The sequence below is a fragment of the Passer domesticus genome, chromosome 19, assembly GCF_036417665.1.
Source record: "Passer domesticus isolate bPasDom1 chromosome 19, bPasDom1.hap1, whole genome shotgun sequence".
NCBI classification, from domain to species: domain Eukaryota; kingdom Metazoa; phylum Chordata; class Aves; order Passeriformes; family Passeridae; genus Passer; species Passer domesticus.
Genome location: NC_087492.1, coordinates 4,764,560 through 4,817,513, shown reverse-complemented (window position 1 = coordinate 4,817,513; position 52,954 = coordinate 4,764,560). Strand labels below are relative to the sequence as shown.

At 44.3% G+C, this 52,954-nt stretch overlaps 3 protein-coding genes across 6 annotated transcripts; 2 read left to right on the top strand and 1 right to left on the bottom strand.

Moving 5' to 3' along the window:
* Positions 1-2,052: 2,052 nt before the first annotated feature.
* SERPINF1 (serpin family F member 1) lies at positions 2,053-8,895 on the top strand. Its single transcript, XM_064395120.1, has 8 exons — positions 2,053-2,125; positions 4,499-4,584; positions 4,946-5,144; positions 5,222-5,377; positions 6,196-6,399; positions 7,163-7,305; positions 7,911-8,121; positions 8,483-8,895. Exons 2-8 carry the CDS (start codon positions 4,507-4,509, stop codon positions 8,740-8,742), a joined length of 1,251 nt encoding a protein of 416 aa, XP_064251190.1. The 5' UTR covers positions 2,053-2,125; positions 4,499-4,506; the 3' UTR covers positions 8,743-8,895.
* A 473-nt stretch (positions 8,896-9,368) lies between these two features.
* SMYD4 (SET and MYND domain containing 4) lies at positions 9,369-15,995 on the bottom strand. 3 transcript variants are annotated; one of them, XM_064395108.1, is made up of 10 exons: positions 15,782-15,994; positions 14,942-15,092; positions 14,383-14,472; positions 12,943-14,086; positions 12,197-12,379; positions 11,742-11,908; positions 11,299-11,434; positions 10,744-10,860; positions 10,312-10,435; positions 9,369-9,689 (listed from the first exon to the last, which is right to left on the bottom strand). In XM_064395108.1, the coding sequence occupies exons 1-10, from the start codon at positions 15,910-15,912 to the stop codon at positions 9,539-9,541; spliced, it is 2,394 nt and encodes a 797-aa protein (XP_064251178.1). In that variant the 5' UTR covers positions 15,913-15,994; the 3' UTR covers positions 9,369-9,538. The 3 variants fall into 3 exon arrangements, with proteins under 3 accessions (XP_064251178.1, XP_064251181.1, XP_064251180.1); XM_064395111.1 differs by having other exon boundaries at positions 13,867-14,086; positions 15,782-15,991; XM_064395110.1 differs by lacking the exon at positions 14,383-14,472 and having other exon boundaries at positions 15,782-15,995.
* Positions 15,996-16,053: 58 nt separating this feature from the next.
* RPA1 (replication protein A1) lies at positions 16,054-39,051 on the top strand. Of its 2 annotated transcripts, none has more exons than XR_010349532.1 (17): positions 16,054-16,186; positions 16,498-16,545; positions 16,799-16,877; positions 17,386-17,494; positions 18,351-18,439; positions 23,000-23,083; positions 24,314-24,446; positions 25,417-25,519; positions 26,629-26,697; positions 26,838-27,030; positions 28,120-28,259; positions 29,859-30,007; positions 31,287-31,419; positions 32,679-32,967; positions 34,188-34,295; positions 37,578-37,664; positions 38,037-39,051. XR_010349532.1 is itself a non-coding variant. In XM_064395113.1 (17 exons), exons 1-17 carry the CDS (start codon positions 16,154-16,156, stop codon positions 38,142-38,144), a joined length of 1,842 nt encoding a protein of 613 aa, XP_064251183.1. In that variant the 5' UTR covers positions 16,059-16,153; the 3' UTR covers positions 38,145-39,051. The 2 variants fall into 2 exon arrangements, 1 of the variants encoding a protein (XP_064251183.1); XM_064395113.1 differs by having other exon boundaries at positions 16,059-16,186; positions 32,679-32,855.
* The last annotated feature ends 13,903 nt before the right edge of the window (positions 39,052-52,954 follow it).

The window sequence follows — 52,954 nt, the reverse complement described above, 5'->3', positions numbered from 1 at the left end:
CTGAACAGCTTGGTTCTTATTTCCTATTTTCTGTCTTGCTGCCATCACTCCTCCTCCAAGCTATTCTTGTCAAACTATTAATTTCATCTTATTTGACAGTACAGCAGCCCTCCATGACTGTGCTTCGCTCAACAAATTATCAGTTACACCAACCATAAGACTCTTTTTCACTCCACTGACTTTCCAGAAGAGGCAGTTTGTAAAATGCAAAGTAATATTAATGTTTCTGCTCAGGAGTTTCCACTTTGCATTGCTAAAGCTTTCATTTTGACGGAGCTGTATTCTGAAAAGACATGACTAGCACAGGGTGTCTGCTCTATCCATCTGCACCACTGGCTCAGAATATCAAATAAGTCCCACTTTCTTTCATATTAGATGTATTTTTTTCCTTACCTAGAGCAAATTCATATCATCACTACTTCCACAGTAGAGGTGAACCCTGTCAGAGAGCAAACTGAGACCAAACCAGAAGAACAGCAAAATGTTTGTATTGATTTAATAAAACTGGTTTTGTTAGATGAGTTTAATGCACCATTTGAGGAATACCCCTCACCTACAGGAATAAAGTTGGCTTTGGTCTGTAATAACATTCTATGAAACTACCACTCTGATTTAAATGGTTTTAAAACCAAACCTGTATTTAAACAGATGGATTTTCATTTGAAGATAGAGACAAGACATAGAAACTTCTCTAGTAGTCCTTCCATAAAGGGAATTTTAACACCACAAACAGGGTATCACAAAGAGATGAAAACCACCAGAAAACATCTCCACAGCCAACACCCCCATTCCTGGGCTGAGAATGGAAGAATAACAAGTACAATCTTTTCTCTGCAGATGATTTTGCACAGAGCAAGCTGAGAAGCAGCTGAAAGCAGAGCTGCTACCCCTCTGGTTAGGAGGGCTGACCTTTGAAGCACTGACTAATCACAGGGCACACCTGATCTGCCCTCCTGGCTTGCAAAACCAGCAGCTAATGCACCTCTGAGCCCATCCTTTCCCCTCTGCTGAGGGGCTGGATGAGCTCAGTGCTCACTGGGAGGAGTTTCTCGTTACCTGCTGGCAGTGAGCCCAATGTCCCAGCCTGGGGACCCTGACACCACTGCCTTTGCAGCATTTCCAAACAGAAAAACAGCTGGATCTGGTTAGTGTCCAGTTAGCCCAGTGTCCTGCTCCTTCCAGCAACCATGGCTGTGGAAAAAAAAGCATGGCAAGGGTCAAGGAAAACCCACTGTTCCCTGGCTGTGTTGCCCAGCTGGCCATTGGTAGCCTTCAGGGGACCTTTCTTCCACTAATTTGGTTTGGGTTGGGTTTTTTACCTCAAATCTATTTTTATCTTTCATCTTCTGCAATATCTAGTTATAATGAGTTTTACAATTTAATACTTGTTTAAAAATATATTCACTTGATTTAAATGTGCATGGGTGGGTGCTCCCCTTGAGCCTTCTGTGGAAAGTAATAATGGAACTCCTCTGTCCCTCTCCTTTCTCCATATCATTTATCATTCTGAAAGCTTCTACAAGATTCTTTTAATTCATCTTCTGTTTTAACAAGTCCTTGGCTTTCCAGCCTTTCTTTTCAGCCAAAAAACTTTAAGCCAGTTAATGATTTCTTGTTAACTAGTAACTATCAGTGGATACAAGCAGTTCCCAGCATCTTAACTGCCTCAAAACAACAGAATTCTGTTTCCACAGTCTCTCCATTAAATCTTGGACATAAATCTATAAATCCATTAAACACTACTGCATTAACCATACCTCTGAGACAGAAGGAATTCCCTGATGTGACCTATGGCAGAACAGCAAGGATAAAATACTTGCTCAAACAGGGCAGGGAGTGTTTGCCTTTCCTACCTGTGCTTTACCCACCAGGCTGCCCTTGGCACGGGGATTTGTTTTGGGGTGAAAAAAGGCTTGAAAAATTAGTGCAATTCAGGGTGAGGGTGGCAGGGGCAGAAAATGGGAGCAGAGCACTTTAAGAGAGCCCTGGGAAGCTGTAACCTGAAGCCTGCCGAAGGCTGGGCTGGGGGAAGCAGCAAAAAGCAGATGTGGCTGCACCAAACCCGCACTGTCCTCGACTCACACCCGCTGGGAGCCCCGAGAGCAGCGGCCGAGAGCAGCCCCAGGTAAGGGACAGCTCAGGGACAGCTCACCTGTGCCACTGCCAGCGGCCAGGGGAGCACAGGGCAGGGGCTGAGGCTGGGCAGCTGTCACAGGACCTGGGAAATGGGAAGAATGGTTCTTCTGCAGGTGGGATTCCCACCAAGAGACCTCACCAGGGATCAGGAGCCACCAGCATCGGCTTTGCCCCCGGGGCTGAGCTGTGCTGGGGAACTGGGGTGGGTTTTCTGCCTTTCAAGCATCTGTCTTGCAGCTGGGCACATGTTCTTTGTCTCTGATGGTGTGACAGTGAAATCCTCTGGAGCTGGTGGCTGCAGGATGCTCCAGGAGCTGTGGAACAAGCAGAGTGAGCAGCCTGAACTCATGGGTCCTGTTTCACAGCACCTCTAAAGTCAGAAGTGTTTATAAATGATGTGAGAGACTTGTACCACTGTAGGTGGAAAGTAAAATATTTCCTTTGCACCTGCAGGCCTTCACAAATCGACAACTCCCAGACACAAAGTTCCTTCTCAGCTCATTTCTCAAGGTTTTCTTCCTGTACTTTTTGACTGTAACATCACTCGCTGTTGCTCCTTCTCTTCTCCTTCAAGGCAGCCACAGATTTTAATATCATGCCTGAAACCATCCCACCTCCGATCCAACCAAATTCTTTTCTCTGCATTTCTGGCTGTGTGCTAAGAGAAATACAAATAGAATCCAGATGTTCAGGCCAATTCAAACGCAAAAGGCTTTGTCTTTTTAAAATGGAAATTGCTTTTTGGCGAAGTCTGAGAAATATGAAGCTGGTGACAGTACTGGCAAAAACAATACAATCTGCAAAACCAATCTCTGCTCCCATGCTCCCAGGAGCTCAGTGTAGCTGGAAGCAGAGGTTGTGTTGAGATTATTTTCTTTTTCTTCAGAGAAAAGGTTATGCTCCATGGAAAAGCTTCATCTCTAAGCTAGACTGGGCCAAACCTCTTCTTCTCAGCATGCAGGAGTGCAGCTTGGCACAGGCATCCTCAGAGAGCCTGGCTTAGCCTGTTAGACTTAGCCTCATGCAGGACTTCTGGCATCTCTCTTCCAGCATGGTGCCTGTTCACTGTAAATCTCTGGAATGACAGGAGCAATCCCAGCATCATATCCACTATCACACCATCAGACAGTAAATCCTCTTGATCCACATCTTCTGCACCAGAAACCTCACCCATTCTGCAGCTGGGATGGCAGCAGGTTGCAGGATGCAAGTGCATGGGGGCAAAGAGGGTACCACTACTGTGTTACACTGGCTGAACACAGATGAGAGCTTAAAACCTCCCCTGTGATGCTTTTTTCTCCAAGGGAGAGCTGCCTCCAGAAGAAAAGGCAGGGAAGGGAAACAGCAAACTGCCTCTCAGCCTGCCTGAACGGGGTCTTGAGCTGGGGCTGTTGTCGCCACGTGTATTTCTAGCAGCAGGCATGTTTTCTTTGTAGCTGAATTTAATCTGAAACACATGTTCTTCCTCTGATTTCTCTAGTTGCCTGGATGACAGGGGTTAGTTAAATACAACCCTCTTCCTTTAATTTCTGGGAATCTATCTAAACACTGCTTCAGGCCAGCCTCAGTGGCGTCTGTTCTTGGGGGCAGGATGCTTCAGCAGCTCTGGTTTACCCACAGCAAAGCCCTGGGTTACTCAGTGCCCTCTGGACCAGACAGATCTGTCTGGGAGGGCCACTCATCCCAGTACTGAAGTGATGAAAAGTGGATTCCACATAAGGAAGTTGGGGAGTTTGGTGGTTTTCTCCCATCTCCATTAAAAATGTCAAATAAGCCAAGCTCTGCCTTCCACTTCTCCAGGTTTCCTTATTGTCTTTTAAGAAACCTCTTCCATTTTAGTTTATCAGATTGCAAATAAGAAGCAAAGAATGGACACAGGTACATGTAGACACAAGAAATAGCAAACTACTGCCTGAGGCAGGTAATTTGTATATCAAAGCAGTAACCAGTCAGTGTTGCCCTTTGCCCCATTCAACAATATGGATTTGGTACTTTTTATAAATGAAATCTTGAATTTTTCTGAAGCCTAAGACTCAGAAGTAATGATTTGGTGCTTTTCTGGACCTTGGCACTCAGTAACTGCCAGCATCAGTGTGGTTTGGGCCACACACATCTGCTTTTGTGCTCAGGCACACCCACCATGTGCCTGCCCAGTTTTAAAGTCACTGGGGCCAGTCTGGCTGAATACTCCAAACTAGAGAAGGAAACCTGGCTCAGATCAGGTGTGTGTTTCACAACTGGAAGGACAAGCATCAGCATCTGTCACTGCAGCTCCTGCCACAGCCAGGTACAGTGAATAGTTGTGGTAGAGATGAATTTACCTGATTGCTCAAACTCTCTCTGTCATATTCCTACTCTGTAGGTCCAGGCATGCAGATTCCAGTGGTTCTCCTTTTCCTGGGCCTCTTAACTGTCCCAAGCAGAACCCAGAACTCAGCAACTGAGCAGGTGAGTAGGAGACAATATGCAGAGAGCAAGGGGAAGAGGTGTGGAGCAGGTAATTTAATTTTAGAGATTCTTACCAAAGGATTAAACACTACCCCCCTAAATTACTGGGATTTTATTTAGCAACATAATGAGACTAACTCCTGCTTTACCTGGATAAAACCACAGTAGTTACATCAGGGGATGACCAGGAGGCAGAATTTCAAACTCAGTGCTGCCTTTGGCATTAAAGTAACTGTTCCTACACTGTCTGTAAGATTAAGTCAATATTTCTGTGGGTCATTGAAGAATATCTGTAGTTGTTTGCCTATGAAGTGTTTAGCACACCTGCAAGTCTAACCAAAGCACTCCTTGGACCTGCCAGAACTCTGCCACAGCTGATGGAGCCAATGCTGGTGAGGAAGAGGAAGATCCATTCTACAAGAGCCCTGTGAACAAGCTGGCAGCTGCAGTCTCCAACTTTGGCTACGACCTGTACCGCCAGCAGTCCAGCCGGACAGCCACGGCCAACGTGCTGCTGTCTCCTTTCAGCCTGGCCACTGCACTTTCTGGTCTCTCACTTGGTGAGTTCTTTGCCCCATTTCCACACCCACCCTGAGGTCTGGCAGCCCTTCCCTCATGTTTTCCTGCTCGTTGGCAGGGGCTGGAGAACGAACCGAGGATGTGATTTCTCGCGCCCTCTTCTACGATCTGCTCAACAAGGCTGAGGTCCACGACACCTACAAGGACCTCCTGGGCAGTGTGACTGGGCCAGAGAAGAGCATGAAAAGTGCCTCCCGGATCATCTTGGAGAAAAGTACAAGTCCTTCTTCCCCTCTATAAAATTTTACCTAAAAAGCTGTCAGCAATAGTTATTTTGGTGTGAGTGTATATATAAAAACACACTGAGTAACACAGCACTAACAGCTCTGGCTCTGACATCCTGCTGAGCCAGGATGCAGACAGGGCATGGAATGCTCTTGCTGCTCCAGAAAAAGCCTGGAAAGTTTGTGTGCACTTAAATAAAAGACCAGACACGCACACAAAGACATTGGTGACAGAACAGTTAACTCACAGAAGACCTAAAAGAAACTTGCTGATAATTTTGCCTTCACTCCAGGCTGTCTGGCAGGTGTTGCTGGCTTCCCGGAACCACAGATCCCATTTTCTATTTGTGATAACACTCAGCCATATTCCTTTGTTTAATTCCTTGCAGAGCTATTTGAACTGTCTGCTTCTGGCATGCAATAAACATCTGCTGAGAATGCTAAGAGCTATCTTTTGGAACCTGCTGGTTCCAAGAATCCAATAGGTTGAGTAAGCTGTACTCAGAAAGCAGGCTGGGGAAAGAAGAAAGGCTGATGTGGGAATGGCTGTGTCCAAGCCTTCAGTTCTTATCTCCTTTTTTCAGTTTTCAGAAGAGAGTTATCCCATGCTCCAGCATGGGTGGCTGTAGGATTTGGATCACTTTCCTTAATGTGCTTTCAGATATTCCTCTTCAAAGCAGGTTTCTGGAGACAAACAGGCACAGATATTTTGTAAGAGACCTGCTGCTGGGCTTTGGATTGCCACCTGCTGCCTTGAGATTGTTTGGATAAGGCAGCTAGCTGCAGCATCCATGTTTTTATTCCCCAGGACTCAGGGCAAGGCCTGGATTTCACAGCCAGCTTGAGAAGTCCTACAAGATGAGACCAAGGGCACTGAGTGGCAACAGCCAGCTGGACCTTCAAGAAATCAACACCTGGGTCCGACAGCAGACAAAGGGAAGGATCATGAGGTTCATGAAGGACATGCCCACAGATGTCAGCATTCTCCTTGCTGGGGCTGCTTTCTTCAAGGGTAAGAATGTTGGACACAAAAAGTGCATTAAGCACGTGTTAGAGGAGATGTGAAGGAATGCTCTCACTTCCAATAAAGCAAACAGGCTGTAAAACAGAGTGTGAGAAGAAAGTGTTTGAGAATGTTTAGTAAAGAGGAAAAAAAAAACACACTACCTGAACAAAAATAGTCAGGAGGGAGGAATTATTACTCTTGGGAAGTTGAATCTTGACCTGTTTGCAGTAAGAATCAGAGAGGGAAGTTTAAGCTCACAAAACTCCACTCAGAGATGGGATATTACCATTTAGGGAAGGAACAGCTTAGAGTGTTCTGAGCCTTCTTTCCACTGTAGAAGGAACAATTTGATACTAGAGAGCTGTTCTTAAACATACTGTAAGCCAATGTCCTGGAGAATTATTGCTTAGAGACAAGGAGCAAAATAAAGGGTGGGGAGAGAAGCACTTTATATCCATTGACACAACTGTTACCCTTTAAAATAGTTTTGTAATTACATAAGTAGACATCAGCTTCCCACTGGCTACTCCACCCATACGCTGGCTTGATTATTTATTTGCCATTTAGCCAATTCTCAGATGAAAAGGAGGGGCCAAGGATGGCAGTAAATCAGTAGCTCCAATCAGTCTATTTCTATCCCTATTATGCCTCAACTCCTTAATGCACAAATTCTGTATATTAAAGCACAAGATTATTCATCCACAGGCATAAGCCTGGTTTCATATGTTATGATTCCAGAAAAATCCTCCATTTTCTCTCTTATGAAAAGGGACATGGAAAACCAAGTTTGACACAAAGAAGACTGCCCTGAAGGACTTCTACCTGGATGAGGACAGGACTGTGAAGGTGTCCATGATGTCAGACCCCAAAGCCATCCTGAGATATGGTTTTGACTCAGAACTCAACTGCAAGGTCAGACAGCAAAGATTGCCTAAGATCTCCTAAACCTCCTGAGGAGCAGGTTCAGCTACACCTACCTGTTAATCCATCCCAGCCTTGCTCCTCCCATCAGCTACTTTTGCAATCCCTATTTTGAAAGGCAGTGTGTTGACTCTTAGGATATTCTGCTTCTACCCAAGTTATGTCACAAGCAATCCAAAATATAAATTATGCCCAGGTCCTACCAGCCTGTATTGCTTGACTTAAAGTTGGGCAAGAAGGGCAGGGCACACCTCAGAACTTTTCCATCTCTACTTCTTTCAACCAATCTTTCCCTGGAGCATGAGTTCAAAGGTGTTCAAGTGAGAATTCCCCAAAGCAATGCTGCAGGATTCAGCAGGTGAGAGAGCACTTCCATAGCAGCAAGAGTGCAGCAGGAGGGATGAAAGCCTGGGGAAAAAGCCAGAAGTGTCAGGAAGCATCTTGTCAAATAAAAGCAAACAGGGAAAAAGATCAAATGTTCACTGAAAAGGCTGAGATTCCAGCCTGAGAATCAGGCCACTGCCTGGTACAGGATGGGCAAAACTTTGTTATTGATGTGACCCTTTCTTATCTCTCTCTTATTTCTGTCCTTGCAGATTGCCCAGCTGCCCCTGACAGAGGGAATCAGTGCCATGTTCTTCCTGCCCACAAAAGTGACCCAGAACATGACTCTGATTGAGGAAAGCCTCACTTCTGAGTTTGTCCACGATGTGGACAGGGAGCTGAAGACAGTCCATGCTGTGCTGAGCCTGCCCAAACTAAAGCTGAACCATGAAGAGGCACTTGGCAGCACACTAAAGGAGACAAGTATGTGCATCACTCCCCCCTTGCAGGCTGCCAGGGCTCAAAGCAGTGGTCAAGTTGCTTCCTGCTCTCAGATTATGAAGCTGGTGGGTTGTTAGGTATGGTTGTGGAGATTTCACCAGCAACCAAATCACCTTCATCCAGGATTTCTCAGCTTGTTATCACATTCCTCCACCAAGCTCATGCAGTGCTGCTGAGATTGTGGGTGAAGCTCAGCACAAGCAGATGGAAGCTGCTCCTCCCTCTTACCCCAAAAAGCTCAGCCCAAGCAGCTCCCTGCCCTCGTGGATCACACATTAGCAGTGCTGCTCCCCCTTCTGCAATCCATGCCTCCAGCTAATGGAACTTTCTCTCTTTTCTCCAGGGCTCCAATCACTTTTCACATCACCCGATTTCTCCAAGATTTCTGCCAAACCTCTGAGATTATCTCATGTGCAACACAAGGCAATGCTGGAGCTTAGTGAGGATGGGGAAAGATCCACACCAAACCCTGGGGCCAATGCTGCTCGTCTGACCTTCCCCATAGAATACCACGTGGACAGACCCTTCCTTCTTGTGCTGAGGGATGATTCCACTGGAACCCTCCTCTTCATTGGCAAGATCCTGGATCCCAGGGGTGTTTAGATCCCTTCACAATAATCTGCAATGGTAGGGGCCAAATGGAAAGGGTGATATTGGGAGGGATACTGGCTCCCTGCTCTGCTGCACAAAGACACAACTTGCAAATCTTACGCCTTCATGCTGCAATAAAAGAGCTTTTGCTATTAATCTCAGCAAGCCCAAGTATTCTCCCTTGAAAGGTTATCTGCCTACACTCCCAATTTCCCCAGAGGAGGAATGCAGTTCTGTGTCCTGAAAGCAAACATTATCTGGTGTATGCTGCACTGTTCCCCATCCTGTTTTCCAACCTGACACCAGTTGTTGATTCTGAATCCCTCACCACTGACAGACCTGTGCTGGAGCCCTCCAAGTTCTGCAGTGCCCCCTTTTATAGACTGCAAGTTTGCACTTCCCAGGCTGTTGCCTCACCCCTTCCAACAGTTTCCATTTGACACTGGCAAGAAGGAAAGTGCCTCACAGTATTAAAAATAGAAGGCAACGTGCTCTGGATGACTGTATGTTCATAATGCTCAGGGCACCACACAGGGGAGAGTCACACCTCACACAAAAGCAACTCAAACATTTGCTTCCAACCCACACACAGAACTTATACAACAGCCTCTGTTCCCACCATACCACACACACACCTCTCACGTTAGAATTGGTCATTTTATTTACAACAGGCTCACTAAAGAGCATTTCAAGACTTCATTCAAGTTGCTGTTACACATGATTTTCCAGCTTGTACTACATGACTACCTTACCACATGACACTTAGCTTTGATGAAAAATCACATTGCAGCTTCCTTTGACAGGGAAATTAAGTCCTCTGAAGGATGTTTCTGGGAAGCTCTGACAGGCAGGCCTTCATCTCTTGTAGTTCCTGGATCTGAGCACTCTGAGGACCAAAGTGCACTGACAAAATCCCCTCTGCTCTTTGAATAGTGCTCAGAGCTTCAGAAACTGCAAATCTGAAATAGGAAGATAATAAGAACAGAGCATGCAAAATACTTAATTCAGCTTCTTGACTTACACAACCTTTAAGCCCTCCCTAATAAAAACCTAAACCTGTTCATGGCTACAGATGCCACCTTCCCCTGCCTTCCAGCAGCAGGAAAATTGTGACTGCTTCAGCTGCAAAGGGAGGATGGAAAGGTAAGGAGATGGACAAAAACTGAAAACATTATATTTGAGTATACAGGAACCCTCTACTTCATCACTGCAGCTCCTGCTAAAATTAATTTGGTTAAAGGGAGCTGTTGTGAGGAGATTTTCAGAAGCAGTCAGGGGATTTCCCTGCCAATGAAGCAAGAGGATTTCATTCCCTCTTTTGAAAAGATGTCAGCAACATTATACAACTGAGATATAAACACCAAGGGTGATGAGTTGACAGAATAAAACAATTGGACAGGGAATAAATTGAGCCAGGGAGAAGAAAAAGATAGACAGGCACAAAGGAGAGAAACAGATTCCTAAGAGAGTACCTGTGCTAGACTGCCCTGTGTCCTGTGAGACACCCTCCAGGTGCCTTGATATTGTGTCAGACACACAGGAGTGGTGCAGGGCAGGGACAGAGGATGAAACCAAACTCACCCATTGAAGAGGATTTGTGCTAGCTTGAAAAGTTCATGGCCTGTTTCTACACTTGATGGCCCATGGTGCATTTCCACAATCTCAATACTCTTCTTCAGGTGTCTGGCTGCTTCCTGCCACTTCCCTGATGGAAAAACAAGCAAAACAAAACAATGAGAAATTAATAAATACTTCCTAGAGCTACTGCCACCCAAAGAATCTGACAGAATTAATGAAAATGTGGTGAACTCTGTCCACAGAACCAGGACAGAGAACTTAAAAGAACATGAGAGCACAGTATTGTTCACTGGCTGCTGGGAAAACAGGTTTGGTCTTTCTGAGAGCCCTGCAGACAAAACCAGGGAAAAAATGAGAGGGCTGGTCCAAAAAAAAGCTAGTCATGTTAAATTCAAAGTTCAGGAGACATGGGATAGTGAGAGGAGAGTGCCATACCAAGAGTAGCATAGACCTGTGCCAGATGATCCTCCAACTCTCCCATCAGCAAATGCTCTGGAGACAAGAAAGTTCCAGCATCCATCTGACACTTCAGGAGCATTTTGATAGCCTGGTCTATTAAAAAAAAAAGGTTATAAAGTTCACCCTGTGGCCAGTGTCCAGTTTTCCATGATCCATGAAATAAAATCAATCCAATCTCATCTTTGCACAGCTGATTGGGGTTTGGTTAGGATTCAACACTGACTTCACCTGCACCTCTGCTTATTCTGCCCCAGCACTGGCCCAACTCCCTCCAGGAAAACAAGGCCTGGGAATGCCCAACTCCAATGTTACCCTGATTTCTTTTCATTTAATTACTTTACTATGGAACAATATGTGACTTAGATTAACACCCAGATCAGGGGGTATAAAAAATCTAAAGCTAAAGTCCCCAGGGACACCAGGCCACATGTCACAGCACCCCAATGGCATGAGCAACAGTGCCATCTCATGGTTCCTGTCCCGACCTGGCCTCCTCAGCTCCTGACCTCAGGGCACAAAGCTGAGCCTTACCAGCCTTCCCGACTCTCAGCAGGTCTAAAGCTTTCTTGATTTGCTGCTGAAGGTCCTGTAAACGGCCAGACAGGTGATCTCTGCTGGCTGAGGTTGCACAAGCTTCATTTGAACAGCAAAGTGTGTCTTCTTCTCCCTGTGGAAATCACCTTTGTGATTATTCCTGCTCCCATTCAGCTCAAAGCTTTTTCTCCATCTGCATTAGCTCTGGGTTATAGAGATACTAAATTGTTTCTCAGTTGTATGCATTAAACAAAGTGATTTTTTAATAAATTGTTATCAACTTATTTGATTTTATAAGAAACAGTGAGATACTGTCTCGACTCAATAGGGGCTTTTGGCTTCTGAGCAGGGATCAAAGTGAGGTTTTTACCTCTTGGTTTTCCCAGACCCAAGCCTTACACACCCCAGTAAGCTGCACAATCATAACTATGGAGAATTACCTGCATTGGAGCCTGGCATTTGGGACAGCAGAACGAATTTCTGATGGACACCACACTCTTGCCACCAGACTCTAACTCCTCGAGGCACGCCGGGCAGCGACACTCGAAGAAATACTGACTGAGAAGCTGCTGTCTCTCAGCAACCCTCATCCTACACCAGTGAGGCCCTGCAGAGGATGGCAAGGGTACAGATCACTCACAGGTACAGTTCTTAATGTCAGAATAAATGGATTTTTGTTACAATTGAGACTAGGTGTATTTTGGGGAGGACACAATTGGAGACTGAAAATCTAACAGAGGGCTTAAGGGATGAAAGGTTGGTCAAGGCTGCTAAACAAAGACTCTGGGAATATTAAATGAGAATTAGATGAGAATTATGATATAATAGCCATCAGCATGATAAGGGGAGGTGAATGATGTCTGTGCCTTGAGACAAACACAGAATTGAGGCTTACCATAGCAGTGCAAAACCTCTTGGCCACTTGAGATTGGCTGTGCTGCCCTGACAGTGGCAGCTGTTCCGCTGAATGACACGCTGGTATTGGGGTGGCACGAGTGGTTCAGCAGGCTGAGGACAGGGAAGAAGGCTGTTGCCAGCCTCACAGGCTTCTTATCTACAACAGCCCCATCTCCAGGCCCTGAGGACAGAGCAAAACCAAGCAGGTTGAGATTGAATGCTCACAAACCCACACAATTTCTGCAAGGATCCCCGTGACTGATCGCAGGCAGCAGCAGAAAGGTTCCTGGTATATTGCTGCAATAAATAATAGCTAAACACACTCTGCATGGGCACCAAGGAACAGGCCAGCGTGGGACAGGCCATTAAATTGTAAACAAGTCATTTCCATCTGCAATGGGAGCTCTTTACAGCTGAGAATTTAATCTCTCCACTTCTCACAAGATGGGCAAGGAAAGGACAGTCCTGGGCTCCTCAGGACAGGAGAGAGGAGCTACTGGAGAGGGTCCAGTGGATGAGGGGTCTCTCTTATGAGGAGAGACTGAGGGAGCTGGGCTTGGTTAGTCTGGAATAGGCTGCCCAGGGATGTCTGGACACATTCCAAACCCACCTGGACAGGTTCCTGTGTCACCTGCTCCAGGTGATCCTGCCTGGGCAGGGGATTTGGGCTGAATCACCTTCAGGGGTTCCTTCCAACCCCAAACATTCTGTGACAACACCATAGGGCTTAAAATTTTATCTTACCCAGCTCCTGCATTACAGTGATTGCTTGTGCATTACACTGCAGCTGCAACACGTGCCTCAGCATTGCTTCTGCCACAGTCTTCAGCTCTGGGGACAATTCATCTGAGGTTTTCTCACATGTCTTTGGTTTGGACCACTGCTGAGGTGATTCCTGACTCAACACAGCAGCCTCCAGGCCAGCTGCTTGCAGCTGTTTGCACAGAGCTACCACACTGAGAGTGCAGAGGAACTTGTGCTCAGGGCTGTGCTGCTCAGTGTGGGGCAAAAGGTGGAACAGAGCTTGGTAAGAGCTCTGGTACCGACCACTGCTGTCACAACCAGGGACACCTCTGCTACCAGCTCCTGCATCTGCTGCCTCACTGAGAGGCTTGCAGCTTGCCTCAGGGTTCTGAAGGTTCTTGTCCCCCTGGTGGGACCCTGCCACCAGCCTGCTAACCTCTGCAAATCCTGCCAGCAGGACAGTCCTCAAGGCCACGTGGCAGAAGACCCCCAGCGTGAGGAGCAGCGCTCCCAGGGCACACTCTGTCCTGTGGTACTGCTGCCATGCCATGTCTGCACAGTCCTGGCTGCAGTACTTGGCATAACTGCAGCCCTGGCAAGGCACAGAGGCCAGGAGCTGCCTCAGACAGCGGTGGCAGTAGAGATCTGTGCTGGTGGCTCGAGTGTCCCACGCAGTGTCACCATCCTGCAGAGGAAGGCTCTCCCCAGGGCACAGCACGCTCACAAAGGCCTCCTCTTTCACCAGCCTCTGTCCTGGCACAATGTCCTGGGAGGCCACCAAGTGACGTCCTCTCTCTGCATCAAAACTCAAGCTCAGGGATGCAGATGCACCTGAAATCCTGTTGTTCTCTTCCCAGATCTCTGGCTCCCCTTGAATGCCACCACGTGCTTCTCGTGCAGGCTCTGGACACCTCTCCTTCTCACCTAATTTAACCTTCAGCTGACTTAACTTTTTCAGTCGTGTCAGGTGTGTAGTCATGACCCCATCCAGAGCAATTTTACTCTCCAGCACTCTGAGGATATCCTGTGCATCCTGAAACCTCCCCAGGCACAGCAGACACTCAGCTTTCCGCAGCAGGACCTTGGGCAGCAGCCTGTCTGGATAGCCATGGCTTTCAGCCCTGGCAATATCTTCCAAACAAACCTAGGAACAAAGATAAGGCCTTTTAAGTGGGCTTGAAAACCAGCTTGTGCTCTTTCACTCCACCTAACACAATTTATGGAAGAATTCTGTGTGTTAATCAGCAAAGTCCATGTGCATAACCAACCTGCTGCCCAAATAAAGCATCCTGACACGGAAACCAAGTAGGAAAGTTGATCTATGGATGCTTTAAGCAGAGCTTGGGAAGCACATCTGATCTGCTGTCTCTCGTTTAACAATCAAACACCTCAGGGGCACCCAGGACCTTGTGTGGTGGGTGCTACCCTGGCCCCACTTACCTCAAAGTGCCCCAGGTGGAGGAGGGCAGCTGAGCGGTTGGCAAAGCACACAGACAGCTCGGGGCTCCCAGGGAGCTCGTGGGATGCTGCCTGCAGAGACCAGAGAACCGCTGCTGCCTGGGGGGATCCCTCACAGGACCCTCTCAGCAGAGCCTGAAGGATCCCCTCAGCAGGGCCTGCAGAATCCCCTCAGCAGAGCCTGCAGGATCCCCTCAGCAGAGCCTGCAGGATCCCCTCAGCAGAGCCTAAAGATCCCTTCAGCACGGCCCAAAGGATCCCCTCAGCAGTGTCTAAAGGATCCCCTCAGCAGGGCCCAAAGGATCCCCTCAGCAGAGCCTAAAGAATCCCCTCTCAGCAGGGCCTGCAGGATCCTCTCAGCAGAGCCCAAAGGATCCCCTCAGCCGGGCCCGCAGGATCCCCTCTTTGGGGATCCCCTCACGGAAGCTGCTCCTCACCCCTCACCCTTCAACCATGAAGGGCTGCAGGATCCCTCTTGGGGATCCCCTCAGGGGATCCCTGTGGCTGTGAGGTGTGGTGGGACCCCTCATGCCACACCTACCTTGGAGTAGAGCCTCAGGGCAGCCTGGTACTGGCCCCGTTTGAATTCCCGGTTGCCCTGCTCCCGGTACCAGCTCGCGGCCTCCGGTTTCTTGTCTGTGGGTGTCCGGTGGCACAACTGCACCAGGGCTGCCTCCTCCTCCTGCTGGGTCCTGTGGGACACGGGGGCAGCACCGAAGAATCAGTTTGGAATTGCTGGTCCAGCCTCTCCGCTCAAGCAGGATGATCCTTGTGGCCCAGGATTGTGCTCAGAGGGCTCTGGAATTTCTCCAGTGAGGGAAACGCCACACTCTCAGTCTGTGCCACTGCGTGGTCCCTGTACAGGGAAGAATTCTGCCCCATAGTCTCAGAATCACAGGATCAGTTAGGTTGGAAAAGACCTCTGAGGCCATGGAGTCCAGCCTGTGAGGGATGCCCGGTTTGTCAGCACTGAATGCCGCATCCAATCTTTCCTTAAACACCTCCATTGACAGCGACCTCACCTCGTCCCTGGGCAGCCCATTCCAGCCTAATCACCCTCTCTGCGAAGAAATTCTTACTAGAGTCCAACCCCAGCCTCCCCAAGTGAAGTTTAAGCCTATATCTTCTTGTTCTATCACCAGCAGCCTGGGACGCGAGGCCGACCTCCAACCTGCTGTCAGGTAAAGAGGGATTTTATCCAAATGGAATGTCCCCGGTATCCCTTTCTGCCCGTTGTCCCGTATCCTACTGCTCGGTTCCACCGAGCGGAGCCTAGTCCATCCTTTGACACCGCGCTTTATTATTTATTCGCATTAAGAGATGCTCCAGTCCCCCATTTCCCCCGCTGCCCTGCACCGCACCCGCCCCGCCGGCGGCTCACCGCAGCACATCGCAACCCAACCGCACCGCGTCGTGAAGCGAAGCCGCCGCCAGCCGCTCCCGCAGCGCCGGGTCCAGCGCGGCCCAGAGCCGGGCGGTGCGGCCCCGCCACTCCGCCACGGGCAGCGCCATCACCGGCACCGCGCCATCACCGGCACCGCGCCACCGCCATGGCGGCGCCCAGCAGCATCCCTGCACGGAACACCGCGCTACTTCCGCCGTACGGCGCCGCGCAGCCAATAGGAGCGCCGAGCTGGCGGGGGCGCGCGGCACGGCGTGAGGCGGCGCCGGAAGGAGGCGGTGGCGGCAGCGGCGGCGGGAGGATTTGGCGGCAGCGGCGGGAGGATTTGGCGGCAGCGGCGGACGCGGCACCATGAGCGTGCGGCTGAGCGAGGGGGCCATCGCGGTGAGCGGCTCGGGGTGGGCTGGGATGCCCCTGGTCGTGGTCGGGGTGGGAGGTGAAAGCCGGGCCTGGGCACCCGGTCCGGCCCGGTCCCGAGGGGAGAAGCAGGCCCGGAGCGGGGCCTGGTCCCGGCGGTTGTCCTGGTCCGGCGGTGACGGCCTCACCCGCGTCCCTGGCTCTTCCACGGCTGCAGCCCTTCGTGGGTCGGGCCCGGTGGTCTCAGGTTCGAGCTCGTCGGTTCTGTGGTTCCGTCCCTGCGGGTGGCGAGGCGTTCCCGGGGCACTTTGCTGAGCGTCTCTTTTTCGTTTCTGCAGGCCATAATGCAAGGGGAGGAGGTCAACAAGCCTGTGCTGCAAGTGATCGTGAGTACTGTCCCTTCCCCCGGTGGCTGCCTGTGGGCTCCTGAGTGCAGCCAGACTTTCCTCTGCAGAGAAGCCGAGCAAGGCTGCTCTGCTTTTAATTCTCTTCATTTTGTTTTACATTACTTGGGCTATGCCGTTAGTACTAGTGTTCAAAAAAGCCAAATAGATGAGTCATTTGTTAATTTCGGTTTCAGTTTCTGAAAAGTTTCTGAACAAGTGTGAAGTGACAGCCTGTTTTTTTTTTTTCCTGCAGAATACACGGGCTATTGCCACAGGAACTGGGCCCCCACGGTACCGAGTGCTGATGAGTGATGGGGTGAACACTCTCTCCTGTGAGTATGACAAGCTGCAGTGAGGTTTTTCTAAGTGTGGGGATGCTAAGGGTGATGAGGTTCCTGGTCTGGTGACTGGATTGAAAGTGCTGAATAAATATTGAAGGAGAATGTGTTTTTTCACTGGACCACAGATGTGAAGTGTACAACTGCATTTTGTCCTTTAGATGAAATCTTTGACTTTGGAACCTTGTGAAATATAAGCAATCAACTTGCTGCAGGATATAATGAAAATAAAGAAACCAATACATGTAGCATTGATGTAAAAGTAATTTAGCTTAATCTTTTTCTTTGATACACAATCATTGTGGCTATCACTGCACTCTGAAGTGTGGGGAATGAATACACCATACTTTATGGTCAGTTTTGGTGACTTCTTAGCAGTTGCACTGGTTTCTTTGTCAAGTTGTAGATCCAGTGCAGTGCTTGACTGACTGGAAAAGGTGTGGCAGCCCCTTTCAAAGCTGGCATTGTGAATTCTTTCAATATTTTCCTTCTGCTCCTGCAGCATTCATGTTGGCAACACAGCTGAACTCCCTGGTGGAAGACGAACGCCTGTCAGCCCGGTGTATTTGCCAGGTTAACAGATTCATTGTCAACAGCCTGAAAGATGGAAGGTATTTGTGATAATCTTTAAGTTCAGCCCTGCAGAAAGGCAGCTGCACCCCTGGGGGCTCTGTGCTTTGTGACTAAGCAGAGGCCAAGTGCTTTGGGTTGGGATTATCTGGCAATACTCAGGCTTTAGGGCGTGAGGGGGAAAGTCCACAGCACCAGCAGCAGAAGAAATAAATTGCAGAATGTGACTCTAGTGGGACCAGTGTATCTGGTACAGTGATTTAGTACTATAAAATTGCCAGTTCCAATACTCCAACTCCAGCTGGAATAGTCCAAATACTTGTACAAAGCTTCCTTAAAGTTTTCTGCTGTTGAAAAGAAACAATAAAGGTATCTTGTTACTTAGGTGTTGTGGAATCTGCTCTTTTGTGAAAATTTGAGGAAGCAGGATAGGAGGAAAAATTGAGGGGATGGGATATTGCAAAATTAGAAGGGATCCAGGTGAAACTGTGACAGCAAAACTGTGTATATGTCTAGCAGGATGTGAACTGAGGTTTGTATTTTTTATTCTGGGGAGAAGACAACAGCTTTTGAAGCAGGAAATAAAAATCTGGTAGGGTTTAGCTGCTTTTAAAACACAATGGTTTTCCAAGCTGTTTTTGGTGCCTGTTCAGGCCTGTCCTTGATGCAGTAATATCAAGTGTCCTTGATATTGTTTCAAGCTTACTTGTCCCTCAAGAGAGGGCTTGACAGTGCTAAGAGTTGACAGTGGGAAGCTTTTGTCTCCCAGATCCTTCATCCAAAGGAATCAGCCTCTTAATGCTTGGTTTTCTCACCTGCTGCAGAGGATATCCAGAGATGGGAGTTACAGTCCTTATTTGCTGCTTTATTTGCTTTATTTTCTGTTCTGTGTTGCAGGAGAGTGGTGATCCTGATGGATGTAAATGTCCTGCAAACTGCTGATCAGGTTGCTGGGCCTATTGGCAATCCCCAGCCATACAATGAGGGTGAGTAGTTGTAAGTAAATACTTTTCTGTCATCTCTGAGCCTTTCAACTTCTTTCTTTCACTTGAAAAAAGCAGTCAGACACATTCAGGGTTTTTATTTATACCTGGAATAGTGATGCCCAGACCTTGAAAATCCTTTTTGTTCACGTCACACAAACTGGGGTTTGTTTTTATTTTAATAAATTCTGCCCCATGGCTGAAGCTTGAGTCTCTGCATGGTGTTTGGACCATCCATCCCTTATAACCTTGGCAGGTTTTTATTGTAGTGAGTGGTCTCTACCTCGAGTTCCAGTAAGTAAGCGGAAGCGATTTTATGTCTCCTCATAATGAGTAATCAAATAGATTCTAATTTCTCCTGTCTGGAAAGAAACAGGAGGAGGAAGATGGAATAATGATCTGTAAAAGTCTAAGGTGGCATGGAGGGGATGAATAAAGAATGATGAATCTCTCTCTCTCTCTCTTTTCTATGTTCCTTTGATGCTCTTTAGCTCTCATGTTGTCAGGCAGTGGTTGTAAAACAAAGGCTGCACCACACCCCTAAACTGCATAGTTAAATTGAGGAACTTGTGGAGGTAGGTGCCAAAAATTGGCACAGGTTCAAAAAGCAATTAGATGTGAAAGAGAAATCCATTAAAGGCTGTTAAACATAACAATACATCCTCTGCATGAATGTTAGGTGCAGGAAGCACTAAAACTTAGATTGTTCCAAGTACATAGACAAGAGACTGGTATGAAAACAAGGAGAGCACAGAATTCCCTAAGCACCCATTCCTACCATGCCCAGCTGCAAAAGGATTAAGGCACTGGGTGGACCTTAATCTGACCTGCCATGAATCTCTTTGGATCTGTTATGTTGCATAAATAACTGTGTTCTTCACTTTTGTGTGCTGAGCTTGCAGTTCTCATGCAAATGGTTTTTTAAATTAAAACATTTTTCCCTCTGAGAACGTTCAAAAGTCTGTTCTGCTCTTCCAGTTCTGATCTTTTAAAAAGGAGGGAGAATAATAATCACTTAAAGAAAATATTTGAACAGCTCTGTCAGTGATGTATACACAGATAATGGCTGGAATTTAATAGCAAACAGCTCTTCTTGAAGATATTTTTTTTTTATCCTGAGAGAAGTGGACTAATACATTTTTATTACTAAGGGACCACACATTAGTGGCAAGAGTTTTCTGTAGAATATTTTGGACAAACAGTGGTGGTAGGTACATTGCTCTTCTGGTTAAAAATCTATTCTGTTGCAAAGGCAAAGACATCTTTCTTCATTAACTTTTTCCAAGGGAATTAAGAGGGGCGTATGTTAAATGAGCCTAAAGAATCCTTTGTTCCTTTGATAGTTACTTAGCTAATTGCTGTTTAAAAAATGTGTTGACATCTCAGATTTTATGGTTTAATCCCACAGTTGCTGTAGAGACCAAGACTTTCAGAATAGCTACTGAGCAGACTGTTTTGTGCCTTTCTCCCATTTCCCTGCTTATGTGATACAAGAGCTTGTGAACTATAGTGTTTTTCAGTTATATTGTTGCTTAGAAACCACTGAGAACGTGGTATCTTGACAGAATTGAGCTGAAAATATACCTTTAACTATAAATTCTGGTAAAATTACCATTACTTTGATCAAACTTGTGTTCTTCATTTGGACTTACAAAAATACTCCACAGTGAAGATTTCAAATCTAAACTCTTTTGGAGATGTTACAGGTCTGTGGTCATAATATGTGTGGGCTTGCACTAGGTAAAAGATGCCAAAAAAGATGTGATGTGTGTTTCATTTTAACACTGATCTTATTCTGACGACTTCATACCCTTTTATTTGATACTAAATAAGGTTTCTGATACAGAAGATGGTAATAGTTTAGATTAGGTAAGCTTAGCCCAGCCTTGCTGCTCTGCAAGCTGCAAGATTTGTCATGAAGGCCTTGATGAAATGGCAGAGATGTGTATTTCAAGTTGCATATTCTCTAAGTTCCATGTATATATTAAGAAATTGTATTTTTGAGGGACACTCAGCTAATGCAAACTGAGCATCTTAAATGTACTTCATGGTTTCTGGTACAGAAAAAACACTTCTGGTATTTTAAATATGTGTCTTTTAGCCCTACTTTTGGTTTTCCCTGAAATACAGATCTCAGACTGCCAGACCTAGGATTAAGGAATATTCTTTCTCAGACTGTAATAGCACAGTGGGACCCAGGGGGGTGAGAAGCTGGCTTTTGGCCACTTTACATGGGAGCAGTAGGTGGTTAATCTGCCTAACAAGGAAGCTGGAGACACAATCTTCTTATTACAAATCATAAAAACTTTTCAGGCAGCCTCATAATAGTATTGAAAATTAAGAGTGAGCAGTTTAGTTCTTGTTGAAGACTGGATGGTTGTGTTATTACTGTTGTTAATCTCATTCAAATTACTCTGATGCTGGACTTTCTTTTCACTATGACAATGACTTGCTACTTATGTTTAACTTCTGTCATTAATCTTTCCATGTTGAAATGTTTATGTACTTACACATTCACATGAACTCCTTCCTCTTGCCCTTCTCACTGCTGTGATTTAGGGCTGTGTTGTTTCAAAGTGCATTTTTTCCCTTCTCTGCCTTCCCTGCTGCTCGGTTCTGGGGCAGGTCTTGTGTCATGGCTCTGTGGCAAAACCTCTTGGTGACAAATTATTGGAAGCTGAGGGTTCCTGTTACACAGTTATTGCCTTTGAGTGGGCTGTGGGGCAGCTGCAGGCAAAGGTCTTGGGTTTGCCTAATCTACCACATACAGCAGAAATGGGAGCAGGTATTTCAGCTGCTTTTTTCACCTCCTGCTAATAAAAACTAACAGCAAAAACCAGGCAACCTCCTCGGTTTTCTGAGCACTTTAAGTGATCTGTAGGCCACCAGCCACCAAAAATCACAGTTTAGGAGTCCCTAGGCTCTGCAAGCGAGAAAATTGGAGAGATATTTCTGCTACTTCTGTATTTGAACACATGCACAGATGTGTGAATTTATTCTCACTCTGTTGAGAAACACTCGGCTGTGGGTAGGCAGCCATTAAAATGTGAATTTGTGTTTCATAACGCACACGTGTTCCAATGGATGTGGTGGTCTTTGGTTTGCTTTTCAGTGGAGTTTTTTTTTTTTTAATCACAAATTCCTACAGAAAGAAACATATTTGGAACAAAAGTAATAAGGAAACCTCTTGCTGCTTCATACCCACATTCTGTTCTTGCTGAATATTCCTCCCCTGACCAGACATATTTTTCTCTTAATGCGTCTTGTTGGGTTTTTTTCCACCTTCCCTTGCACAAAATGAATTTGGGTGTGGAGTGCTGACCCTCTGAGCACCTGAGGCCACGGAGCAAGGGGGAGACCTGGCTCCTCCATCTAGTGGAACCTGCAGTAAATACACATTTTGCAGTTTGACGTCACGCTGTTGCCAGGGAGACTGTCACCAGTTCACCGATGTGACTCTACTGCGGCAACTTAGAGATTGAGGTTTGTGCAAGGACCTGGATTTTGGATTAAAAATAACCAGAGGGTTACCTCTGGAGACTCTGCCACATCAGGCAACACCTCACTGGGATCTCTTTGTGTTGCTTCTGCTCCTTTCCTATAGTTTGGTGCCATCCCTCTGTCCTGGGATTCTCTGCTTTTGTTCCTCATGGTGCTCTACAGGCTTGGTCTGACCTCCTTTTCCACTTTCTCTGAGCATCTTCCTCCTCACATCCCAAATTATGAGGTTTTTTTCCTGCTCAGGCCTAGGTCTCCCTGCAAAGCAAGACCTTAAAGATTAGCTGTGTCCAAAAGGACAAAAAAGTTGGATCTTTTGTCATCTAGAGGCCAATTATATTGTGAAGGAATTCAAATTTTTGAATGGTAAATTAGTCTTTTAATGGACTTTGACTTTCGATATGCCTGTCTGCTCTTTGCCTTGTAATTTGTCATTAATTTAGAGCAAGTAAAAGTCCTGAAATCTAAAAAAATGGACACTCTTCTTACTATGCCATCACTTTGCTCCCTAAGCAATTTACTGCTGTGTGCCAAGAGGGGCCCTGGTGAATTCTGAAGTGATGGCTCCATCACCTCCACATTAAACATCTTCATATTTCAGAAATAAAATGCAGCAGCTGTTTTCTTTGTCTTGGGTTAACTTCAGATTTGACTTTACCCAGTGGATTTTTGGCCCTTTCTGAGTGATGAGACAGAATTCTCTACAGTTTTTTTTTATCATAGCTGTTAGGTAGGAGCAGAAACTACCTGTCAGAGCAATAGCAGCTGATAAACACTGAAAAGTTGTCAAGATTACTTCAGGGCTGTCCTTTTAAATCACCATCAGCCCTGAGTTCTTTCCAAGTAGAAAGCAGTAGCTTGAGGAAAGAGATCTGACTGGAATTCCTTCATGGTAATGTTCAACAGATAGCTGGCTGCTCCTGTGTCTCAAATACCTGGACTTTAGCATGGTCTCTGTGGGTTTAATTATTTAATTTTATTTTGCATGCAAGTCTTATTTCCTAAAAGGGTACTTTTAAATAATGTGCTCCCTGCTCTATGGTCTCTTTCCATTTTAATTACCAGGGCAAGGGCAACGTCCTGCAGCTCCAGCAGGAAACCCAGCAGCCAGCAAACCACAGCAGCAAAATGGCAATTTGTCTGGAGCAGGTAAGAGTCATCCTGGGCAGGAATTCTGATGTGTGATCAGTGAGAAACTACAGCTTCAGTTGAAATAAAATCCTTTCTTTAGTGGTGTTGCACAAGGAACTCTTCATTGAGGAGTAACCCATAGCTTGACTAGGTGAATTCTCTCAAGAGAACTGGTTATAAAAGAGGGGAGATTTTGTCCATTTTCTTCCCCAAGGGGAAAAAAAGCCCAAAAACCCCAACTTTATTCAGTTTACACTGCATTCTTGAAACAGTGCTCTGTGGACACCCAAACTGGGCTGCAGTTTGGAGCTGGCCACCAACTGTGTGCGTTACCAATGCTGAGGTAGAGGCCAAACATTTTAGGCAATACACTGAAATTATTTGATAGTACATCAAGAAATGTGTTTTTTTGATCAAGATTTCAGTGAGATACTGGAAGATGCAGTCAATTTAAATGTCAGCCTGTAGACTTTTTTTTTTTTTAGCTAAAAAGTTGTCAATCCTAATTCTTGGTGCTGCTTTAACTTGTCTGTATTCTTTACCCCTGTGTTTAGGAAGGATTTTTAAATAGTAAAATTTTGACATTTGCTTAGAAACTTGCAGCAGAAAACAAGCTTCTCCTTCCTTGCTTGAAGCTGATCACAAGAGTTTTTTTGCATATACATTGACAAGTTTGAGGTTAGAATTAGCAGTATCACTTTATGTCAAGACACTATTTGTGGGGTGTTTTTCCTTAGTTGTTCCCCCAAGTGGTGTCTTGATCTAACACTTCCCATCCCTGGAAGTGTTCAGGGCTGGCTTGGATGGGTTCTGGGTAAGGTTTGTGGAAGGTGTCCCTGTATCCTTGGCAGGGAGTTGGAGTGAGTCCCTTCCAACCCAAACCACCCTGTAATTCTGTTATTTTAGAGAATTTACTGCTCAACAGTTGTTTGCCACTTAAACTGTGTTCAAGTGGTTGGCTCTGGACACATCTCCACTTAAGTGCAAGCACTCTAAAAGGTCTGAGAGTGTCTCTTCTGCAGCTTTTTGCAGCCTAGAAAACACTTGTGGCCAAGAGCAGAAACGATGCAACAAACTTCAAGCCCCTCTGTGGTGCCCACATGGCACAGGGACCTCTGGTGTTCCCTGCAACTTTGCCTGTGTGGTTCCCCATGCCATGGTGGGAAAGTTCTGCCCCCTGAGCTGGTTTTAACCTGATTTTTGTGTGTGAGGCTGAAATCCTCTCTGCTCTGCTGTGGTTTTTGGAAGGTCCTCCTGCTCCCAAGTACCACGCTCCCTCCAACCAGTTTGGAAAAGCGAGTGCTCCCAGTGCCCTGAAGACACCTGGGGGGTCCCAGATCAAAGTGGTGCCGATTGCCAGCTTGAATCCGTACCAGTCCAAGTGAGTTCTTGTGGTTTGCCAGGCCTTGTTCATCTCACAGGCATGCAGGAACAATAGCTTTGTTTTGATTTTCTATCTGTGAGTCTCTGTCAAATAATTCATTGAGTTCTTTGGATTTTATTAAGTTCAAACAAACCAACCCAACAACAACCACAAAACCACCCAGAGAAACAAGCAGAAAACCTTCCCTAGAAACACTGGTGGGCTTTGTTTTTATGGGGTTTTGTTTTGTTGTTGTTGTTGTTTTGGGTTTTTGTTTAGGGCTTTGTTTTCTGATATTTTTTTCTGTGGCGAAGGGTGTTCTTTTCTTTGTTTTTTTCTTTTATCTTTTTAAATTGCATCAACACTCTTAACAATCTGAGATTTGCCTTGCCATTGTCTTGGTGCAGCTGCCCTGCTGAGCTTGATAGGTTTTTAATATTTTACTTGAGAATCGATTGACTTGTCTGGGCTTTTTTTTTTCCTAAAGCAACCTTCTTTTTGGTAACTTAATGACAAAACAGCTCAGTAAGCTATTCACTTCAGCTACTGAGCTGTTGAAAAGCATGAGGATGTAATTATTTAGTGAATGACATTTTTAAGTTATGCAAACTGATTTGATTACCCAAGTTAAATGCGAATCCTATAATTGAGCTCTTGAGTTCTGGCGTGGCTTTTCAGAGCAGGCAAACTGCTGTGTGAGAAATGTACCCTAGAAGAGTAAAAAGATTTGAGGCCTGCTTCTGTGCAGAAGGATTGTTCACTATTATTATCATCCTGGATGCTTTATGACTGCTTTGTTGCCTTCTCTACAACTTTCTGTCTTTAATGGTCTAGGCCATTAAAACCGAAAGCAAAGAGTTGCCGAGGTGCAGTGGGAAGATTCTGGCTTTTAAATAGTCACATTCCAGTTCCAAAGGTTTGCCAAGTCAATCTCTTCTTTAAAAAGATGCAAAGGGATGCAGAGCAGTGATTTCTTGCATGATTTCAGGTGGACCATTTGTGCTCGTGTTACCCAGAAAGGTCAGATCCGCACGTGGAGCAACTCTCGTGGGGAAGGAAAACTCTTTTCCATAGAGCTGGTTGATGAAAGTGTAAGTGTCATATGTTGAGACAAAGATAATGTATGCCAGATGCTGATGAACCTTTCATAAAGACAGAATAGAGGAAATAAAGTGCATTTTTCGGAAATGATTTTTTTTTATTACAACTGAAACTTGTATCCCTGCATTCATTAAGTTGCACATCAACGTGCCAGTTTTTATCCAGAATGAAGTCTTAAATGTGCAGCATTGCTGATTATTTTTCATCAAAGTCTATAGTGTGTGACTGGATTTTTGCAGCTTCAAAATAAAGTTGTTTATGCAAACTGACAACCTAATACTGAGGGTTGTGGTGGTTTCCTGTAGATTGAGAGTGACATCTCCTCCTGGCTGAGCTACACCTTACAAAACAGGGAGTGAGAGCAGTGTTACCTCCAAGTTACAAGCTTTCAATTTTCATGAGGAAATTGGAGTACAAATTATTGTAACACTGAGAAATTTCCTCTGTGTTTTGTCTGGGGAATGGTATCTGGTTAATCCAACTGAACTTGCAGTTTGTCAAACCTCTTATCAAATTACAGCCTTCTGTCGTGAAAACAAACAAGATTCTGCTAGATTATATTGAGTGTAAAATGTGAGGTTAATAATGTAACATGTTGTCACCAGGCATTTGTTTTCTCTGCATAGTGTCTATATTCTTTTTCTTTTTTTTTAAACAGTGTTTATATCTAGTGAGGGTATAATTGTTATTAATTCTTACTTATAGACATATCTGAGTGGGAGCCATCACAATATACTGTGTGCTAACTTGTGGAGCTGTGGGGTGTATTTGAATTTTATTTCATCACTGCCAGTTTTACTGGCATTTTCAGAGGTGTCTCTATGATGGATGCAGTTCTTATGCCTTTTATTCTGAAGCTGTAGATGTACTAATGAGACTTGAATACGAGGTTTGATTGTCAGGTGTAGAATATGTCATTTTAGCTCTAACTACAGATGTGAAGAGAATGTTGTTTGTTTCTCACACGCCTGGAGCTACCCTGGCAGACCCCACTGTCTCTGCAGGACTGCTACCACTTAACATTGCAAAGATTTTTATTTTTTTTAATCTTTTTCCGTGCCAAATTTCACTTCTGACCAGCTCTCCTATTTTCCTGCAGGGTGAGATTAGAGCTACTGCATTCAACGATCAAGCAGACAAGTTCTTTCCACTCATTGAATTGAACAAGGTATGGTAGCTTTGTGCTTTCTTAGACTGACAGGAGCTGGAAAAGAGGAACTTGAGCCTAGCAAGGATTTTTAAAGGTGAACACAATCTATTTTCCCTGACTACTGATAATATCCCCTGTTTCATTGCTTTCTCCTGTAGGTATATTATTTTACCAAAGGCAATTTGAAGACTGCTAACAAGCAATATACAGCTGTTAAGAATGACTATGAGATTACATTCACTAATGAGACTTCAGTTGTGCCCTGTGATGATGCCCAGCATCTTCCATCTGTTCAGTTTGATTTTGTATCCATCTCTGACTTGGAGAACACGCCCAAAGACTCGATTGTTGGTCAGTCAAAGTAGAAAAATGGCAAATTCTAAAGCTTTGAAGTTTGATTTTTGTGTCCTGAATTCTGGGCAGGTAGTGAGCATAGGATGCTTCGAGTGTTGTGATCTCTTAATTGAAGTCATCCAGTGATGGTTGCCATTAAAAATTCCTCGGGCAATTTTCCTGTTAAGATGATTTTGCCTGTCCTCTAACAATATATAACAATTATTTTTCAAACTTGTGCTTCAAACTGAAGACAGTAGGTGATAGTTGTTTATTGTACTGTGATCACTGTTTTCCACAGAAAAAGGCTGAAAGAAAAAATGCCCTTGCTCAGCATGTGTGCATTTCATACCTTCTGTGGTCTTGCTTTCTTTCACTATCTAATTATCTCTGTAGTGATTTTGGCATAATTCATTGCATCCAAGTCCAAGTTGCATGACTGTTTTGGCTTGCTTTATGAAGTATTGGGGGTTTGTTTTTCTGTAATTCGTTGGGCAGAGTACTCCGGAAAAATCAGAGGCTTGGGTGGGGGCGAGGGTTCTCAGGTTTCAGAGGCACAAGATGCCTGTGATTCAGAGACATTCAGCTGGGAATTTTAAAGGTAGATGGGTAATATTAAAAGTGGTGTATTTTTAGGGTCTGCACAGGGGATTGCTTTAGCTCTTACCACCTGAGCATGCAGACTTGTTAAAGTTGCAACTTATAATTGCAGAGCTGTGTGGAGGCACGAGCCAGTTGTTTCATTGTGTTGCAGTGACTTTGAAGGCTCTTGCTTGTGCTTTAACAGCAAGTGTGTTACATGATCAGGACTGAAGTCCTTTGACAGAATGTGATGGGAAAAGATAGTACAATGCCTTGATCTCTCTAATGTGGTGAGGCTTGCATTCATGAATATCTTAATGACTGCGTCAACAAAATTAAAGCACTGAAGAGTTCTGTAGTGGAACATTCCTACCATAATACACTTAATTTCCATATCAGATTTCATTTCAATAGGGAGCTGGGATACAAGGTAAAAATCTGACAGTAGGTTTGAATGCTTCTCTTGTGATCTTGTGTTCTCCAATTGTGACCCTTGAGTAACTCTAAATTGTAACTGTTTCTCAGATGTAATTGGAATTTGCAAGAGCTACGAAGATGTCACTAAAATTATAGTGAAAGCTAACAATAGGGAGGTTTCAAAGAGGAACGTGCATCTGATGGATACATCAGGGAAACTGGTGACAGCTACACTGTGGGGAAATGAGGTATGTGCTCTCTTACCTGCTCTTAACAAAGCTTCCTTGGTGTAGGGCCAGGAAGTGCTGTTGTCACCCGAGGTGGGCACAGCACTGGCACAGTCCTGGCTGTTCAAGGATCAGGGGCCGAGGGAAGGTGAAAGACTGTCTGGTTGCATTCAGGTGTGATGTTCTTAACCTTTCCCTGACAAACTGCTGACATGATCTGACTAATGTGTTCTGAACAACTGCAGACATTATGTCTCAAGCCAAAATACTGAAAGTAACGGGCTCCAGGTTTAGGAGAGGGCGTGAGCTGCAGTTTGATGATGGAAAAGCCTGGTGGCTATGGCTGTCTCAAATGAGATGAATTTCGTTTGTAGGGTGGGATACATTTACCCCTAATGAGCAGGTTGAGAGGCTCTGTCTCAGACTGGGAGTTTAAAGCATCAGAGCCTTGGAAGTGAAAGTTTGAACAGTTGCAGTAAACTGTTTCCTTATCTTTTTAACAGGCTACTTTGTTTTCCACTGTTGTTATAGATACTTAGGGATTTATGTGCCAGTCTATAAAATGGGAGTGATCCTGCCAGCTTGACAGTGATGCTTTATGGCTAAATGATCAAGTGCACTGATACTGTAGGTACCTAAACACCATTAACCATCTGCTGATTCAGATGAAGTAAACGAAGTTCAGTATTGCAAAGCCTTAAGATTGAACTAGGTTATAATAGGAGAGACTACTGGTATACAATTCCTGGCATAACATTTCCAACAGAGATCAGGGTCTGCATTTTGCAAAGTTAAATCTGTTTGCTTGCTTGTAGAATAGAAATATCAATAAGCACTGAGGGGGAGTGATGTATGGCTCGCAGCTGGCACAGTTAGGGTTAGAATCTGGATGCCCTTTACAGCAGTCACTGCCATGACTGCTGGGATGTGTTTTCTGTTCTTTTTGCATCTCATGGGTACAGTAAGTACTGCTGCAACTCCAGCTCATTTGTTATCTTTAAGTACATGATCCTCCCCTTGCTTGCTGAGTGGTGTGGGGTCCATAAAATCTATACCTTTCAAACCCTCTCATGCCATGAGGTTCTTTGTTAGTGTCAGACTACTCAGGTGATGGCAGTTGAGCAGCATTAGAGCAGCTTTATGACATAAAAAACAGAAGATGGAAAGTTCAGTAAAAATGTTTGGTCAGCATAGCTGCACTTTTGTGTAAGTGGTAGTAAGATGGACATGATTGGCTCAGTGAAGCTGAGTGAGTTGTTTCATCTCCTGAGGAGTCTGATATGAACAATTAATTTTGTTTGCATTCCCATAACACATCTCCCTTCCTAAAATCCTGCTGTAAAGCTGCTGACAGAGGGGACCAGTCCTTTCTAACAAACCCGTGGTGTGATTTAAGGATTCTCTGGTTCCCCAGGAAACAGGGTGTTAGGATTGCACAGAAAATTGTCACCTACCTTTGCTTAAACTCCTAATGCCACCATTCAAACTCTTACCTTTTAGATACAGTGGGGCAGTTTGATTCAGGTTTGGTCTCTTGTCATGATCTGTGAATTGTGACCACAAGTTCAGTGCCTTTCCTGTAACGTGCTGCTGCTGCTCTCTGGTTTTTCACACATGCAGGCTGAACAGTTTGATGGTTCCAGACAACCTGTGATTGCCATCAAAGGAGCCCGTGTCTCTGACTTTGGTGGCAGAAGCCTGTCTGTCCTGTCCTCCAGTACAGTTGTCATCAACCCTGATAGCCCAGAGGCTTTCAAGCTCCGAGGATGGTAGGAGTGTGTTTATGCTGCTTTGTTTCAACCTCCTGCAGAGTATTTGTTTTATTTTGTTTCTCTGTACTTGAGCAGTGTGTGTAGCACTGAGGAAAGGTGGCAGAGGCTCTGGCTTCCAGGGCTGCAGAAGCTTCTCTGGCTTGCAAGCCCTAGAGCCTGGAAGGCTGTCCTTCTTAAGTTTTTCAACTCAAAAAACTTTTAATTCCATGACAGACCTTGAAAAATTGAAATTGGGGTAGTGCATGCTGACCCAAAGCCTTGGAAGACAGCATGAAATCAGGCTTGACCAGCTCTACTTTCTGAGGCTTGATCTGAGAGAATGGTATTTTTTTTCCACAGGCTTTTCCATTGTGTGGAATCTGATACACACTCAGTTAGTGTGGAGGGACTGTTTGACATCTCTCAGTATCTAGTTCTTGCCAGATATTTTTCAGATAGCAAAATAACTCTTTTATTGTCAGCAAAACAAAGCGATTTCATTGTTGCCTCTCCTGTAAGTAGTTGTTAAATTGTCTGTTGTAGGTATGAATGTGGTGAGATGTGGTGTGTTTGTGTGTGAAGAGGGTTAAGTGCCAACAACATCAGACTTGTGAATCCCGAGTCTTCAGATTCCAGCTACATCACCCAAATGTGGATGAAATAAATGGCATCCTCCATTTGTCATTGAGCTCTCCCATACTTCAGAGGCTTGTTGGAGATAAAATTGATTGTGGGTCTGAGCTATTACTGTCACGCTTTAATTAAGCTCAATCTTTGAGCCTCGTTGGTGTGTTTGTGAAATCACAAAGCCCATCACAACGGGAAAGCAGAGCAACCTTTTGCTGAAGAGCTGTGCTTTCTGATTTTAACAGAGGAAGCATAATCTTTTCAATGCTATTTGCTTTTTCTTTCGAAGCTGCTGCGAAGATAATAGTACCATGTAATTTAATTTTAATTATGGAAATATCTTGATGCCCTTAAATCTTGTTATCTGCCTGCCTCTAAGAAGTGTGCAGTGCGTGGTTTGACCACTAGCTGGCAAACAAATTGCAGTTATATAGAACAAAGCTGTCCTCCTTTTGTGGGTTTATAAAATACTGTGCTAATTAAGTCAGACTATTAACTTATTCTGAAATGCTATTTTTGTTTGCAATATACACATATTACTGTAATTGTTTCCTTTGCAATCATTGATAAAAAATCCCTCATGTATGGAGCACATGAAAATAAATGTAAGCTTTTGATAAGTCTGTGTGGTCTGCTCTCCAAAAATAGAAGTGCATCTCTGTGGTTGCAGGTTTGACTCCGAGGGGCAGCTTCTGGAATGTGCCTCCATCTCTGATGTGAGGGGTGGGCCAGCAGCTGGAGCAAATACCAATTGGAAAACTTTGTTTGAAGCCAAATCTGAGAACTTGGGACAAGGAGATAAGGTAAGGCATGGCCACTCAGCACAAGCTTTGTGTATTGGGGAGAAAATAAAAAGGAAGGCTTTGTGCAGGTATTCTTCTTATTGAAGTGGTCCAAGTGTTGAGCAGTAGATGTTTACTGTCTTGGAATTTATGCTATTAATTAATATTATTGTTTTTCAAATAAATCCAAGCTTGTTGCTGATGTTGCAACATGATACCTTGTTTGCAAGAGGATTCTAAGCCTCGTGTGGAGGATGTTTTTACCCCAAAGATTTCAAAGAGACAGCACAGAGTGTTCTAGGAGAAACAGGTGCATTAGGAGGAAGTGGTTTTCAAGGGTGCACACTTGGTCAATAGAAAAGCTGGTAATAAACCCCAGGTCCTTGGTTTTTCATTCCAGAAACTTCTCTATGCTTATGCTGTTTTTTTTGGTTTTTGTTGTGGGTTTTTTGGGGGGTTTTATTTTGTTTGGTTTTGTTTGGTTGTTTTGTTTTGTGGGTTTTTTGGTTTGTTTTTTTTTTTTTGTCTCAGACTTAAGTGCTAATATGTTTGGGATATACAAGAGCTTCTATCCATGGTAAAAAAACCTTTAAAATCATAGAATGGTTTGGATTGGAAGGGACCTTAAAGATCACCTCTTTCCAAACCCTTTATCATGGGCAGTGGTGCCACCCCTTAGATAAGGTTGCTCAGAGTCCCATCCAGCCTGGCTCTGAACACTTTCACTTACCTGTAATTCAGCTATTTTCTGTGACAATTTTTGCCCATGCTTCTTAAGCAACCTCTATTTTTCTGCTGAAAGACTTGACCGTGGTCTTAAACCATTATGATGATTATTTTAGGGTGGTGAGTGGGTATTTTGTTCTGTAGGCTATAGTTTAATCAAATGCTTATCTGTAACACTACACAATAGGCTTTCTGTTTTTTCTATTGGTTCCTGAAAGAAGCGTAGGAAAGTGCAGAATCTTAATCCTGTGAAAAAGTGCAGATTTGAACAGACACAATGGAGAATCAAATATGCTTTATCTAAAGAAGACCTAGCAATTGGAGTTTCCTGCAATGGAAACACAAAATAATCTTGCTGTAGGGGCTTTATTAACATAATGGAAGCCTAAAAATTATTGCAACAGAGGGGTTGATTTACAGTTTCCCAGTAATCCATGGCTGTTAAGCTTTCTAATCCTAAATATCCAAGTATGGTTGCCTTGCTTTTGTAGTTAATTCAGAATGGGGAAAACATTGAGTATTTTGAGGCTAATGTTGCACACTCGCTCTCCCAGGCAGATTATTTTAGCTGTGTGGGCACAATTGTACATCTGCGCAAAGAGAACTGCATGTACCAGGCATGTCCCTCTCAGGATTGCAACAAGAAAGTGATAGACCAGCAGAACGGACTTTACCGCTGCGAGAAGTGTGACCGCGAATTCCCCAACTTCAAATACCGCCTGATGCTGCTGGTGAGTGCCCGGATCGGATTTCAGGGCGTTCCCTGCCACGTTCCCAGCACAATCCAAGCAGGAAATCTTTGGAGGGAGCCGGCTCGGTGCTGTTTGTCTGTCTGTGCTGCCTGTGAGTTACAGGGTGTTTAGCTGCTTTGTGTGCTGTACCTGAGTGAGGGATGTTTCATTGAGCTGATTAGCAGTTTGTTTTCCTAGTGCTCCAATTAAAAGCTTTTCTCTTTGCCAAAAAGTTGCTGCTAGCTCAGTTGGTTCTGGTTTCCAAGTGTACTATGCAGTGCAGAATACAGATGGCCTACGCCTCTTCAGTAGTGAAGATAAACTGAAGTAAAATGGCATTTCTGGAGAGCAGTAATTGCACTTTTACAGCTGCTACCTATATTTAGTACAGGTTTTTTTTTTTGGTAGGTATTGTTCTGCCTCGTGCTTTAATGGAGTCTGCTTTAGAAAGTTGTCTGGGGATTATTATTGTGATGCCCACTTACACCATAGGCATTGAGCTTTCTCCTGTTTTACATTATAAATTAGAGTTGTATCTGCTTCTTGGAAGTGCTCTGCCAGGTGGGCATGCAGAGAGAAGGGAACTATCCCTGCAGCCTCCTTAAAACATAAACTGCTTCTGAATAATTTTTATCAGATAACTTCTAGGAATACATGAACTGCTTTACATAGCAGAGTCATTCCTGTAGAATATAAAGAGAATGCTGAGGGTGCACTCAAGGCCTTCAGAGCAGTGTCTCCCATTTCCTCATTCCTAATTGTCAAAGCAGCCAGGAAATGCATGTGAGGCTGGAAATTGATCTTTTAACTAAACCAATCTAAAACCATCTTTCAACTGACCTTTTAACTTTTAGCTATCTTTGAATGTTTTGATAGTTTCCTCGTAACACAACATAATGTTACATGAATTTATGCTCAAGAACTCAGGTATGGGCAAAGTAAATTCAGTTTTCAGAGTTGCTGCTGTCCCCCTTGGTGGTTATTGTTCTGGGATACCTGTTCCTGCTCATGGCTCTTCAGTGGCAGCAGGACACAGCTGAGCATCCATCAGTGTTGTGCTGCTGTGATCTCTTTGGCCTTTCCCTGTGGTTCAATCTGCTGCCAATGTTAACTTGTGTTAAGTTATGGACATTCTGTGGAGCATAAAAAAGGTAGGAAGTCACTGCTTTCCACCCACAGTGATGGAAAGGACACACAGGTCAGGCCCTGAGAGTTACTGGAAATTTAAAACTCTCTATAGCTTTGAGATATTTTTTCTTTTGTGTTGTCTTCTTTTTGGAGGAAAAGGCAACTGGATGAAATAACCTTTTGGGTTTTGTTGTTGTATTCTAGGTGACCATTGCAGACTGTCTGGAGTATCAGTGGGTGACTTGTTTTCAAGACACAGCAGAATTCATTCTTGGCCAAAATGCAGCTTTCCTGGGAGAACTGAAGGAAAAGGTCAGTCAATTAGCTTGTTGTATTTTTACTGTTTGCCTTGAAGTTGAACTATGTTTCACTCATCTTGTATTGGGCTGCCCTCAGTTTTCTTGGGTTGTTTTGTTTTGGGGGTTTTTTTTTAATCCTTCTGGTAAGGAAATATTATTGTAATGTTTTGAAGGCAGCTCTGGCAAAGATATGAGGTTTGTGTGGAGCACCAGTGCTGATCCACCAGAGATCATGGTCTGATATTTGTGTATGAAAGGACAACAAATGTGGCAGAGGCATTGGGGCATGTTCATGTACTTGCTGTGGGAATTAACGCCATTGAAAATACATAAAATAATGCCATATGAAAGAAAGGGATGTTGTGTTTCATTTGTCAGGGATTTGATTTGCCCTCTCTGTGGGTGATAGGCCAGCTCAGCTCAGGCCAAGGTTGTCCTCCAGATGTTGGCCTTCAGTATCTTTTACAAGTTCACAAATCATTGCTTCTCCCTAGCCTGAAGTTCTTGGCAGGGACTTGTTTACTCTCCTCAGGATTATTTTCCACAGGCCATCTGCCTGAAGAACAGAGATTTGCCTGCTTTCCCCCATAGTTTGCTCCCACAGTCAGTCTGTCTACCCCTGAGCTCTTTTGGCTGCTGAAAGCTGCAGATCAGCCTGTCCTCATCACCTGGACCTGCAGGGGCAGCTGCTCACTCCAGGGCTGAGCCACAGCCTTTGGGGACTGACAGCTTTGACAGTGTTGGCTCCTGTTGAAAACACAGCCTGTTTTATCATTGTACCTAGATTGGAAGAATCTGAAAAAAAAAAACAAACCAAACCTAGTCTAGCAACGAATGCTGACAACATTACCCCTAATGTGTTCCAAAAATTTGTTTACAAAATCAAAAAGTTCTAGAACACTTTGTATGTATCTTTGTTAAGTAGGCAGGAAGCTTTTTGAACTGATGTGTGTGAGCCCACTTCTGAAGGCTCTTTTTTTAATCCCACCAAATATCATCAGAATTTTGTGGGTCTCACGAAAACTACAATTTGTAAAACAGGTCATTGGCAGAGAGCTGAAGTGCAGATTAGAACAATTTTTAAGGTTGTAGGTCATTAGACACTAACAGGCAGTATTATCTTCCCTTTTGTCACTCTGTGCTTTTCTGCTGCCTTTGTCTTTCTTCCAACCAAAATAATATTTTCCTGATTTTTTTTTTTAAACTTGTGTACTGTATAAAAACTGTGTGGCTTTGTTTTGTTTGTAAATGATGATGTGGAATGCATGATAAGTTCTTGAATTGCATATGAGCCTTGCTGTGCTCCCAGGCTAAGGCTGGTTGATTCCAGGGCTCCACAGATATCCCAGTTGTTGGTTAACCCATTGCTTGGCTGTGGGAGGGAAATGAAGCAGGAGGGATTGTTGAGGCTGTTGCCTTGAGACACTGTTGTAGACCTCTGTTTCTGCAAAGCAGGGCTATTTTTCCTGTAATATAGAATGATTTTTGGAAATTTTCTGCGCTCTGGCTCTCAGAGGTGAAGGGTACAAAGGTTGTGGTTGTGGGATGCTGAGTTTTTGTGATATTACAAAGGCTGGCCACCTCTGTTCTGTAGCAAGGTATCTAGCTGGGGGGATTCTAATTAGATGTGCTTGCACTTTTGTATTTCCATTTTCAGACATTCTTAACCTGTCAATATTTTCTTTCTTCAGCCATGCTTAATCTCTGCTAGAGTTTAAACAAAATTTCTTAGTTGCTTTTAATGCAGAAGAGATCTGGGTGGGGAGGAGAGGCAGCAGATCCTATGTACCAGTACAAACATGTAATGTCTTTTGAAGAGCTGCCTAATGGAAATGGCTGAGGATAGAAAATGGAACATAATATGGAGTGAGCCCTTGAGCAGGAATGCTTTGTGTTCCAGGAGAAATTGGTTTTGATTTGACACTTTTATGAGCCTTTAAAAATGGTACTCGATGCATTTGCAGTAAGCTTTTCTTAGTGGTTTTTCTCTGATAGAGCTGATGCAGTGTCTTGTGAAGTTGGTGGGAGTCTTTTCAGTGCTCACAGTATGGATGGAGCTCATGTACAGCCTGTGACCACGCTAAGCAGAGATACATGTGCAAGGTTTTTCATCTGCCTCTTGCCTGTGCTTGTTAGATACCAAAGGAGGTAATGTGGGGTAGCAGTGGCTGCTATGCTGAGGGCATTTTCAACTCACTAATGGTTAGCACAGTTTGTGACAGAGCTGCAGAGAGGAGCTAAATGCTTTATTAAGTGAGTTTTCTTATCCTCTAATCCATGAGATGGCCAAAGGAAGGGGTTTTAATATTCAGGAGGGATATGCCTAAATTCTGTAATCTGTGAACCTAGCTGCTCCTGTGCACCTCCATTTGTTGTGCTTTTCTAAACCCTAGGAGAATCACTGTGTAGTGTAAAATAGTGCTGCACACAGTGAAAAACAGCAGATGTAACACTTGGAATGTGAGTGGAACTGGGGTGGATTCAATTCCAGATCAGATGCTCTGTCTGCTGCTGGAGTGACTGATCAAGTCAAGTGCATCTGGTAGATAAATGCATTAATAATTACTTGTCAGTATCATCAGGGAGATGCAGGATTTTTTTTGAATGTCAGCAAAGGTTTTTACGACTCATATTTTTACAAAAATAAACTTTTTTTTTTTTTCACAGTCTCTACGACTTGCCTGCTCCTTTTCTACTGTTTTGACAAATTGTCTATTATAAATGATGATGATGATGTTTAGTGTTCATATGGTAATTAGAAGCAGCTTATGTTATAAATATGACACAGTCTTCTCATGGTTATTAAAGCACGTTCAAAACATGGATCTGGTTTTTTTATAGAACATTCTCTTAAATAGGCCTGTGTCAGGAAGGGAAGGATACATGCAGCTTTGATGGATAAGCAGAAAACCAGAATGCCTAATAAGGCAATTAATAAGGAAATAGTTAACTCTGTCAGTGTTTGTGATCACAGCACCACACCAGAATTAGCCAGATTGGCAGCTCCTGAAGATTTGTAGCATTTTTGTTCCTTACACCTGGTTGCAGATTCAGTGCAATTGTATGTTCCTTTGTTTAAGCAGCTAAGAAGTTGACACCTTTTTATTTTAAAGACCTTTGAGTTGTGGGTTTGGCATCTAAAATGTGATGATGGAAGACTCAGCTCTGCCTGTGTGGGCCAGGTAGTTCCAGTGTTTTGCCAACCTCCCCAAAAGCTGAGCTGTTCTCAAAGTTCATGGCACTAGTGGGAGCCTGGAGTGTCTGCAGCTGATCCCTGTCTTTGTCCTTCCCTCAGAACGAGCAGGCTTTTGAAGAAGTGTTCCAAAATGCAAACTTCAACACCTACGAGTTCAGGATCCGGGTGAAGCTGGAGACTTACAACGTAAGTGTTGCCCAGAAGGCAAATAATGTAACTTGTGCCTTTTGTAGTTCAGCTTGTCTCCATAGGAGGTGACTTCCTCCTCTTATGTTTGTGGGGAGAGGTTTCCCTTGCTCACAGAGAACAGAAGATTCCAAAGATCACACAGATCCTGTCAGTCTTGAGCACTGAAGGAGGGATCCTTGCTGCTCCCTCTCAGGCTCATCTAGAGTGGCTGGTTTCACATGGAAACAACATTCCAGCTCTGGGAGTCGTGTTGGCACTCCCAGCTAACCCAGATAGCATGAGCAGTAAGTTACTGGGGCAGAAGGATGTTGGAACCAAGTGCCTGGAGTGCTTCATGTTCTTTTACATACTAAAATTTCTCTTTTGCAGGATGAATCTCGCATTAAGGCCACAGCAATGGACGTCAAACCCGTGAACTACAGAGAGTACAGCAAGAGGTTGATTGCCAACATCAGGAGAAATGCTCAGCTGGGATGAGGAGGCCAGTGCTGGCTGCTTGAACCTAGAATTTCCAGGAAAAACTCAATAGATAACGTTACATTGACATTTTCCCCACCTCGTGTGTGACAATTGGGCATTAGTTACACCCAGTGTAGTGGGCTGAGTGATTTGATGCATTTCTCTAGAGATGTGCCCTGGGAGGTAAGAGTGCACTCTGATGGCCACGACTTTGTAGCCTGTTGTGGTCTGTTAAACTCTGACAGAGCTGAAGAGGAATCTCTAGACAGATTGCCAAGGTCTTTAGACAAACCACTCAGAACGTCTGAAGTAACTTTGCTCTCTTCCTATATGTAAAGCTGAATTATATAACCATTTTGTCTGCTTTGCAAGGGAGTAGTGACAACCTTGACACTTTGACTTGTTCAGCAGAGGGCAGGAGGAGCAGTGTCACAGAGCTTTCAGATCTGGACAAAAGAGAACAAGTCTATTAGTACAAGTTAGTTCCCTTCCATAGAATTCAAAGGCTTTCACTTTCCACAGGTGCCATGCAGTTGTTAATGCTTGGAATGGCAATATGGTAGAATTATTAATCAAAGACATATCTCTTATATCTGAAGAATATCCTTCCTTCAGGGTTTAATAGACTGAGTCAGATGGGCCTGATATTAATCAAAATTGTCTCTTCTGAGGAAGGCAGATAAGCATTGACTCTCCATCCCCCAGGGAAATCCAGGCAACTACAAAGCATTGCTTTAGTTTTCTCTTCAATTAATACTATGGATTTCTGACTGATTTTTTTTTTTGGCTAATAGTTTCTGCCTATACATGTTTTGTATGTTTGTATGTTGAGTTTCTTTGGTTTTATTTGTAATGATGTTAATCAGAAAGAGGTCTTTAAGTGGGGGGTGCTTTGTTTCAATAAACAGTGTTTAATTCCTGTGTAGTGAATTTTGCTTTCTTTGAACACCAAAGACTTCTCATTACTGGAAAGCAATTAATTAGCTTTCATAATAAGCATTCACTTGGGGGAGATGTTACCTTATTACAAACTCTAAGGTTAGACTGAAGAATGGAGACTTCCTTGCCTGATGTTAACAGCATGGAAATGCAGTGATATTTTCACCATTTCTGTGCCTGAGAATGCTGATGAGCTGGCACTTCTGGGATTTTTATTGACGTTTACACAGCAGTCTAAAACTAACCAGGCTTTGAGATTTGTTCAGACATAGAGCTAGTACAGAAAACAGTAATTATGCTACTGGGCTTTTCAGTCAGCAGAGCATGCTAGCTCTGTGTGCTCCTAATCACATTAATTATGTGTTCCCTGGCTGCAGCTCACAGCTTGGCATTTGCTGCACAGCTCCAAGCATCCAGGCAATGCTGCAGTGGGGCTCTGGTGGCAGAAGTGAGGTTTATTTATTTATTTTGCTCCGTAGAGCACAGTTTCTTAGTGTATTCAGTTGGTGCCCTTTATTCCCTGTGATTTCCTGTTTGTCATCTCAAGTCTTGGTGTTTAAGTACTGTAAATGTCATTTCCATTGATGGACATGAAACACATTATTCTGGGCCCATTAATTGCAAACACAACCTCTTCTTTTTTGGATTCTGAGGATCATGACTGGGTTCTTCTGCTGATGTCTTGCATTTTTTTTATTGAAGTATTTGTTTCCTCTGACCTTGCTTATAAAGCATTGACTAGAAAATTACAGTCTTCAGCACAGTTCTGGATTGACAAATGGTAGGTTAGTGGTGATTATCCATCTTTCCACTCTGCTAACCAGTCTTTTACTACTGCTCCCTTCCTCTCCCTCCTACCCAATTTTAGGAAACTGGGAACAAGTGGTAGTGCACAATGTTCCTTGAGGCTCATTTCCAATTCCTGGCCTATCCATATACACCAGGAAGTTTTTCTGGGTGTTGTTTTTGGCAGCTGTTTGCTGCTCTGAGTGTGGCACACCTGCCTCTGCTGGGGCAGCTCCTTCTCCCAAGGGGAATTGCTGCACATCCATTTTGCTGGGTTTACTGTGCCATCAGCCAGAGCACTAGAGATATCTTACAGGATCAGCTGAATGACCTTGAGAACTGGAACAGAAAATCAACTTAAAACAGTTTGTGTGAAAAGCCATTTATTTGAGGACTAATAAAAAACAACCCTCTGCTCTAAAGTGGATGCTCATTAGTGACTGAAGAGTTGGAGGGTTTTAATCATGCTTTAATCAGCTAGTATATGATAAAAACATCAAGCTATGTGAGGCAAGGTATTTCTAGTGTAGCTATACAAGTGCCACAGCATTATATAAGCCTCTGCTGTGAGATCTCATCTCGAATGCTATGTACAGCTCTGGCCTGCAATGTGGAGAGGCAAAAAAGAAACTCAGCTGGGGCGAGTACAGAGGAGGACTACACTGCTGAGTAGGAGAATGAGGATCTTTTTTAGGAGGGGCCTGGAAGAGCTAATATAGCAGAATGAATCCTGAGAGGGGCATATGATTTCCCACTTATATAAAAGATAGATGCCTCTATCTGTCTTGCTTTCCTTTCCCTGATCAGAGGCTAGAACTGCTGAAGGTAACTGGTTAATAAATTGTTTGTTAATCCCAGGAAAGTGAGGGCAAGGAAGCTGTGGAGGTGTCTCCATTCTCCTTCCACCTCACTGCCACAGCCATCCAAACCCTGCAGCCACTGGCAGAAGCTGTGGAAAACTTCACAAAGGCTCTGGGCTCTTCTGACTATGCTAATTAAGTGGACTCACAATGCTAATTTGGATTATTGGCAAACTAGCCTGTGCCTTTCTTCCCCTCATCATAAATCTCCCCTGCTACCATCCAGGTTATTGTGGATGGCTTCAGCCATTACCTGGCCTCAATATGTATTTGCTCCATTGCAAGGGTTCTGGAATTGTTCATAGCTAGATCTCTGTGAGGTGAGGATTCCTGTGGCTGCTCCTGTTTTGCTTTAAATTAAACGCACACAGCAGAGATGAAACTGGGAGGCTGCTGGTTTGGAAACAGGCAGGTGCCAAGGCAATTACACGAGAACATCAAGTTGTGCATGGCTGGGGGAAGAGCTGGAGCGTGCTCTGCTGGGCCATGTTCAGGTAGTTTGCTGTTTGTCTTAATTCCCTCTGGTGGGCTTGAGCTGTGTTTTCACTGGGTGTGAATTTTAAATGAGTTGTTAGTGACCCTTTACGAGTCCCTGGAGGGGAGATTCTGTTAGAGCCAGGCCGGGTTTTTAAGATGTATCAGGTGGTTTGTTGTTTGTTTGGAGTTTTTTTTGTTCCTAAAGTCAAGCTTGGAGGAGTAATACATTCTCAGAGCCGTTGTGAGGAATAAACGGTGCTGGTGGATGGATCAGGAGTGAGTGGCTGCCCTGTGCTGTGTGTGCTCTGCTGGCATGAGTGAGTGTGTGTGGGCTCTGTGCTCCAGCACAGGGATTGTCCTTTTAGTGCCACGGGTGTCAGAGTGGAAGCTGCTGAGCCTGCTCTTTTCATTCCTAATTCCTGGTGGTATTTACATTTGCTGCCCAAGATGCAGCATAACATCTCGAGGAGGGAACAGTAACTAACTTTCCTTCTGGGTCCTTTTGTTTTTTGTCACCTTTCCTTTGGCCTCCTTGTTTTCTAGCCCTTGAACAAGTGGCCACTTTGGGGAAGAGTGGCCACCCCACAGGGCTTCTCCCTCAGGCTGCTGTAGGGCTGCTGGGGAGACTCAGATGGCAAAGAAAGGGAAATTTCACATCACTTTGACATAAAAGGCTTAGGAAAAACGTGAAATGGAGTGGGCTGCCTGCTTCCAAAGCCTGTGTTCATGGGAAGGAGTGGTCTGCAGCGTATTAGGCATTATAAATACTGGAGTAGTGCAGTAAATATCAGTAATCTTATTACAGGGAGTGGAAATTCTCTTTAATATATTATCTGTGTGGATGCAAGAGGCCCACAGACCTTCTCGCAGTTTTTAAAGTCTGTTTTTCATGTTTACATTTTTGCATTTCAATCATATGCATATTTTAAAAAAAAAAAAGTACTTTGGATTGCCAGATGGATTTTTCATGAGGCCTGTTATGCATTTTTCTGTGTATTTTATTTGGATATTTAGGTGTCTGTGTTTGGGGGGTAGGGTGTTGTTTGTTTTTAGTTTTTTTTCCTGTTTATATTGCATTGATTTGTTGTTAAATTCAGCCTCTGTGCCATGCCAAAAGCGTGCCTTTGGGAGTGTTCCTCAGCTGTTTGTTGTGCTTTTCTTTTTTCCCATCCTTGTAAGTTATTTAAAATAAACTGGACACTTGCAAAGGCTTTTTTTTTTTTTCCTTTTTTAATTTGTCCCAAACATTTTGCCCTTTAAAGGGAGATTTTAAACAACAACAACAAAATTAAAAATTAACAAAACCAACCAAAAAAATCACCCTCCTGAGCACCTTTTGTGTTACCTGATGAAATTTTCTTTATGGTCCCATGTGAGGATGCTGCCTCTCACAGGGATGTAATTCCCAAGGATAGCCCAGGTTAGGATAAAGGCACTTGGGAAGCTGCACTGCAGAGGATGCAACAGAAATGGGCTCTTTGCTCTGAGAGTTTATCCTCAGGAAAGTTGGCAGAGCAGAGCTGGTTGCTGGTTTATCTGATGGAGAAATGAAAGATGTGAACATTTGTCATGTCCACTCTGACATCACCGCTGAGCAATTAAAGGGAAGAAATCTAATTTTTTCTGCCATCAGTTTAGCTCTCGGAATTCCCTCATGGCTTATTGTACAAAAGGCTGAAAAATAAGAGTAATAATCCGATTTTTGTCTGTTTCTAGTGTTTTATGTTTTCCATTAAAGCCTTGCTGCTATGCTGCACTGACTTCTTGAACTGCAGGATCAAAAAATACTCCTGCCTTTGTTTTTGGTGAAGACCGACTCTGAAAAGGATAAATATTATTGATTGAGGTATTTAATACACTAATGAAACCCACAATTATTGACTAGGTAATTAATATACTGTCTAAAAGTAAAGTTTGACAGCGCATATAGAAAAGCGATATTGACTCGGGCTCCTTTGGCAAGGAGCCTCGCAGGTTTTTATTTATAGACACTGAAACACGTTCTCCAAGTAATGATTCAATCCCACTTTGTGCTTGCCACAAGCTAGAAGGCTGCCCTTCTTCTTGCTGACTGTAAGGCTTTCACATTAGCTGTGGGGAAGGAGAATTTTCAGCCTTCAGCCTCGCTGCTCCTGCGTTGGGTTTTGGGGCTGAGCTGCGCTGCTGTTTGGTGCAGGGTTTTCCAAGGAGCTTTCTGGGTTTTGTCGGCGAGTTTGGGGGCTTTTTTTGGGTTTGTTACCAAAAAAAGTGAGTGGTGAAAGCCTGAGGGAGTGGTGAAAGCCTGAGGGAGCCAAGGGACAGCTTGGTGGAGCTGGGAGGGATCCACAGGACATTGGGTTTCCTCAGCATAGCTGCATTTTCATTCTCGAAGCATCTCAGGGGGCAAATGCTCTGCTTTAGGCTCAGGGCGGTTTTGCTCTCAACTGAAATGGCCTTTCTTAAGCCCAGCAGCAAGATTAATCTTTCCCCTGAACTGGCAGGTATCTGCAGCCTGAGGTGTGTTCTTGTCTGATGCCAGGGTTTGGTGGTGCTCACACATCTCCTTTAGCCTTGCTGCTCTTCCCCTTGCAGCCCAGCCTTGTGCTCTTTGCTGCTGCTCAAGTTGCCAGAGACTGCATTTAGATTGCCAGGAAGCTGAAGCTGCATTTATAAATGGCTTTAAGTTGTTCGTGTGCCCCTGTGAAATGTTAAACTTCTTAGCACCAGGTGAAGTTATTTACATCCAACTCAGAAGCTGATAATGAAGGTTTTTTTAGATTTCAAGTGATTTAAAAAAAAACTTCCAAATCCCAAGTGTATCAGCTATGTGGTAATTGGAGCTTGTGCTGTCATTAAAAATGACAGCTTTCTCCAAAAACATTCTTAGTGCTTGTAAAATGCAGCTAACATAACCTATATTTAACTTGTATTAGCTAGAATTTCCTTTCTGTGCTTGCTTACTTTCAGAGCTTTGGTGCTAATACCAAGGTCCTGCTCTATTCCTCAACCAGGAATTATTTTACCTGGTTGGAAGAATAGTAAGCTTTTAACCAGGGTTGGGCAGAGAGTATTTCTGTGGTTTTTCCCCATAGAAAATTTTGTATTTTTTTTCCCCAGCCAGCTAGTAGGAGCCATTCTTTGGGCAGAAAGAAACCTTCAGCACTAATGTGTGTGACAAGAAAGCCCAGGTTGCTAAAGTCTGGGACAAAGCTCCTGTTCCTTAACCCCCTGAACAGCTCAGCTCATTTTTTTTTTTTATTTTCCCTTTTTTTCCTCTTTTTTTTGTCCCTCTGTGGTCAGTCAAAAACATTTGCATGTGGAATCGTTAAGGCTCTGTCCCATAATTGAGATGCTGGGTGGCAATCTGCTCCCCTCCTCCGCCTGGAAGTGTTCCACACAGAGCCCTCTAATTAAACAGAAAATGGTTTGTCATGTGTAACTGCCTCTTCTGAATGTAACAAACTCATTTCAAGAGATGCCAACACCATCTTTATAGCTGTTTTAATAATCTTCTCTTGAATCAGAGAGGGCTCTAACCTCGTATTTCACTTCACCAGCTGTTTATTTTGCTGTTTGCTTGTTGGTTTTTTGGATTTTTTTTTCCCCTTGCACTGTGAATGTGTAGACTCTTTTTTTTTTTTTTCTTTTTTTTTTTTTCTGTGTGTGTGCATGGAAATCCTCATTAAGAGTAACTGAGTTGAAGTCTGTGAAACAGCCAGTTAGGGCTGAGGCTTTTCAGCTTTACTATTTACAGTGGGAGCACGTGCGGGCTCTGGGCTCCGAGCCCTGTCAATCACCCCCGCCTGTCATGGGAGGGAGCCCAAAAAACTCCACTGCCAGCCCCGTTTGCTGGGGAAAAGGAGGTGTTTAGGCAGTTTCCAGAGCTAACATCTATTTTGCAGACAGATGTGCATGCCACAGCCACCCTCCACACACGCCTGTAATAGAAACCATTAGCTCCCCGCTCCCCCAGCGCGGGGGAGAGCTGCAGTGTGTTCTTAATGCATGAAGTGTGGTCTGGGTAGGACACAAATAGTGTAGCAGATTACCAGGTGAAATTGGCTTTTACCTCTCCCCCATCCTTCTCAGACACTTGCCTGCCAAACTTCAGCTTTTAAGTCGGTGCTCAAAGAAATTCTCCCTGTGTAAAAGGCCTCTTGCTGCCTTTTAAATTGGCTAATGTTTGGCAGAAAATCCGAATAGCGGGTACAGTTATTTAGTGCCTTCATTACTTACTGCCTGGAGACTTTCTCTGATATTAGTGGCTCCTGTTTATTCAGAGTGTGCTCATGTCTGCCTCTCTCTCCTGACAGCCTTTTAGGGAAGGGAGGACTTGGAGAAGATCAGGGTGCTGTGGCACAGCTCTGTGTCCTGGGACAGCACTTTTTCCTTGGACAGCTCCCATCTCCTCTCTGAAAACCCAGACCCTGCCTTGTTGTAACAGCTTCCTGCACGGCAGCACTGGTGAGATGAGGAGCAGTGTTCTCCCAACAAGCCACGTTGTTAACATCCAGCTGGGATGTGAAAATCACTTCTAGGTTTATGTCTCTAAATATTGCGAGTATGATGCCACCATCTTCAAAAAGGGAAGGAACAGCAAGCTGACTCCTGTCAGTTTGTTAGAGCATATTTATAACTCAAATGCTAATTCCTGCTCTTGACTCATAATAGCTTCTGAATTCTGAATCTTTAAATTCCGGATCTCGTGTTTTGAGGTTAATCCATTCAGATAGATTGGGAAGCAGAATTTATAATTTGGAGAAGTAATGTCAGTCCTTCTTTGCTTCAGTCAGTCAGTCCATGTTGGCTATAGGTCCTACAGCAAGCCACTGTTTGACCCTTCCTTATAGACTAGTCAAACCCAACATGTTCATTTTATCTGACTTCATCCTGCTGTTCCCTTCAGACTCATACCTTGGCCCATAAGCTTAAGAGTCACAGGAGCTGGCTGTCAGCACACTTGCCTGATTCTGATTTAACTCATTCAGCTTATTGTGAGCCTTAACCTATTTTCTGTGCTGTCTCCAAGTGTATAGCTTCTGCAAAGAGATTAATAATTCAAAAAAATATATCTTTAGTCTTCAAACCTCTCCCAGGCAGCAGCGCAGACTTAGAGGGTTTGAAGAAAGGAGTGGCATTAATATCCCACCTATCAGTGGACATGGTCTTTAGCATCAGCCCTTAAGCCAGCCTTTGCAGTCAGAGCCTGTGTCACCACAGCTCCTGGCTGATGCTAAAGCTCCAGGAGCTGCCTTCACCTTGTAGAAAGCTTTGCTTGACTTGCTCTCATTATACTCTGGTGTTGTGAAGGATTTTGGGGAGAGCGTGCTCATTGCCAAGTGAGATTGAAGGAAAAGAGTAAGTGTGTTTTGATTTAGAATTTTAATTACTGTGCTTGGAAAAAATGCAGAAAGACAAAGCAATCTGAAGGTGAATTTCTTTTTGAAATCAAAGCTTAGTGTCTGATGGGTAGGGTTTTTTCCCCCTCCTCAGTTAACAAAGCTGGTGAAAGATCACAGCATTGTAATGGTCCTGTTGGTGTCATTTCCTCTGATTAATGGGATGTCATCTGCTGTTAATGACTGGTCCAGTCCTCAAGCAGCAACCTATTCCCATGCTTTGCCTCCTCTTCCTTGAGCATTTTGAGGACATTTGGGATCTCAGAGCAGGAGATGAGCCACGTCCCCTCTCCCAGCTCAGGCTCCTCGTTGAATTTACCAAACCTGAGGTGGTTGATTTAGCATTCCCCCTCAAGGGATGCTCCTGAAAATAAACTTTAGACTTTGCTTATACACCTTAGTTTATTGTGGTGGGTGCTAAGTGCTTACAGGGGGGGCATTCATCCCAATTGAAGCCTGCAGAACGCTGTGTGCCAGCTGTGTGTGACTGCTCCCATAAATCCCCCTTCCAGGAGTTCCTGGCTGTGCACTTTATAAGTAGGCTTGTAGCAAACACCTTGCAATACATATTCATTATTTCAGCTTTGCCTAATGCATAAGGCTTGGGGATGGGGGGAGAAGGAAGTGGCTTCTTCTCACCAATTTATGTTCCCTGAGCTAATCCACCTCCCCGGCTTGGCACCGTTAACTTTTAGTTGCAATATTTTGTGTCTCGCAGAAGCAAGTTTTAATTGCACCACAGAAGTCCCTTTCTGCCAATAGTTCATTAGACTTCATGAATGCTCCAACTGAAGAATGGTCTCTCTGGATTAGCATCATCTTCCAACACACCCATCCTGCTGGATCGCTGTCAGGTGAATTGATAAAAGAGTATTTCTGAACGCAGCCAGAAAAGTACTGGGGGTGAGATACAACAACCTACAGGCTTCCAGACAAATGAGCAGAAACCAGGGAAAGCCATAATTCTGCATTCAGGACGTCACAGGCATGGCAGGAGCTTTGGAAGGTCTAGATTAAAAGGGAGCTATTTTTCTTCTGGAAATAGGAAGAAGGGATTTGGTGCCAGTCAGAAGCAAAGCCTACCTGAATCAGGCAGGAAGCAAAATTCACTGCAACAGTTCCTCCCAGAGCTGAGAGCAGCTGCAGTGCCTGATCAATAGGCAGAATCCAGAGGTGCAGGCAGGAGCATCTCTAATATGCCCACACTAATTAACTCTGAATTATCAGGTGTCTATGTGAAACCTTTCAATGATAATCCCAGGATTTAGCAAGCACTTCTGTGCAGCAAAGTGTTGTCTGGGCTCTTCCTCTCCATAAAGCTGTTAGTGACCCTGGCTTGCATTTGTGGGGTAAGTGAGCTCCATGCTGCTGCTGGAGCTGAAGGTGATCCAGCAGTGCAGCCACTGGAATAACCCTTGGAAATAGGGTTTAGGCTATAAACCTTGTTTCAGCTGTCTCATAAGAGCTGCTCATCCTGGGAGATAAGTCATGGTGTGCCTGTCTTTAAAAAATGACTGGCTCAGCTATTGTCTGCATAAAATCACCTTTGTTTATAGTGCATTTTTCTAATGGCTCGAGCAGCAGAGTAAAATTTAAATAAGTAATTATTGTGCAGAAGGCACACGCTAAATGGAATGATTTCCCTGGCTGCTCTGCCCTTTTGGCTGCACTCTGAGCACAAGGCAACTCCCTTGGTGATCAGGTGGGTTCGACCAGGCAGGTTTTGGCAGCTTATGCACCTCTGCTGCAGGAGCTCATCTGCAGCTCAACATCTGCCCGAGCAAATCAGCCAAATTATTGGTGCAACCCAAGGAAGACTCTAAAGTCTGGAGGATTTTTTGGTTTGATTTTATTTTTTGGGAGGATTCTGGGGTTTTATTGGTTGGCTGTTGTTTTTATGTGTTTTTTTTTTTTTTTTGAAACTGAGAAAGGCAAGAAGCACAGAGCCTGGGCTTGGATTTTTAGATTTTTACCCCAATGACTTGGTGTCCCTGCACAGAGTGGCCCTTCAGAAAGCCACCAGCACTTCTTCCGGAGCCAGCAGGTGGAGCTTGAAGAATAGCATCAATATCCAACCCCATTTGTGCTGGAGCCCATTGAGTGGGAACTATCTGTGCTGAAATCCTGATTGAATAAAAATTGTTCATTATGCAAACTGTCTGGTTCAGTACACAGAGGCAGCCCCCAGGCACAGACCCCAAGTAGCTGCTTTCTCTTTCCCCAGATTAAAACATATGAACTGCTTTGATGTAATCTTATAACAAAGCCTAATGGACATTTTATATCCTCTGAAGTTGACTGTCATTTCTCATTGCTCTGCTTCCTCTGGCCTATTAATACTCCATCCCAGGGAGTGGTTTGGGCTCTTTTTGCTCGCAAACATGGTACATTTCCCATCCATATTTAAGTTTTTTTATTTATGTTTAAATACTGTTAGATTACATTACAGTATGTTTAATCCCTTGTTTTTTCCATAGCTATTTATCATTTTAATGGAATGCTGCAGAATATTACATTGTGCAATGTGTTTAAATTGATAAATTGTATTAGAAAAATATTGGATAGGATTTTTAATGGTAAGTGGGGCTTTAGTAGATATATTTTCTCATTAGTAGAGTAACTGCACACAGACTGCATGAGGCTGGAATGTTAAGGATTTTGGGATAAGCTATATTTATGACTTATTTGACTAATTAAGGCACAATTTTATCATAAAGTTTTTCCCAGACTTTGCTGAGCGGGATGAAGGAGGAAAAGTTGCCCCAGTGCAGTTACTCTACAACATCAGTTGCCATAACAACTTCATGCAATACTATATTTTTACTTGAAATTCCTTTTAAGACTCAGTTGCTGTAATAATTTGTTTCAGCTGCTAAAAGGCATGTTTCTCTTTGTGGTGGTTTCAAGGCTCTCATTACAGTAACAAAAAAGTGGTTGTGTTAATATAGACTCTTTTCATTTCAACATATGCAAAAGTTCAATAGACTCCAAAAATAGAATTAAAGGGTGGAGGTGATGAATCTGCTATAAAATCTCTTCCAGTCTTTAGGAAAGAGGAATGGGTTTAGCTAGTGAAGGTGAACTTTATTAACAGCCTTATGGAGAGATGCTGCTGTTACTCCCTACCTGTAATTATTGCACCCAATGGGAAGCTAAAACTGTAACTTCATGTTGTGCCTCCCTCTGCCTCACATCACAGCCAGGCCCTGTAACTTCCACGAGAGATGGGGAATGTGTTTGCTGTCCAAAAGAGACATCAACCAGTCACCTTTCCAGGGATGCTGTTGCTGCTCTGTGGAGCTGGTCCCAAAGTTTTTGTTCAGGAGAACAGCTCCTCCTAATCTATCTGCACCCTTAAAATTCATTAAATAATCACCTCACATGAACATGTACTGTCTGGGTTTTAGCCATGGGCATAGTGAAAGTGTAAAAACAATTTTCAGGCAGCCTGGAGCATCATCTGATTTCTGATTCTGATGTTAATTCAGTGGAAGGCAAGGAGTGCATGATAAGAAAGTTGCTCACTTTTATTTTTAACCCTTTCCCCTAACTTTGGTGGTTGTTGCTTTCTTCCAGGAACACGCTGTGCTGGAGCAGCCCCTGCCCATTGAGCCAGCCTTGTGCTGTTATAAATCCCCCATCTGGCTTCTGGCATCTCACGGTGCAGGCAGCAATTCCTCGAGCAAGTTCTTGTTCTAGTTCAGCATATGGACCCTGCTTCTACTGGTGCCAGGCAAATAACAAAGTTTTTAGCTATTTGGTTAATTGAGACAGTCAAAATACAGCTTTTTTTGGATCATCTCCAGGTTTCTCAGGTCCATGGAGCACGAGGAGGAGATGTCCTGGTGGCTTTCCCAGATGTTTTTTCTCCTAGGGAGGGTGTGGAGGCATGAGTTGAGCTGGTGTTTTGATTTCAGTGCTACTCAATTGCCACAGGATTGTGGCTTTTCTAACACAGCCCTTTTGGAGCAGGACTGAAGGTGATAAAACCACTTTTCTTCCAGGGCAGAACCAGTGTTTGCTTTCTGGAGCTGGGGGATGCAGAGAGCCTAAACCCTCCTTTCCTCCCTGGTTCCAAAATGTGGAGAGGATTTACCCTCTCTGCAGGAAGGAGAAAACACCAAACTCCTTAAAATCTGTGATTATCCCTCCCCTCCATGTCTTTGACAGGATTCTGACTCTGCTCTGCCATTTTACAGCTCTCCAGCTGGATCTTAGTCTTCTGATACATTTATGACTCTGCTTTTCCCTGCATTCTGGTCTTTTTGTTCCACCCTTTCCTAACCCTGCTTCTCTCTGCTGAATGGGAAGGGTTAAAATGGTTGGGTTCTGCATCCCTTCTCTCTGTCCAGTTCCTACCAAGACCCCTGGATTTTTAATAGCAGTGGAGATTATGGTCATTTAATGCAGCCCCCTGCCTGCAGCAAAATCTTCATCAAGGTTTTCCTGCCGCCTCCCTCAGGCAGCTCATCTTGTTGTTTAATTGTCTTTAAACTCTCTCACAGCTTCAGATTTTAACTGTATTTCCCTCAAACTGTAACTGTGGCTGAGTTCTGTGACTCAGGAGAGTGACCCCTTTACAACTTGGTGTCTGTCAGCCCTGACTGTGAAATTTGGGCTGGGCAAATTATTTTGGGTGAGTAGAGATGATAGAAAAGGGCATGTCTCACCATGAAAGATGAATCATTCCTTTGCCTTTTACTCCTTGTTGTAGTAACATTATTCCTGAGGAATTTTTTGCTGTTTATGTGATTGTCAGATGTGATTCCATCAGAATTACAAAGGAATTCAGCACGAATTAGTGGCCACTTAACGTTACAGAAAGCTGGATGTAAATGTACTCCATGATCTCATCTACAACTCAGTCCTTAGCGGATGCTTCAAGGTAGATTTTTTTCCTAAAGTGGTCATAAATTGCAACCAGTCATTGGACTCCCTCCAGTCCTAGAGCAATTACTGGGCCAGTTCAGCTGAAGGGTTTGATCAGGTGTTTTACTAGCAGGATTTTATTTCACTAAATGAACATCTCCTGAAGAACCGGGAATGTAATATTTACACGTTAAAGTGCTGCTGTAATGGCGCTGCATTTAACTTCACTAGGAGACCAGGAATCCTGTGGTAAAATGCCTGATAACTGCTGCATTTACCAGGGGGATGAATTTATAGCATTTGAATTCCTCCAGCAGAACAAAGGGCTGTATTATGAAAGGACCCTCTTCTCCCTAACAAAAGCTTGGAGCCAAGTCCTCCTTCCTTCTCTAGGAGACGTTGTGGTGTTGCTTTGCATCACTGCAGTTGTTGCCTTGCCTGAGTGCCTGGGAATGTTTTGGATAAGTAAAAAGAGAGGGGGTGTCATCCTTCTGGCTTGCCCTCCCCAGGTTGTGTGTTATCTAATCCCATGTGCAGACTCTGGGGGGATTCTGTGCGAGCTCGGCACACGGACAGGCGATGGAGGTGGGATTCAAATCCACCTCCTTCAGCCTGGAGTAGCCATGCTCCCTGCAAGCTGGAACGCCCATGGCACAGCCACAGAGCTTTCCAAAGGCTGTCCCTCACCCCTGGGCCCTCCTGTCCCTTCTTGGGGCTCAGCACGAGCCTGCTATAAACCATTGCCATCTTTACTCCTGGCTGGTGGCGCCACCTCTGTATAAATAATTTCTGTTGTGCAGCTTCCCTTCCCCTCTATTTTCATCCACTGGTATTAATAGCAGCTAATTATTGCTTTTACTATTAGGTCATGTGTTGTAAATACACTAAATGTGGATCGTGTCCCGTGCGTGCTGGTTTGGGTGCTAATGCCTGGATCCTGCCTCTTAACATGCAGCCTAATTGCACTGCTCTGCCTGGCATGCTATTTTTTGGGATAATTGCTCCCAAAGTCTCAGCATTTTAATGCAGTCAGTATTACATGGTCTGGCTAAAAATTGTGCTAAGCAAACCCTGGGTCCTATCCCAAAAGAAATCATAGCAGAGCTTCCTGGGAAAAACGGGGTTTTTCCTCCTCTCTCTCTTCCCTCTTCTCCTCCCTCTTCTCTTCCCTGCAGATCACTGTGCTGGGATTACTGGGGTGGCAGAATCCCTCAGAGCAGAGCCCTGCTGTCACTCTGCTGCCTGCATCCATGGGTGGCAGGGAGATGAGTTGGTGACAACCTGGTCACTGGTGAAAAATCTTTTTAATTATTTAAGTAGTGGCAAACGCCTGCTCTTATTGGTATGGGCATAAGCTGCAGCTTCTCTAATTTTCCTCTTTAATCTCTCCTGGAAGAGCTGAGTGCCTGCTCTCCTTGGCGTTGTGTTTCCCTAAAGAAAGCTGCTTTGAAGAAGTCGGCTCCCTGCTCAGGATGCTGATGCGAATGAGTCCCTCAGCAAACAAGTTTCAGGCTTTTAC

Coding starts and splice junctions, on each gene's coding strand:
- RPA1 (XM_064395113.1), top strand. CDS start 16,154: ATGAGCGTGCGGCTGAGCGAGGGGGCCATCGCG. Junction 25,520..26,628: donor TAGAGCTGGTTGATGAAAGT/GTAAGTGTCATA, acceptor ATTTTCCTGCAG/GGTGAGATTAGAGCTACTGC. Junction 37,665..38,036: donor TGAAGCTGGAGACTTACAAC/GTAAGTGTTGCC, acceptor TCTCTTTTGCAG/GATGAATCTCGCATTAAGGC.
- SERPINF1 (XM_064395120.1), top strand. CDS start 4,507: ATGCAGATTCCAGTGGTTCTCCTTTTCCTGGGCCTCTTAACTGTCCCA. Junction 5,145..5,221: donor ACTTTCTGGTCTCTCACTTG/GTGAGTTCTTTG, acceptor GCTCGTTGGCAG/GGGCTGGAGAACGAACCGAG. Junction 6,400..7,162: donor TGGGGCTGCTTTCTTCAAGG/GTAAGAATGTTG, acceptor TCTTATGAAAAG/GGACATGGAAAACCAAGTTT.
- SMYD4 (XM_064395108.1), bottom strand. CDS start 15,912: ATGGCGCTGCCCGTGGCGGAGTGGCGGGGCCGCACCGCCCGGCTCTGG. Junction 15,093..15,781: donor TTGGGTTGCGATGTGCTGCG/GTGAGCCGCCGG, acceptor CGTGTCCCACAG/GACCCAGCAGGAGGAGGAGG. Junction 10,861..11,298: donor GCTGAGAGTCGGGAAGGCTG/GTAAGGCTCAGC, acceptor TTTTTTTAATAG/ACCAGGCTATCAAAATGCTC.